Source organism: Dipodomys merriami, unplaced genomic scaffold (genome assembly GCF_024711535.1).
Source record: "Dipodomys merriami isolate MVZ:Mamm:240054 unplaced genomic scaffold, mDipMer1.0.p SCAF_13, whole genome shotgun sequence".
NCBI classification, from domain to species: domain Eukaryota; kingdom Metazoa; phylum Chordata; class Mammalia; order Rodentia; family Heteromyidae; genus Dipodomys; species Dipodomys merriami.
Genome location: NW_027202604.1, coordinates 41,582,349 through 41,633,843, shown reverse-complemented (window position 1 = coordinate 41,633,843; position 51,495 = coordinate 41,582,349). Strand labels below are relative to the sequence as shown.

Genomic DNA, 51,495 nt, shown 5'->3' with positions numbered 1-51,495 from the left:
GATGAGTGTGACCTAGGGCTGGTTTGGCTGTGGGGCGGAGGCCTGTGAACACTCCACAGGAGCACATCCGCACGCAAGACGCGCCAGGACAGCGAAGGCTGACAGCTGGGAGTTCTGCGGGCTGGCGGTGGGGTGCAGTGCTCTACACCACACAGACTGAAGAGGATCCAGTTCACAGTTCACACCCTGAGCCCAAGAGGGAACAGCCTGAGGACACGGCCAATCACGTACACGGGGAGTAAGGTGTGCAGAGTTCATGATCTTACTGTTCTGGACTGTGAACTTCCTCAACATGATGTTCGTACAGTGACCACATCTTAGTGACAACCAAGTGACGGAGAAATCTGGAGATGTCATGAAGCAGTAAAGTCAAGAACTTGGCTTGGGAGAGGAGATGCGTGCTGGGGCCCAGACCCTGGCTCCACAAGCTGGCTCCCTCCACTTGGGCCGCAGCACACTGCGCCTTGTCAGACTCCCGGACACCTCCGCCTCCTTCTCATCAGGCACAAACATGACCCAGCATCCCTGGTCATTGGAAAGATCACAATGGGGAGACCAGCTCAGCCTGCTGGTGCAGGATCCACAGGGGCCTGCTTTTCCCCAGGAAACGTACACACACACACACACACGCACGCACGCACGCACGCACGCACGCACGCACGCGCGCGCGCGCGCACCCCAAGTAGGGCCATACTGGTAAGACATCATTGAGAAAGAAAAAGCAAATGAGATTTCACCAATAGAGTTCAAATGCAACCCAAGTAATGCGTGTATCATAAATTCTAATCTATTAGAAATTAATAGTGTGAGGGTGCTGTTTATCACAATCAAAGGAATGCAGCTAACAGGAGGAAGAGATTTTTTTTTTTGGGGTCTGGTCGTGGGGCCTGAACTCTGGGCCTGGGCGCTGTCCCTCAACTCTTTTAGCTCAAGGCTAGCACTCTACCATTTGAGCCACAGCGCCACTTCCGGCTTTTTTCTTTCTGCTTATGTGGTGCTGAGGAATCGAACCCAGGGCCTCATGCATGCAAGGCAAGCGCTCTACCACTGAGCCACCTCCCCAGCCCAGGAGGAAGAGATTTTATAGCTGTTTTTTTTTTTTTTTTGGTCAGTCATGGAGCTTGAACTCTGGGCCTGGGTGCTGTTTCTCAGCTCTTCAGCTCAAGGCTAGCGCTCTACCATTTGAGCCACAGCACCACTTCTGGCTTTTTCTGCTTATGTGGTGCTGATGAATTGAACCCAGGGCCTCATGCATGCAAGGCAAGCACTTTACCACTAAGCCACCTTTCCGACCCTGAATTTTCTTTTAAGACAGGTTAAGTGAATGAACTAAATGTTCAATTTAAGCTGCTTTAAAAAATATACAAAACAGGGCTGAGAAGGTGGCTAAGTAGTAGAGCGCTTGCCTTGCATGCATGAGGCCCTGGGTTCAATTCCTCAGCACCACATAAGCAGAAAAAGCCGGAAGTGGTGCTGTGGCTCAAGTGGTAGAGCGCTAGCCTTGAGCTGAAGAGCTGAGGGACAGCATCCAGGCCCAGAGTTCAGGCCCCACAACTGACAAAAAAATAAATAAAAAATTTTAAAAATCAGTAAATTATTATTATCCTAGCTACTCAGGAGGCTGACATCTGAGGATCATGATTTAAAGCCAGCTAGGGCAGCAAAGTCCATGAGACTTTTATCTCCAATTACCCCCAGAAAACCTGAAGTGATGCTGTGGCCCAGAGTGGTAGAATGCTAGTCTTGAGTTAAAGAGCCCAGGGACAGTTCCCAAGCCCTGAGTTTAAGACACATGATTAACATTAAAAAAAAAAAAATCTCATTAAAGTAAATCATTTTAAGGAAAAGCTAAACAGACTCCAACAATGGACAGACTGGACAGTGTCCAGACATTACAGCTACTGGGAAATGAGTGTAATTGATCAAAGGTTCACGTAACTCTCCCACAGGAAAACCAATTTACTTGATGCTTCTACAATCTGACACCAAAGCAACTAAGAATAACACAAATAAGGGGTGGAATTTATCTGAGGATCACATACTGTTGTATATTAGAAAAAGCCACTCATTTTCATCTCTGCATTGAGACAAAAAGAAAATCCATCTTTGGGGCTGGGAAGGTGGCTCAGTGGTAGAGTGCTTGCCTTGCATGCATGAAGCCCCAGTTTGATTCCTCACCACCACATAAGCAGAAAAAGCTGGAAGCAGGTGCTGTAGCTCAAGTGGTAGAGCGCTAGCCTTGAGCTGAAGAGCTGAGGGACAGTGTCCAGGCCCAGAGTTCAGGCCCCACAACCACCACCACCAACAACAAAATCCATCTTTCTGAGATGCAAAAAACAAAGAGGAACAGAAAGCAATTAATATCCACTCTTATTAAATGTAACAAACAGAAATCATGGGCACCTGTGGCTCACACCTGTAACGCTAGCTATTTGGGAGGCTGAGAAGGACTGCAGTTCAAAGCCAGACTGGGAAGAAAGTCCACGAGACTCTTATCTCCAATTAGTTACCAAAAAGGTGGAAATTGGTAGAGTGCTAGCCTTGAGCACAAAAGTTCAGGGACAGTCAGTGCCCAGGCTCTGAGTTCAAGGTCCAGGACTGACGCACAAAAAAGAGAAAAACGTTCATGGGTTCAATGAACAATATCAACAACCATCATGCTTGGTAAAAGAAACGGGATAAAACTATTGGGAGCCGGGCGCTGGTGGCTCACGCCTGTAATCCTAGCTACTCAGGAGGCTGAGATCTGAGGATCGCGGTTCAAAGCCAGCCCGGGCAGGAGAGACCGTGAGACTCCTATCTCCAATAAACCACCAGAAAACCGGAAGTGGCGCTGTAGCTCAAGTGGTAGAGCGCTCGCCTTGAGCTGAAGAGCTGAGGGACAGCGCCCAGGCCCAGAGTTCAAGCCCCACGACCGACAAAAAAAAAAAAAAAAAAAAAAAAAAAAAAAAAAAAAAACAAAAAAAAACTATTGGGAAGAACTTAGTGAGACTCATTTTCAGGTCTATTTGGAAAACTGACAAGGTAATTGAAAATGAGTTCATCAAAGTTGATGGATACAGCATGCATTAATCAGAAATTTTTCTGTCATAGATAAGCAGTAGAAAATATAGGGTGAAGTGTGGCTTGTGGGTAGAATATAATCTGTCCTGCATGCATAGGGCCCTGGGTCCCACCCACAGTGCTACTCAACAAGAGAAGCATGCAATTGGCAACCTCAACAAAAACTGTAATTCAGAAGCCAAGAGAAATAAGAAAACCCTAAAGCTTCATAACGTCTTAAAAACAATGGACACAGACCTAGCATCCTGGACAGGAAGGCGTGACTGTGCATGTGTCAGTTCTCCGATGTGTTGTCGGCTCGCGTCCCTGGCAGACCCCGGAAGGTAATGTGTGAAGTCCAGGCTTCTTAGTTCTCGCTGGAATCCAGCCAGCTGGGCCTGGTGTTCTGGAGGCTGTGGTGTGGTGAGAGCACGCGGAGTAGCCCTGGCCACATCCCACACACTGGCTGGGGTCCTCGGGATCCAGTGTCTCAAGGGGACGCTCAGTGACCCAGACCCACCTCCCGAGGGCCCCATACCTCCCCGGGCCAGGGCCGGCACCCAGAGTCAACACTAGACCTCTGGGGACATTGAACACCCACCTAGCAAACACCACTTTTGGTTCATACACATCCACAAACAGTGACCGGACCCATCTCCCACAGAAACCCAAAGGCGTTAGGCAGAAGAGCCCTCAACCGAGCCCAGGAAACCTGGGTCCCAGTACTCAACACTGAACAGAATCGAGGCCAACAATCATCTCCCAGTTGAATTTTACAAACTATCTTCATTAACTTCAACTTTATTAAAAATTAAAACCACAGAAAAAGGTTTAAAAAGCGAAGCAGGAAATGGAGTGAGAAGCCAGACTAATACAGCAATAGCTGACGCGGTGGCCACGGGACCGACCTTCGTGGCTCACACCCACCCGACTCGGCATGACCACAAACAGGAGCACCCTCTTCTACCTCAGGGGTGGGAGACACCCACGGGACAGCCCCCCGGCCTGCAGACACCTCCACGCTGCTGTCTGGCAGAGGTGGTACCCAGCCGAGTCAGGAAGCGCAGCACACCGTAACCACAGCTCTGGCAGTGACGCTCTTCCTGGACAGCCCGGCTCGTGAGCACGCAGATGAGGGCACCAAGTGGAGACGAGCCACGGATCCCACCCAGAGCGACGAGTGCAGTGGGAGCCGAAGGGACAGCCTGACCCTCCCAGCCCACTCGGTGCCTCGCAGCCCCAGCCCACTCAGTGCCCCGCGGTCCCAGCCCACTCAGTGCCCCGCGGCCCCAGCCCACTCAGTGCCCCGGGCTGGCCTGTGTCCGGAGAACCGGTGCCCAGGACGCCCCATGACCACCCCAGGGAGGGTCCCAGGGCCTAGAACTGCTGAAGGATCATCTTCCGTTTCAGGTCACGGCTGAACTTGTTCATCCTGAAGAGCTCACTCTCATAAAAGGCGGAGAGGTTGTGGATGTGGATCTGCCGAGCCTGAAGACAGAAAGCACAGGACGCGTCAGGGCCAGAGGCCCGAATCCACCCGCACCTCGTGCCCCACGCTTTCAGGAGCGCAGCGGCTGGGGCGGAGGCTGAGCCCGAGGACGGGCTCCAAGCCCAGTTCCCAGGGCGCCCTGTTCCCGGCTCCCCCACCTCCGCCCGCCCCGCCCACCGCCGCCCCCACCCCAGCACACTGCACCTTGTCCGCCAAGTCCTTCTCGGGCACCTCGATGGTGTCCTGCTGGGCCCCGAAGCGGTTGCGCTGGTAGGTGACTTGCTCGGCCACCAACTGCTTCAATATGAAGAGCAGCAGCTCATTGTTGTCGCGCCGGAAGGAGAGGTAGCGGGCGAAGGTCTGTGGGGGGAGCGGGGGTCAGAGGCCGCCCACACGGGTGTACCCCAGCGCGTGACGCGGGGCCCTTGGGCGAGCCGGCCACACCCACCTTGCGCATGCTACGCATGACGCTGAACTTCTGCGTGTCGATGAAGCTCTCCAGCATCACGCGGATGGCCATGTTGACGTCCTCCTCTATCACATAGTCCCGCAGATGCATCCGCGCGTGGGCCTCGGCCATGCGGATCATGGACTCGATGTGCCGCACCGTGATGGGAATGCTGCCCGTTGCCTGGAGGGGAGGGGGGAGGAGGACGGGGCGTGGCCTGAGGCAGGGGAGGGGCAGGGCAGGATGGGGCGTGGCCTGAGGCAGGGGAGGGGCAGGGCAGGGGAGGGGGCCCTGCTGGAGGCCAAGTTCAACTGGGCCAACCAACACATCCCACTCCTTCCCCAAACAGGGCTGCTCCGGTGCCCGCTGCTCGCCCAGGGCCTGCGGGCGCCCAGTGTGCCCACTGCTCGCCCAGGGCCTGCAAGCACCCAGTGTGCCCACTGCTCGCCCAGGACCTGCAAGCACCCAGTGTGCCCGATGCTCGCCCAGGGCCTGCAAGCACCCAGTGTGCCCGCTGCTCGCCCAGGGCCTGCAAGCACCCAGTGTGCCCGCTGCTCGCCCAGGGCCTGCAAACACCCAGTGTGCCCGCTGCTCGCCCAGGGCCTGCGGGCGCCCAGTGTGCCCGCTGCTCACCCAGGGCCTGCGGGCGCCCAGTGTGCCCGCTGCTCGCCCAGGGCCTGCAAGCACCCAGTGTGCCCGCTGCTCGCCCAGGGCCTGCAAGCGCCCAGTGTGCCCGCTGCTCGCCCAGGGCCTGCAAGCACCCAGTGTGCCCACTGCTCGCCCAGGGCCTGCAAGCACCCAGTGTGCCCGCTGCTCGCCCAGGACCTGCAAGCACCCAGTGTGCCCGCTGCTTGCCCAGGACCTGCAAGCACCCAGTGTGCCCGCTGCTCACCCAGGGCCTGCGGGCGCCCAGTGTGCCCACTGCTCGCCCAGGGCCTGCAAACACCCAGTGTGCCCGCTGCTCGCCCAGGGCCTGCAAGCGCCCAGTGTGCCCGCTGCTCCCCCAGGGCCTGCGGGCGCCCAGTGTGCCCGCTGCTCGCCCAGGGCCTGCAAGCACCCAGTGTGCCCGCTGCTCGCCCAGGGCCTGCAAGCGCCCAGTGTGCCCGCTGCTCGCCCAGGGCCTGCAAACACCCAGTGTGGTATCACGGTGGGGAGGCACACAGGCACACACTGACACTACACAGCCAGGGCTGGGATTTCATGACATCTCAGCTGAACTCTTTGAAAAGACTGCAGAGTTTGCACTCAGGGCCTGCTGCCAGCCCAGCTTTTCTGCTGGTTACTCTGGAGAGTCTAGCAGACCTTTCTGGCCCGAATAGTCTCAAGTTGCCATCTTCCAGATCTCTGCCTCCCAAGTAGCTGGGATTGCCAGTGTGAGCCACCAGCTCACACCAAAGTTTTAGCCAATCCCCAAACGTTCCAGTACAGGCGCTGGGGGAGGGGCACCCCCAGCCCCTCGGAGGGCAGGTCTGGAGGCCCCGCCCCACCTGGAGGAGAGTGCTCACCATCGACTCCTTCCGCAGGTCGCTGTACATCCTGGCCACCTTGTCCTGGTCCATCTGGTGGAGCTTGGGGTGCACCCTTTCCTTGGCGTAGATGATGTACTTCTTCAGGACCTCCTGCGGCAGGGGCTCCACGCCGTACGTGTTGGGCATGACCGGCTCTGAGGCGCTGCTATCCAGATCTTCGTCCTTCTTGTTGCTGGGGTGGTGTCTAACATGGCTGCCCACCACGAAGCGGGCCAGCATCTCATCCTAGATGGGGTCGGGAGAGGCGTCAGGGGTGGGGGGCCGCAGGCGGGGGGGGAGCAACAGGCTAAGGAGACAGGCTAGAAGCTCACTTGAGTGCTGGCAGGAGACAAGCAGTTTAAAAGCTAACTAAGGCCGGTCATCCCAGCTACTCAGGAGGCTGAGACCTGAGGATCACGGTTCAAAGCCAGCCCAGACAGGAAAGTCCTTGAGACTCTTATCTCAAATAAACCATCAGAAAACAGAAGTGGTGCTGTGACTCAAGTGGTAGAGCGCTCGCCTTAAGCTGAAGAGCTGAGGGACAGCGCCCAGGCCCCACAATTGACCAAAAAAAAAGAAAAAAAAAAGCCAGCTAGCTGGGAGGCAGTGTGCTCACCTGCAGACCCAGCTCCTGCAGCAGCAGAGCCAGGGCGGACCTGGAGCTCAGCAGCCTGAGCCAGCCCAGACCTGAGAGCCAGACCATCCCAAAACAAGAGAAACAGGAAAGCAGCTCAGTGGCAAAGCGCTTGCCTAACAAGTACAATGTCCCCAGTACCAAAAAGAAAAGACAAAACAAAAACCAACGGGGCTGGGGCTCAGTGGTAGGAGCTTGCCTAACACGCATGAAGCCCTGGATTCGATTCTTCAGTACCTCACACACAGAAAAAGCCAGAAGTGGTGCTGTGACTCAAGTGGTAAAGTGCTATCCTTGAACAAAGAAGCTCAGGGACAGCGCCCAGGCCCTGAGTTCAAGCCCCATGACAGACCAAAAAGTAAAGGAGGATGGGACGATGACACCAGGAGACGCCTCCAGACACAGCTGGTAGAAAGAGCATGCAAGCTACGACAGATGGGGGCAATCCAGCAGAGGAGCGTCCAGGGGGAGAGCATTCTGGAAGGCGGAGCAGACAGGCCTGGGGTTGGCTGGGCACAGGGCAGGACGGGGGCAGACGGCTGGGCACAGGGCGCCAGCCGCAGCCATAGGTCATCGTGGGGGATGGGTGGAAGCGGACTCGCATCTCAGAGGCGGGCATGGCCACAGCAGGCCCTTGGTGAGGGGTTCGGAGGTAGCGGGGGAATGGGAGTAGGAGCGTTTCCAGGAGCACCCTGTGAGTCAGGCTGATGAGCAACCAGGGAGGGAGAGAGAGAGGAGCAGGAGGAGCAACCAGGGAGGGAGAGAGGAGCAGGAGGAGCAACCAGGGAGGGAGAGAGAGAGGAGCAGGATGAGCAACCAGGGAGGGAGAGAGGAGCAGGAGGACTCTGGACACGGGGGTGGGGGCGGGGGAGGGGCGGGGCGCAGATGCCACGTCCACCCTTCCCAGCGCCTGGTCTGAGGCTGGTCCCGGCCTGGGCTGAGGGTGCACGGCTGTACCTGAAGTGGGTCCACGGTGTCCCTCACCACACACAGGATGTCAAAGCGGGAGATGATGGGCTCCGTGAGGTCCACGTTCTCGGAGAAGGTCAGGGAAGGGTCGTAGCGGCCCCCTGAAACACGGCAGCACGCTCAGCTGCCCTCCTCCACCTCCAAACACCCCCGTCCAGACCCAGCCGCTCCAGCGGCAGAGGCAGGCCCGCGCCACGGACCTGTCATACCAGCTGCCTATCGGCTCCACAAGGGGGCATAGTGCCCAGAGCCGCCTAGCGAGGTCAACCGCGTCTCAGGGAAGACACGGAGGAGGAGTAAGATGGAGGCGCCTGCTGATCACCTCGGCTCAGCCTGGCCCCAGCCTAGGCAGTCCAGACAAGGGCTGTCTCCTGAGAGTGGTGCAGAGACGGTGGCCCCACAAGCCCCACCACCCCCAGCCCCCGGCCTGGCCCGTGGAGGGGCAGGGGGCCCGCCTACCTATGGGGTTGGCAGCGGCGATGACGGTGCAGCGGGCCTGCAGGGAGGTGACGATGCCGGCCTTGGAGATGGAGATGCTCTGCTGCTCCATTGCCTCGTGGATGCTGGTCCTGTCCTGCTCATTCATCTAGACCCAGGGGCTCCCCTCAGCGTGGGCCTCGCCCCCATGGCGCAGGACCCAGTGCTGGCAGGACCGCCCTCCCAGAGCCCCAGCCACCTGTCACCCTCCCAGCAAGCCCCCCCTCCCAGCAAGCCCCCCCCTCCCAGCAAGCCCCCCCTCCCAGCAACCCACCCCTCCCAGCAAGCCCCCCCCTCCCAGCAAGCCCCCCCCTCCCAGCAAGCCCCCCCTCCCAGCAAGCCCCCCCCTCCCAGCAAGCCCACCCCCTCAGAGCCCACCCCTCCCAGCAAGCCCCCCCCTCCCAGCAAGCCCCCCCTCCCAGCAAGCCCCCCTCCCAGCAAGCCCACCCCTCCCAGCAAGCCCCCCCTCCCAGCAAGCCCCCCCCTCCCAGCAAGCCCACCCCTCCCAGCAAGCCCACCCCTCCCAGCAAGCCCACCCCCCTCCCAGCAAGCCCCCCCCTCCCAGCAAGCCCCCCCCTCCCAGCAAGCCCCCCCCCAGCAACCCACCCCCTCCCAGCAAGCCCCCCCCTCCCAGCAAGCCCCCCCTCCTAGCAAGCCCCCCCTCCCAGCAAGCCCCCCCCTCCCAGCAAGCCACCCCTCCCAGCAACCCACCCCTCCCAGCAAGCCCCCCTCCCAGCAAGCCCACCCCTCAGAGCCCCAGCCACCTTGTCACCCCCCCAGCAAGCCCCCCCCCCCCAGCCCCAGCCACCTTGTCAAACTCATCGATGAGGCACACGCCTCGGTCTGCCAGAACCAGGGCGCCGGCTTCCAAGGTCCACTCCCTGCTGACGGGGTGCCGCTGGACATAGGCCGTGAGGCCCACGGCGGATGCCCCCTGGCCAGTGGTGAAGATGGCCCGGCTGGACACCTTCTCGATGTACTTGAGGAACTGGGACTTGGCTGTGCCTGGGTCTCCACACAGGAGCATGTTGATGTCCCCGCGCACCTTGTGCTTCCCACCTGGGGCCAGACAAGGACGGGAGGGTCAGGGGAGGGTGGACGGACATGGTAGACTGCTCATCGGCAACGGCAGGCTCTAAAGGCAGGCTGCAGAGCCCTAGCCCAGGCCCCTTTCTGAACACTTACTCAACGCACAGAAATGTACTTAGGTCTACAGAGGGTGGGCTAGGACAGGCCTTTGTGATGGGGAAAAGCTGGAAATGACCTGAATCTTTCTCCAAGGAGGCAGAGAGCTAAGTGGCACCGTCCAGGAAGCAGCAACGTGTGCCGCATGCACTACTGAAGAGAAGCCAGATGCGCTGCATGGGAGAAGAGCAGGGCCGTCCCGCCCTCCGCGTTCTATAGCCAGTCCCATGCACAAGGCAGGTGCTGTGTCATGAACCCCGTGTGTGCGCCGCACCGCATAAACTACGGGTGCGTGCGTGCGCAGGTGTGTGTGCGCTGTGGCTGTGAGTACACGGGTGTGTGCTGCTGCAGTCCCACGCTGCACAGGTACGGGAGCACACAGCCAAACAGACGGAGGCCCACAAGAAGGGCTCGGGATAGAAGGGCTGTCAGTGGAGACTGGGCTCACCCAAGGCTTCTATTATACTTATGCTCCCACCAACTACGGGTGTGGCAAAACCTTCCTTTAAAGGAAGACAAGCTGAGAAGAATAGAAATGTGCTTAAATTGTAAGGGCAGACAGCTGTGGGACAAAAGCAGCCACCGGCTTTACCCACAGCTCTCTCGCCTCATGGAGTGGCCACATGGCTGTCACTGACTACGTCCTGTCCCTAGCCCCCAGTCTGTATGGACACACAGTCTGCCCGTCCATAGGCAGAATCCTGGCTCCCTGCGGAGGGGGAGGGGGAGGGGGTGCTCACCTGGGTTCTTGGGCTCTCCCCCGAACAGGGCCAGAGCCAGGCCTCTCTTGATGTCTTCATGCCCATAGATGGAAGGAGCGATGCTGGCAAAGATCTGAGGAAAAGGAAGAGGCCATGGTGACCGGAGCCCGAGGGGGGGTATGCGCTCTGCCAGGGGCAGAGCCTGCAGCTCAGCAGCAACCCGCTGTGAAGTCCCATCATGCCCTGGGGCGCTGGACCCTCCTGGGGGTGTTCTTCCAGGGCAGCAAGGCTTGGGAGCTGCCTAGACCCCAGTCTGACCCATTCAGTCCGGAGAGGCCTTGTCCAGGACACAGACCCAGAGCAGAGATGGGGTGAGCCACCGTGGTGTGGCTGTGATAACAGACACCCACAGCTGGCCCGTGCTCCACGCCAAAGCCTGCGACCTCCCACGAGAGCAAACAACAGATCCCAGCAGAGATCTACAAGACACTGCTCCACAAGCAGCCGGGGCAGGCCAGGCTGTTCAGATGGCAGATGTGGCAATCCAGGAGGCAGATGCATCAGTCCACATTTCTGTCTCCCGGACAGAAATGCCAACTCTAAGGGAGAAGCAGGGGTATACAGGACTCCTTGACTGTGGGAGAATGCTTTCCACCTCGCTGGCCGCTGCCCTCTACAACCCCAGCACTGCATGCGCTGCAGGCCAGGGTCTGAGGCAACGCTGGCCTCTGGGGCACATCATGAGCTCAGAGGGAGACTGTTCCTACTGGCCAAATCAATACTCAAGAATGATCCCACAGGGGCTGGGAAGGTGGATCAGTGGTAGAGCGCTTGCCTTGCTTGCATTAGGCCCTGGATCGATTCCTCAGTACCACATAAGCAGAAAAAGCCAGAAATGGCGATGTGGCTCAAATAGTAGGGCATTAGCCTTGAGCTGAAGAGCTGAGGGACAACGCCCAGGCCCAGAGTTCAGGCCCCATGACGGACAAAAACAAACAAACAAAAAAAAGATCTCCACAGCTGCGCACCAGTGGCTCACACCTGTAATACTAACTACTCAGGAGAGGCTGAGATTTGCAGATCATGGGTCAAAGTCAGCCTAGGCAGAGAAAAGTCTATGAGAGGTGGGCAGGAAAGTTTACTAGATTCTGTTCAGCAAAAGCAAAAAGAAGGGCTGGAATCGTGGTACATGCCAGCAAAAAAGAGTTGTCTCCAAATTCTATCTCCCAATGAGAAAAATCATAATAAACACCTTCCCAGGCTGGCAAAGAACCAGCTGCCCCGTGAACCCGGGTCCTGGTCGACTCAAAGGGCCAAGATCCTCAAGCACAGAGCTCGGCTATGGCACGGCGCTAGCCAGGTCAGGGGTGCCTTTCCTGTGCTCCCCAGAGCCATGACAACAAGCAATCCCATCCTATCAACACAAAGAACCAGGGCCGGGGCCTGGCTTTATGGAAGAGCCCTGCCCGGCACCCACAAGACACTGGGTGACTGAGGGGCAGAGGGGGCACAGAGACACTGGAAACTCACGTTCTGGGGCAAGAACCCACACGAACCCTGAAGCCAGTGTCAGCGGCTGCAGGGCAGCTGGACCATGTGTGCCTGTCTCTGGCGCCACAGCCCCCCACCAAGGCTGAGGATGAGGGAGCCAGGAGCAAGGCTTCAGGGACAGCTGGGGGACCCCCTTCCACCTGCCTTCTCCCCGATCTGCTGGTCCTTGGAGAGGCTAGTGATCATCTTCACGTCCTCATCTGTCAGCTCCCCGACAGCGACTTTGTTGTCTCTCTTGGCCACGTGATTGGCCAGAATGATGGTAGCGAAGACGGGGAAGCCGTTGGAGGTGTTGAGGGAACCGTCGTAGTTGTTGTGGTAAATGCCAGTCAGCTCCTAGGAGAGAGAGTCCGCGTGGCCAGAGGCACAACCCAGGGCAAGGTGCAGCCCAGCCAGCCCACACTGCCCTCCGTCTCTTCTAGCGCTCACCAAGTTCTCCGCACTACAGCGCAGCAGCTCAGGGACACTCAAGTAATGACTTCCAAGCTGCTGCGGCTTCGGCCTAGATGCTTCCCGAAGGCCTGGTATGGAGGCCTGGTTCCCTGACTGGCGAGACCCGTTAGGAAGTGGGGCCGCCCGTGGGGACTGCCCTTGAAGCAACTGTTGGGACCCAGCCCCTGCCTGCCTGCATCATGGACTGCACGAGCCCACGCTCTCTCTGTCACATGCTGGGCCACAGACCAGGGACTGTAACCTCTGGCCCTGTGGGCTAAAACAAACCCTCTCTCCTCTACACCCCAAGGATTCAAGAGCCAACCCTAGTCCAAGCTCCCCGCCTAACACCCACATGCCCACTGGCGGGAAAGCCCGGGCCAAGCCTCCCTGCACCCCAGCCCCCCCGCCACTGCTGGCCACTCACGATCTCGTCCCCTGGCTTGCAGCTGTCCACCAGGTCAGCCAGGAGAATGGCGTCTTTGGAGCGGGGCAGGCGGCCGGCTGCCACTTTACCAGGGCTCTCCTGGATGCGGATACGCTGGTAGTTCTGATAAATGGTCTGCAGGAACAGAGAAGGGCGGTGAGCCCAGCCCTGCAGGAGGAGTGCTTCCTGTCCCATCTGACCGTGCCCCAGGCCCCCAAGGATGGGGGACAGAGGGCCAGGCTACGCTACCTCCCCAATGGGGAAAGAGGGCCGCAGCGGAAAGGGCCTCAGAGGGCTTGTCCTATCAAGTCACCTACTGTCTAGGAAAGCAACAGTGCTACGGTGTGATCTCAAATGTCCACAGAGGGCTGGGAAGGTGGTGGCTTAGTGGCAGTGCTTGCCTAGCATGCGTGAGGCCCTAGGTTCGATTCCTCAGTACCACAAAAACAAACAGAAAACTTCAAATGTCTACAGAGACCAACGTGGTGAAGGTTTGGTCCTTAGCTCTCGCACTACTGGGACGTGGCAGGGCCCTGGGGGCAGGGCGGTCTCTGGGGAGGGGTGCTGGCGCCTGGCTTTCCCTGTGCCTGACACGAGGCCAGCAGCCTCCTCACCACACACTAGTCCCTTCCTGCTGTCTCGCCACGGGTCCTGATGGGCAGGGATGGAAACCCAAAAACCTTGAGCCACAAGCGCCTTTCCTCTGCAGTAGATTTACAGAAAGTTAGTGGATGAGTCGCTGCGGTTCAAAGCACACGCTGTGCCTAAGATCACAGAACAAGAGGCGTACGCCAGCCAGCACGGGCTCCGCAGTCTGGGTGGTCACAGCCTCACAGCACCCCCGTGAAGGGCCCTCAGTAGAAACCGGAATCCAGCCTGGACTACAGACACCACAGTGATGGAGCTAGACTGTACCTGTGGGAGCGGACAGGCAGCGGGCACTGGCCTGTGTCAAGCAAAAGCCAGACACAAGGATGGCCCCAACACAAGTGCTCGGCTTTTAAATGCAAATGAACAGAATTCCTAGAAGACATCGAGGGACTAAAACATTCTATGGTGTGCTCTGTGCGGTCCCTGCTTGGTCCCCCACGCCTGGTGTCAGCTCACCTCCTCCATGTTGACCTCGAAGGGCCCGGTGGACTGGCACTCCGGGCAGGAGCCTGGCTTCACCTCCTGGTTCTGGGACTGGCAGAAGGGCCCCAGCACAAAGCTGCACTTGCTGCAGTTGTACTTGACCATGCTGAGCTGGGGCAGGACGCCGGTACAGCCGGTCACCACGCCGCTGGTGCGGATCAGCTGGTTCAGGTGCAGCTGCCTGCGGGCACAGGTCGGCGGCTGGCGCTCGGGCACGTGGATCGCGCCTCCTGGGCACCCTGGGCACCCCGGCCACCCCAGCACTGGGCCTGTCGGCACCCCGATGAGACCATGCTAAGTGCCCTCCTCACAGCCAGAGCGCCGCCGGGGCACCCCCCCCCCCCACCCCAGTCCTCCTCCCTCACCTCAGGGACCGCAGCTCCTCCACCAGGGGCAGGTGGGAGATGCGGACGTGGATGTGGCTGGCGATGCGGTCATACTTGGGGTACATGGCCAGCACCACCTCCAGAGCAGCCTCGTCAAAGATCTGCAGCAGCTCTGCCGGGGCCTCGGGCAGGAAGTAGGCCAGGACGTGCTCTCGGGCGGCCAGGTCCTCATAGTTCACCACCAGGCTCTCCCGGTTCTCTACAGGCGGATTGGGCAGGGGGGGAGGGGAGGGGGAGACTGAGCGGGGCCTGCTGGGGCCAGGGAGGGGACCCCCTTATCACAAGGCCTGCCTGAGGGGAGGGGACCCATGCCTCATCCCAGAGCCCAGAGCCATGAACTTGGAATGCTGCAGGACAGAAGCCCATGGATAGCCCTGCCCCCCACGGGAACGGCGGGCAGTGCAGGTACAGGGGACCAGGCCTGCGTGTCCTGAGCCCCGCCCCCCAGCCATGTCTGCTGATTCCCAACCCAAGCCACCCTGCAACACAGAGTGCACCTCGATGCCAGCATGTGCTCAGGACACATGGGCTCTGGGTTCAACCCCTAGAGCCACAAAATGAACAAGTAAAAAGTAGAGGAGTAATCCAGACTTTCGTTAAAAAAAAAGCAAAAAACAAATTCGTGCCCACTTTTAAGAGTATCAAAAACAAATGCCTCAGGGGTCCCCACTGTCCCAGGCCGATACCCACAGGTGACATTTCCTGTGTTCCTTCCAGTGAGACCCCCCCCCTCTTCAGGACACGTCACCGAGTGTCCGAGCAGGCAGGATCAGTGTGCCTATGAGGCCGGTCTGAATAACCCTCCGGAAAGGGACACCAGGAGGCAGCTGGGTCGGAGTGACCGTGCCCCACCTTTGCACATGTCACTGATGCGTTCTTTGAAGACGTTGTGGCCATGGCTGTCCACGTGAGTTCGCAGGAAGTTCTTGAAGCGGTGGTGGATCTCCAGCCGGGGGCCGGCCATGCTCACCCACTCCCGCACGGAGTGGCCCTTGAGGTCTTCCAGGTTCTCGATGCTCTCTATCATCTCCTCGTCCTCCTCCGCGCCGTCTTCTGTGGCCCGCTCCACCTGCCGGCGCCTGCGGGCAGGGCGCTCTTCCTCGTCTTCGTCGCTGTCTGTGCAGGCAAGGAAGCCTGTGAGTAAGAGCCTTTCCCAGCACCATCTCCCCTGACCCCAGAACCGGCCACTCAGCACACTGACAGCCACGCCCCAGACCAGCGCGACACGCAGACAGGCAGGCCTACCGTACAGAAGGCCTCGCCGCATGCGGCCCAGGCCCCGACCAGCCTCCCGGTCCCGTTGCCGCATGGCCCGCTCTGCCGCCTCCCTCTGGCTGGCTGTTAGCTCCTCCACGTCCTCCTCATCCAGCGCTAGTCCCTCGGCCTCGTAGGTGTCCAGCTCTGGGATGGCGCGGTAGTCCCTGAGAGAGCCCCCAGAAGGCAGTTAGTCCCCCGCAATTCCATCTAGAAACTGGCCAGCCCCATAGGCAGCCTGGGCAGGCCTGCGCCTCCAGGAACGGAAGGCCAGAAAATAGCCGCTGAGTTCCACATAAGTTCTCTAGACACTGTGGTGAGTAGCATCCCCATTTGAACGTGGGACACCTGTGGAAACACCCTTCTAAAGTGTCCAGGATGGAAGGGAGGGGTAATTTAGGTGGGGGAATTTAAGGTTTCTGGGATTTCAGTCAGGTGACAAACATGTGTGTGAGGTGGTCACACCTCCCTGGTCTCTGGTGAGGTGAGGCTGGGCATCTCCACAAGGCTCTGGGCACTCCTAAGACTCGGCTGGCGCACTACCTAGCGTGTCCCACCTGCAGCCAGGACCAGGCAGAGGCAGTGTGCTCCTATGCACAGACCCACAGAGCCCCAGAGCCCCAAGGGCACTGGCTACAGCAATGGCCTGGCTCTGATTAGGTCAAGTGCATGTTTACTAGATGGAAGTCAGCCAATGCCAGTGAGTCACACTCCCCCACACAGTGTGCTGTGGCTTCCTGTCTGAGATCGCGCCTCCTATTGGATGCATTCCCAGGGTACACATCTCTGGCAAGAGGAGCTTGTCCGGGCTTAGGGCAGAGTTAAGAACCTTTCATCTGCCAAGGGCCATGTGGATATTTATTTGTTTTTGGTCCAAACTCTGGGCCTGGGTGCTGTCCCTCAGCTCTTCAGCTCAAGGCTAGTGTCTACCACTTGAGCCACAGCGCCACTTCTGTTTTTTTTCTTTTTGCTTATGTGGTGCTGAGGAATCGAACCCAGGGCCTCAGGCATGCAAGGCAAGTGCTCTACCACTGAGCCACCTTCCCAGCCCCCATGTGGAGATTTATAACATAGCTTGGCTGTACAAAATGATCAACACAGGCAGAAGCCCACCTGCCTGTCCTTTGATGTATCACACGATCTTAGGGACTGGCCCACGGGCAGGTTTCCCACCCGCGTCCGGGTCTCCAAACACGGCACCTTCAGTGGATCTGCACTGTAGCTTGTGACCTGTCTTCCTGACACCCCAGTCAAAAGGCCACACACCACCAGACCCATCCCAGCGCCTGAGCTGGGCTCCCTGCCAAGCTGAGTGTGGAGAGCAGTGCAAAGAAGATACCTCTCCATGCCATCGCCAATGAGCTCTTCTCCATCCTCTTCCTCCTCCACGGGCCCCTCGGTGCCCAGGAGCCCCTCAGACTCATCCTCAAACGGAGGAAGGTCACGGCCAGGGCTGGAGGTCAGGGCTTCCGTGCGCCGGGAGCTCCGGCCTGGGCTGGAGGTGAGCGGATCATTGGCTCGTCGCCGGCGGCCAGGGCTGGAGGCCACAGAGAGGGGCTCAGAGGACTCCTGCGGGAGAAGCGGTGGGTCAGGCGCGGGGGGGGGGGGACGACAGGAGGGGGGCACGGGTCAGGCACGGGGGCGGGGGGACGGGAGGGGGACGCGGGGGGGGACGGGAGGGGGGCAGGGGTCAGGCACGGGGGGAGGGGGCAGGGGTCAGGCACGGGGGGAGGGGGCAGGGGTCAGGCACGGGGGGAGGGGGCAGGGGTCAGGCACGGGGGGAGGGGGCACGGGTCAGGCACGGGGGCGGGGGGACGGGAGGGGGACACGGGGGCGGGGGGGGGACGGGAGGGGGACACGGGGGCGGGGGGGGGGACGGGAGGGGGGCACGGGTCAGGCACAGGGGGAGGGGGACGGGAGGGGGGCACGGGTCAGGCACAGGGGGAGGGGGACGGGAGGGGGGCACGGGTCAGGCGCAGGGGGAGAGGGATGGGAGGGGGGCAGGGGTCAGGCACGGGGGGAGGGGGCAGGGGTCAGGCACGGGGGGAGGGGGCAGGGGTCAGGCACGGGGGCGGGGGGGGCACGGCTCCGGCCCCCCCGCCCGCACTCCCCAGCCCCGCGGTCGCCGGGCCAGGTGGGTCACTCACGGCCTTTCACCCGGGAAAAAGCACGGAGGCCACGTCGCTTTCGGACCCTATTGCCCTATTTCCTGCCCCGAGGCGGCCGCGGCGCCGTGGGCACAGCACCCACGCAGGTGGGGCATCCCGGGGTGCGGGAGCCGCCACGCGAGGGCTGGAGCCGAGGGCCCGGGCTCAGCCCAGCACCGCGCCGCGGCGGGACGGCGCCCGGCCGGCACGTGCGGGGCGAGCGCGGCTCCGGGCCGGACCGCCCGCGGCCCCGCAACCCGGGCCTGAGCGGCGGGCAGGCCGCGCCGGGCTTCCGCAGCCCGCAGGGGCCCGAAGCCGCCGCACAGCCGGGCCCGGGCGCGGGAGAAAGCGGGGCCCTGGCCGGAGGGCGAGAGCGCGCGGGAGACGCCCGCCCGCCCCGGCGCCCGCCCGGCACGCGGCCCCGCGCTTACCGCCATGACCGCGCCGCGTTCCGATCAGCACTTCCCGCCACCGCCAGATTTCGCGCGAAAAACGGCCCACGTGATGCTCGCCAGCGTCATGACGTTTGCTTGCGCCCGGCTGCGAGGGAGTCGGCCACGCCCGCGCCGGCTGGAGTCCGCCCGCACTTCTTGGAGCCCCGCCTGCGCGCGCCGAGGCCCCGCCCACATACCCTGAAGCCCCGCTCGCGCCGCACGGAGACCACGCCCACCGCTCCTGGAGCTCGCCCCGCGCCGCACGGAGACCACGCCCACCGCTCCTGGAGCCCCGCCCTCACTGAGACCACGCCCACCGCTCCTGGAGCTCGGCCCGCGCCGCACGAAGACCACGCCCACCGCTCCTGGAGCCCCGCCCTCACTGAGACCACGCCCACCGCTCCTGGAGCTTGGCCAGCGCCGCACGAAGACCGTGCCCGCAGCTCCTGGAGCCCCGCCCTCACTGAGACCACGCCCACCGCTCCTTGAGCTTGGCCAGCGCCGCACGGAGACCGTGCCCGCAGCTCCTGGAGCCCCGTCCGCCCTCCGCGCCCATGGGGCCGGACACGGCGTGAGCCCCGCCAAAAGCTGGACGCGGAGGCGCAGCGCGAGCGGCCGAGCACCATTGAGCCGGGGCGAGCCGGGGACCGCGCCAGGCCCCGAGTTCAAGTCCCAGCCCAGCCGCACCAAAGCAGGCGGACACGTGGCCGAGAAGGCCTGGGACGGGGCTCGGGGACTCCGGCCACGCTGTGCTCTGACGCCGGGTGGGCCCGGGGCTGCGTCGGGGGACGAGGAGCCCTGGAGGATGGCGATCTGGCCGAGGGCTCCTCGTCGGGCCAGCTTCCCGCTGACGATGCCCGCACCAGCCTCGTCCGGCCCTGCCTGCTACCTAGAAGGACTTCCTTCTCCCGCTCCCGCGGGCAGGCCCGGCCTGGGCCGGGCGTCCGGCGATCGGGCCGCCCCTGCCCGCCCGGGTCCCCTCCGGAAGTGTGTGTGTAAACACCAGCACGTGGCCGTGCCTGCGGCGCGGGGACGCGGCGTCCCGCCCGCACGACGCCGGCCCGCCTCGAGGGCGGCCGCACGCGGCGTCCTCCACGCAGGACTTCCGGGCCCCGCTGCCCTCCCGGCCCCGAGGCTCCTCCGGGCGGTCCGCCGCGGGGGCCCCGGCAGCGGAGGGTGCGGGGCGGCAGGTGGGGCGTCCGGGATACGCGGGCGCGGACCGGAACCGCGTTCCCAGTAAACACCCCGGGCCGCTTCCCGCCGCGCGTCCCTGCGGCCTCTTTAAGAGTCCGGCGAGGCCCCGCCCCCGAGGGACGTGATTGGCTGCCTCGGCTGGTCTCGGCGCAGGCCCGCTGCCATAGGCTCCCGGGGCCCCGGGGGCGGGCCCGGGCGCCTCCGGCAGGGACCGGGGCTGTTTTCGCCGTCGGCTCCGGGAGCACCCGGCGCAGCCCCGGGTCGCTGCTGACCGGAAGGGCCGCTCGGAGTCCTCGGGCGGGCGGCCCGCGTCCCGCCGACCCCGCCGGCCCGCTTCCGCGGAGCCGGGCGCCGGAGGCCGGAGCCCCGCGGCCCGAGCGGCGCCGCGCTGGGGCCGGGCCGGGCCGGGGCTCGCAGGTAAGGGCGGCGCGGGGCGGCGTCCGGGTCCGGGGGCGGCGTCCGGGTCAGGGAGCGGCGCGGGGCGGCGTCCGGGTCCGGGGGCGGCGCGGGGCGGCGCGGGGCGGGGGCCCGGCGGGCGCGGGCCGGCGGCGCGGTGACAGCCGGAGGCTGGGAAGCCCGAGGGGCGGGGACGGTCACGTGGGCGGAGGGGGAGAACTCGGCCTCGGTTCCCGGAGCCGGGTCACCCCCCCCCCGCCCCGCGTGCCCGGGATGGCGGCCTGCGGGGCACGCCGGGGGGAGGGGGGGAGGCCCGGCCTGAGCCGTAGATGGAAGGATGTGTCTGGAATGTTCCTGGGGGGAGCCGCCCTTCTGGGTGCGAGGATCTCCGGTTCTGGGAGGCTGGGCGCCCTCCTGAGCTGTGGTGCCCGGCACGGCCAGGGGTTCCCCCTGCCTCCCCCTGCACCAGCCTGCCCCGGTGCCAGGGCCTGGAGGCCGGGCCCTCCCTCCCCACAGGACACCTGTGCCAGGGCCTGGAGGCCGGGCTCTCCCCCCCACCACAGGACACCTGTGCCAGGGCCTGGAGGCCGGGCCCTCCCCACCACCACAGGACACCTGTGCCAGGGCCTGGAGGCCGGGCCCTCCCCCCCACCGGACACCTGTGCCAGGGCCTGGAGGCCAGCCCCTCCCCACCACCACAGGACACCTGTGCCAGGGCCTGGAGGCCGGGCCCTCCCCACCACAGGACACCTGTGCCAGGGCCTGGAGGCCAGCCCCTCCCCACCACAGGACACCTGTGCCGGGGCCTGGAGGCCAGCCCCAGCGGGGCCTGGGCTGCAGCTGCTTGGCCTGGTCCTCAGAGGGGACAGGAGGCAGCCTTCCCCCTGGTCCCTTCCGCACTGCATAGCAGTAGGGCTTCGAAAGGGCTCTCCAGCCTGAGACCCCCAGCCTCCCTCCCACAACCCAGCCTGTGTGTGTCACCTGGCTGAGCCTCCTGGCAGCGTTCTTAAGCAGAGGCCGTGCCCTGGGCACTGGGGGGAAATGCCCCCCCACCCGAAATCAGGCCGGACGTGCTGCCCAGGCCGCTTGGCGTCTCAGCCGGGACCATGGGACGGTGTCAGTGGGAATGGGAACAAAACTGGCCTAGGCAGAAGCGGGGGGGGGGGGGGGGGGTGAAGGTTGTGTACGTGGAACATCCAGGGTGGAGGATTGGGGTGGCTATGGCGAGTCCAGGGAGTTCCCCAGCTCAGGAGGGTCTTTCCGGTCAGCCCCTCCACTCTGGCTCAGGTTCTTGTCTGTGGGTGGGGAGGCATCCCGCTGGGCCAGGCCTAGGTCATGGGCACGCTTTCTGTGCTGTGCGGGGCTGCAGCCAATGATCCCTAAGTCCCAGAGGCAGCAGAGAGTCTGGGTCCACCCCAGGAAAGCGGGTCCCCCTGCGGCTGGCTCAGGGCCCACCCCAGCCCAGGCTCCCGGCTTCTCTTGCCTGGCTAGCCGTTGCACCCCACCATCTCCCTGGCTCCATGCTGCACACCTCCGCGGTCTGGCACCTGAGCAGAATCACATGGCCCGCGAGCACACTGCCCATCTGACCGGCCTCTCCCCCAGGCACCCGGCTGGTCTGGCTCTTGAACTCAGCTTGTCTGCCGCAGCCAGGGCTTGGCACTCGCTGCCCTTCCTTCAGTGCTCTGGGGCTTTCCAAGGCTGTCTCCTGTCACCTAGGTCTCAGCTCACACCTCATCTCTTGTGACCCCTTTGTCCAGAGCAGCCCCTTCAGGCTGGGGGGCTGAAGCCGGGATAACAAGGTAGATAACAAGCTCTGTGCCAGGCTGTGTGCCGGCAGCTGAGATGGGCACGAAGGGCCCTGGCCCTTTCTCTCCGCTGTTGTCCCTGGCGCGTGCTCTCTACCCCGGCCGAGCGTGAGGGTGGCCGCTCCTGAGCCCACCGCCACGTCCACAGTCCAGTTTTAGAAAAGAAAATGTCCTAACAGGAGCCTGGTGCCCCCCACTCTTGTCTAGTCACCCTTGAATCCCAGCCAGGAGGCTGAGCCCTGTGTGAGGAAACAGTGCGTGGCTCTGGCGGAACGGTGGGTGTTGGGACCCCACGGGCTGCCTCTTTCCCACCATTCTGTCCGCTCGGTCTTCTTTTCTCCCAGGTGTTATGTCTGGGAGTTTGCTTCTCAGATTTGGGGTTTCCCGCTGGCTTGCTCCTCCCCGGGCCCTGCCTCAGGACACTGGGCCGGGACCTGGGTGGGTGTGCAGGGTGCTGCCTGGCCCTCTCCCCCAGGAGGCACCATTCCCCTCCTCCGGTCCCCATGGCTCAGGCTGGGGTGCAGCCAGTGGCCTGAGGAGAGGACGGGAGACCTGAGCCCAGGGTTTGGGCCACCCCTGGCTTGTTTCCTGCTCCTTACCCAGAGGTGGCCCTGAGTACGTGTCCCAGCCCAGAACTGGGACTGTGCCCCACCTCCTGCACAGGGACAGCGCGAGGGCTCCGCCCCCACTGCCCCAGCAGGCCGCCCGGAACGTGTGCCTGTGCTGCAAGCCCCCCCCCCGCAGTGGCCACCGTGTCCCCACCACCAGCATCAGCCCAACTCTCAAAGGCAGCCCCCCTCCCCGCAGTAATCCATCCTCAGGCTGGGAAGGCTCACTCCTCACTGCCATCTAGTGGTGAGGGGCGTGAACTGCTGCCTGTGTGCGCTTAGGCCCCCAGGGTCCCTGCAAGTCCCCTTGGCCAGCTTGCCCTGTGGAAGGCCCTGCCGATGTCCTCAGCATCCTCTGTTCCGGCCTCTCCATCGTCCCTCCCAGGGCGACCCCCAGGACTCCAGTGACGGCTCTGCATTTGTTCACGTTTCCGGGGCAGCGCAGGCCCCACAGAGTGTGTCTGCTCTGCCCTAGCACTGTGCGCCGTGGCCACTTTGGGGCCTTCAGAACGTGGCGAGGGCCGTGCTGCCGAGGAGGTGTGGGCTCTCCCCGCCACCGCGCCCCGGGTGCTGAGGCACCTGTGCCTCAGGAAGGGGGCAGGCAGCATGTGAGCCGGCCGGGGCCGGGTTCAGAGGACAGAGGTGCTGAGTGGGTGTGTCCAGGGGAGGGGCTGGGGAGGTGGGGCAGAGTGAGGACGGGGCTCTGGCCTCTGGGGAACTGGAAACCTACAGCAGGCAGGCGTGGCCCAGGCAGGCCTCTGCCCCCCCCCCCTCCCATTGCCGACCACAGGTTTCTGTCTGGCTTCGCAGGGCCCTTGGCCGGCATGATGGATGCCCTGCAGGAGGTGAATTGGGACAATGGGAGCACGGCTCCACCTCCGCCCCTGGCACCGAACATCAGTGTGCCCCACCGCTGCCTGCTGCTGCTCTACCAGGACATCGGCACCTCCAGGTGAGAGGCTGCCTGCGCTGGGCTCCCTGGGGGTGGGGCAGTGAGCCACCCTCCTGAGTGAGCCCATTCCTGCAGGGTCTGGTGCTGGGGTGGGGGGCAGGGGCACGCACAGCCCCACGGGAACCCCATTCTGGGGGCCAGGTGTGCACACGACCCCATGCTTCTGCACCCCCAGGGTCTGGTTCTGGGGGCCAGGTGTGCACATGACCCATGCTTCAGCACCCCAGGGTCTGGTTCTGGGGGCCAGATGTACACATGACCCCACACTTCTGCACCCCCAGGGTCTGGTTCTGGGGGCCAGGTGTGCATGTGACCCCACACTTCTGCACCCCCAGGGTCTGGTTCTGGGGGCTAGGTATGCATACAACCCCATGCTTCTGCACCCTCCCCAGGGTCCGGTTCTGGGATCTCCTGCTGCTCATCCCCAATGTGCTCTTCTTCATCTTCCTGCTCTGGAAGCTTCCATTTGCTCGGGCCAAGATCCGCGTCACCTCCAGCCCCATTTTCATCACCTTCTACATCCTGGTGAGTTTGCTCAGCAGCATGGGAGCCAGGGGATCACAGATGTGAGTGGTGCAAGGACATTCCGGGCCCGGCCGCGGGCAGTGGAGAGCGGCTCTGGCGGTGGGCCAGCTGTGGCTGGGTTGGGGACTGCGGCTGCATTACTGCTCTCTTCTGGCCCTAGAGGTCCTAGAGGGGATACTGAGTGGTCTTGAGCTAAAGCCTGGCCTCTTCTCCTTCAGGGAGGGGGAGCCCCGCATCCTGCTGGGCCAGGGCTGGCCTGGAGCCCTCTGATTGGGCCACCTCTGGTCCACATGTGTTCCTGAGTCCATCGTTGGCCAGTGCGGATGAGGGCACTTGGCAGCTAGTCAATGGGGGGGACTGTCCCTAGAAGCTAGTCGTGTGACCTAGGAAGGGGAGGGGAGGAGAGGCCAGCGTTAGGCGGGAAACAGGCCCAGTGGGGCCCGAGGGGGCCACAAGTGTGACTTCCTTGTCTCCAGGTGTGTGTGGTGGCGGTGGTGGGCATGGCCCGGGCCGTGGTGTCCATGACCGTCAGTGCCTCGGACGCGGCCACCGTGGCTGACAAGGTGCGGAGGTGAGGCTGGCGGCTGCTGGGGGGGCTCGGGCTGGCCTGGGACTGACACCGTCTGCTCTTCCCAGGTTCTGTGGGAGATCACCCGCTTCTTCCTGCTGGCCATCGAGCTGAGCGTGGTCATTCTGGGTCTGGCGTTTGGTGAGTGTGTGGGGCTGGGGCCTTGTGTGTGGGCTGACCCTGGGCGCGGGAGGCCGGCAGGGCCCGGGGCAGGCCCGGCTGACGCCCGCCCCTCCCAGGTCACCTGGAGAGCAAGTCCAGCATCAAACGAGTGCTGGCCATCACCACTGTGCTGTCACTGGCCTATTCTGTCACCCAGGTAAGGCGCAGCGGGGTTTCAACAGACCCCTGGCAGTCGAGGGGGGAGGGGAGAGGGGGGGAGGGGTACAGACCCTGGGTGGCCTGGTCGGAGGTCGGGGAGAGCTGGTGACAGCTCTGTGCTGGCTGCCACAGGGGACGCTGGAGATCCTGTACCCAGACGCCCACCTCTCGGCCGAGGACTTCAACATCTATGGGCACGGGGGCCGCCAGTTCTGGCTGGTCAGCTCCTGCTTCTTCTTCCTGGTGAGTGTGGGGCCCTGGGTCAAGGGGGGTGGCGGGAGGCGGGGGGACCGCCCTGGCCCACCCTCACCCCCTTCCCGCTCTGCAGGTCTACTCTCTGGTGGTGGTCCTCCCAAAGACCCCACTGAGGGAGCGCGTCTCCCTGCCCTGTGAGTGCTGGGGGGCCCAGGGGACCGGGGAGGGAGGGCGGGGAGGAGGCGGCAGAGCCCCGCTCACCCCTTGCACCCACCTGTAGCCCGGCGCAGCTTCTACGTGTACGCAGGGATCCTGGCGCTGCTCAACCTGGTGCAGGGTCTGGGGAGTGCGCTGCTGTGTGCCGACATCATTGAGGGGCTGTGGTACGTGTGTGGGGGGGCAGACAGGGAGGGGGAGGGGCGCACAGCGGTTTGAGTGTCCCCGCGGGCCCCAAGGCTGCCTGCGCTGACAGCCCGCCCCGCCGCAGCTGCGTGGACGCCACCACCTTCCTCTACTTCAGCTTCTTCGCGCCGCTCATTTACGTGGCCTTCCTCCGTGGGTTCTTCGGGTGAGTCGGGGTCCCTCCCCCTGCCCCCCCTCCCCCTCTGGCCCCTGGGTGCCTTTGTGACACACCTGGTGGTACTGGTGCTCGAGGCTCAGCGGGTGCTAAGGCCCACTGTATGTGTGTGTGTGTGTCTGCTGTGCCACCACACAGAGCCCCCTGGGGTCCGGATGTGGGTGTGGGGCTGGGCATTGGGCACTAGCAGACATTCTCGGGGTGGGGCTTTGGGACAGGGAGTGGGTGTGTGTGGGCATCGGCCTGGCGGGGTGGGGCGGGAAGGCAGGGGCTGATCTGGCCACTCCCCACTTAGTGCTTCACCTCAGGTTCTCTGTGGCTTGGGTGTACCCTGCTGTCCCCAAAGGGACACAGGGCTGGGGCCGTGGTGGTAGTCAAGCCCATTCTAGCCGGCGCCCAGAGCCAGGCCTTGGTGAAGGTCAGGACTCAGCCTGGCCCCTTGTTAGGCAGAAGCCCTGCAGACCATGCTGTCAGCTTTTGGGGTGTTTTTTTGGCTCTTAGGCTTGAACTCTGGGCCTGGTGCTGTCCCTGAAGTTCTCTTGCTCAAGGCGAGTGTTCCACAGCTCGAGCCACAGCGCCACTTCCAGCATTTTTAGTAGTTTATTGGAGATGAGTCTCCTGGATTTTCCTGCCTGGGTTGGCGTTGAACTGAGATCCTCAGATCTCAGCCTCCTGAGAAGCTAGCGATCCAGACGTGCTCCACCGGTGCTTGGCCCCAAAGCAGTGCTTGTTTGGTCCAAGGCCCAGGACGGGGCCTCCAGGGTGGGCGTGGGAATTGGGGGGCATGTCTCCTGCCCTCCCTCCCTTGGGGGCGTTCTCCGAGTCCACGGTGGAGCCGTCCGCCCTCCCCTCCCGCCCGCCCAGGTCGGAGCCCAAGATCCTCTTCTCCTACAAATGCCAAGTGGACGAGGCCGAGGCGCCCGACGTGCACCTGCCCCAGCCCTACGCCGTGGCGCGGCGCGAGGCCGCGGAGGCCGCGGGGGCCTCGCCCGCCTGCTACTCCAGCACGCAGTTCGACTCGGCCGGCGCGGCCCACCTGGAGGACGTGGCGTCCATGCCCTGCCAGGCGGGCAGCGTGCGCAGCACGGACAGCGAGCGCTGGAGGGCGCTCAACGCCTGAGCCCCGCGCAGGCCCGGGCTGGGACCCCCCCCACGACCCCCCCCCCGCGCCCTCCTCCCCACCGCCGGCCCCGGGCCTGCCGGGCGCCCCCCCCCCCACCGCGGGGCCTGCCGGGCGCCCCCCCCCCACCGCCGGCCCCGGGCCTGCCGGGCGCCCCCCCCACCGCGGGGCCTGCCGGGCGCCCCCCCCCACCGCGGGGCCTGCCGGGCGCCCCCCCCCACCGCGGGGCCTGCCGGGCGCCCCCCCCCCCACCGCGGGGCCTGCCGGGCGCCCCCCCCCCCACCGCGGGGCCTGCCGGGCGCCCCCCCCCCACCGCGGGGCCTGCCGGGCGCCCCCCCGTCCCTCCCCCGCGCGGTGCGGGACCGGTCGGACCGAGCGCCCCATTCCTCCACCTGTTTTTTAATAAAAAGGAAAAGGAGCGGAAGGAGCGGACTTGGAGACGGGGCCGGGAGGGGCGGCCCGGGACCCCCAGACCTCCTAAGTGTGCGGGTAAAAGCCCGGGGCCAGGTGGGCCAGGTGGGCCGGGCGGCGCCGAAGACCGGGGCGCCATCCTCCAGCCGAGACGCCCGCGCCTCGGCGCGCATGCGTCCTGGGTGACGGGAGCCAGGACCCGGCTGGAGACGGGGCAGCCGCTGAGGAGCTTGCGCGCTAGCGGCCTCAGCGAGCCTGGGCATGCGCAGATGCACATCTGGCGCTTACCTCTCACCGGCCAATCGCCCTGCCGGTCGGGTTGAACCCCAGCGCTTACGCTCAACGTCTTTTCTACCCGTTCCTTATGCCTCACGAATCGTTTGCGTCCCGTGCAAGACAAGTGCTTCGAGTGCCTGCACGAGGCCTGGTAGGACTTGCGACTTGGCAGGACTGACGTGAACGGGGAGGACTGCGGGTCCCGGATGGTGACCCGCCCCCGTGGGGATCGCAAGGGCACAGCGGGTCCCGGATGGTCGTCTGAGAGGAAGCGACTCCGCGCTGGCAGCCCAGCGAGGCCCCAAGTCCCAGCAGGACACACGAGGGAAACGCAGGGCCAGGCTTCACACGGCACCTCCCGCTCCCAACGCGCGGGCGACCGGGACCCGCACCGCGATGATCCGCGCCCCACGCCCGGTGCCCCGCACCGCGATGATCCACGCCCGGTGCCCCGCACCGCGATGATCCGCGCCCCACGCCCCACGCCCCGCACCGCGATGATCCACGCCCCACGCCCCGCACCGCGATGATCCACGCCCCACGCCCCGCACCGCGATGATCCGCGCCCCACGCCCCGCACCGCGATGATCCACGCCCCGTGCCCCGCACCGCGATGATCCGCGCCCTACGCCCCGCACCGCGATGATCCACGCCCGGTGCCCCGCACCGCGATGATCCACGCCCGGTGCCCCGCACCGCGATGATCCACGCCCGGTGCCCCACGCCCCGCACCGCGATGATCCGCGCCCCACGCCCGGTGCCCCGCACCGCGATGATCCACGCCCCACGCCCGGTGCCCCGCACCGCGATGATCCACGCCCGGTGCCCCACGCCCCGCACCGCGATGATCCGCGCCCCACGCCCGATGCCCCGCACCGCGATGATCCACGCCCCACGCCCGGTGCCCCGCACCGCGATGATCCGCGCCCCACGCCCGGTGCCCCGCACCGCGATGATCCACGCCCGGTGCCCCGCACCGCGATGATCCACGCCCGGTGCCTCGCACAGCGATGATCCACGCCCGGTGCCCCGCACCGCGATGATCCACGCCCCGCGCCCCACGCCCGGTGCCCCGCACCGCGATAATCCACGCCCCATGCCGCGATGATCCGCGCCCCACGCCCGGTGCCCCGCACCGCGATGATCCGCGCCCCACGCCCGGTGCCCCGCACCGCGATGATCCGCGCCCCACGCCCCGCGCCTCGAGCCCCACGCGCCCAGTGCTCCGTGCCCCGCACCGCGATGGCCCGAGCCCCGTGTGTCTGTGTCTGGGAGGAGGTGGCTCTCTGTGTCTGTGTCTGTGTCTGGGAGGAGGTGGCTCTCTGTGTCTGTGTCTGTGTCTGTGTGTGGGAGGAGGTGGCTCTCTGTGTCTGTGTCTGTGTCTGTGTCTGGGAGGAGGTGGCTCTCTGTGTCTGTGTCTGTGTCTGTGTCTGTGTCTGTGTCTGTGTCTGGGAGGAGGTGGCTCTCTGTGTCTGTGTCTGTGTGTGGGAGGAGGTGGCTCTCTGTGTCTGTGTCTGTGTCTGTGTCTGTGTCTGTGTCTGTGTCTGTGTCTGTGTCTGTGTGTGGGAGGAGGTGGCTCTCTGTGTCTGTGTCTGTGTGTGGGAGGAGGTGGCTCTCTGTGTCTGTGTCTGTGTGTGGGAGGAGGTGGCTCTCTGTGTCTGTGTCTGGGAGGAGGTGGCTCTCTGTGTCTGTGTCTGGGAGGAGGTGGCTCTCTGTGTCTATGTCTGTGTCTGGGAGGAGGTGGCTCTCTGTGTCTGTGTCTGTGTCTGTGTCTGGGAGCAGGTGGCTCTCTGTGTCTGTGTGTGGGGAGGAGGTGGCTCTCTGTGTCTGTGTCTGTGTCTGTGTGTGGGAGGAGGTGGCTCTCTGTGTCTGTGTCTGTGTCTGGGAGGAGGTGGCTCTCTGTGTCTGTGTCTGTGTGTGGGAGGAGGTGGCTCTCTGTGTCTGTGTCTGTGTCTGTGTCTGTGTCTGTGTCTGTGTCTGTGTCTGTGTCTGTGTGTGGGAGGAGGTGGCTCTCTGTGTCTGTGTCTGTGTGTGGGAGGAGGTGGCTCTCTGTGTCTGTGTCTGTGTGTGGGAGGAGGTGGCTCTCTGTGTCTGTGTCTGGGAGGAGGTGGCTCTCTGTGTCTGTGTCTGGGAGGAGGTGGCTCTCTGTGTCTATGTCTGTGTCTGGGAGGAGGTGGCTCTCTGTGTCTGTGTCTGTGTCTGTGTCTGGGAGCAGGTGGCTCTCTGTGTCTGTGTGTGGGGAGGAGGTGGCTCTCTGTGTCTGTGTCTGTGTCTGTGTCTGGGAGGAGGTGGCTCTCTGTGTCTGTGTCTGTGTCTGTGTCTGGGAGGAGGTGGCTCTCTGTGTCTGTGTGTGGGAGGAGGTGGCTCTCTGTGTCTGTGTCTGTGTCTGGGAGGAGGTGGCTCTCTGTGTCTGTGTCTGTGTCTGGGAGGAGGTGGCTCTCTGTGTCTGTGTCTGTGTCTGTGTCTGGGAGGAGGTGGCTCTCTGTGTCTGTGTCTGTGTCTGGGAGCAGGTGGCTCTCTGTGTCTGTGTGTGGGGAGGAGGTGGCTCTCTGTGTCTGTGTCTGGGAGGAGGTGGCTCTCTGTGTCTGTGTCTGTGTGTGTGGGAGGAGGTGGCTCGCTGTGGCTGTGTGTGGGAGGAGGTGGCTTTAGGGATGGATGGATGGAAGGAGGGATGGGTGGATGGATGGGTGGATGGATGAATGGGTGGATTGGTGGAGGGATGGATGGATGGGTGGTTAGGGGACAGATAGGAGTGAAGATGGGTAGCTGGGGATGGAGGCTGTTCTTCCCTGGAGACCTAACTAGTGGCGAGGCCCTGTGCCAGCAGCACCGCCCTGCTCGCTGCCCATGCCCATGCGGGCAGCCGAGGCAGCTCTGGAGGTTTTGTTTAAAGATACAGAAGCTGGGGGATGGGGGCCACCTGGGAGCAGCACAGCCCTGGAAAGAGGATGCAGTCCCGCTCAGGAGCAGGTGCTCAGGGAGGCACGGTCAGTCCCGCTCAGGAGCAGGTGCTCAGGGAGGCACGGTCAGTCCCGCTCAGGAGCAGGTGCTCAGGGAGGCACGGTCAGTCCCGCTCAGGAGCAGGTGCTCAGGGAGGCACGGTCAGTCCCGCTCAGGAGCAGGTGCTCAGGGAGGCACGGTCAGTCCCGCTCAGGAGCAGGTGCTCAGGGAGGCACGGTCAGTCCCGCTCAGGAGCAGGTGCTCAGGGAGGCACGGTCAGGGGGGTGGAGCCCAGGGACCCCTGTCATTCTGTGGAGGGTGACAGGCTGTGGGCCCCCCCCCCCCGTCCCCTCTGCATCGGTGGGGGCTGTGCTCCCTCCCGGCTGCCGTGCACATGGCCACCAGGGGGCGGCATGTAAGCATCCATCAGGGCGGAGTCCACACCGGAGCCTGGCTGGCCAGCGGCTCCCCACCGTCCCCTCCCTGCCCCCTCCCCTCCCCCTCTCCCCTCCTCTCCCCCCCCCACCGTCCCTGCCCGCTGCCCCTCCCTGCTGCCCCTGGCCCTGGGGTTGGGCAGGAGCCGCCTCCTTTGCCTCCCAGGCTGCCCAGGGCTGTCCGCGGTGGGCCGGCCGGGTTTGTCTCCCGGCACTAAGGGACCCGGCCCTGGGGCCCCGGTCTGCCCGCCCCCTCCGGTGTGTTTTTGCTTCTAGAATTACCGCTGTGGCAGCACGGGGTGGCTGGAAGAGAAGTGAGTGCTGGGGGGGGGGGGCGCTGCACGGTCTCCTCGCTTCTGCTCAGATCCCACATTTTGTCTGCAAAGAAATCCTGCCATAGCCGGGCGCTGGTGGCTCACGCAGGAGGCTGAGATCTGAGGATCGCGGTTCAAAGCCAGCCCGGGCAGGAAAGACCGTGAGACTCCTATCTCCAATAAATCACCAGAAAACCGGAAGTGGCGCTGTAGCTCAAGTGGTAGAGCGCTCACCTTGAGCTGAAGAGCTGAGGGACAGCGCCCAGGCCCAGAGTTCAAGCCCCACGACCAACAAAAAAAAAAAAAAAAAAAAAAAAAAGAAATCCTGCCAGTGCCATCCCAGACACCCCTGGCAGAGGCCGCAGCCCCTGTGACCCCCTTCCCCCGGGCAGGGCACAGATTCTGTCCCTCCTGCTTCCCCCTCTCCAGCCCACACCTCCCTCCGCCCCAGCCCCCCTCCCCTGAACCCCCTCTCCGGGTCCCCCCCTGCAGCTCAGCCAGTCTGAAACACACAATTTAGCACTTAATTATACCCTCTGCTCACTAATCATCTGTGCCTCATCTCCTCACTGTGGGAGTGCAGGCGGAGCCCAGCCCCGGCTCCCCCCTCCCGGCCCCGTGTCTCTCCTGAGGGCACCGGTGGTCCTGCCACGCACCTGACAGGGTTCACAGGCCCACGGTGACCTCAGGGCCTGTGCTCTGGAGGCTCGGACGCACTGGCTGGGCCTGAAGGCTCAGCCTCCAGAACTGCCTGGGCTCGGGGCATGCCCACCCCAGCAGGGCCGGGCCATCTCTCCCCAGAATTCAGCAGGGGCCTCCCCATGGGCCTCCTGCCTCCCAGGCCTCCACCCGGAGGCCTCCTGACACCCATCCTCACAGGATACGGTGTGCGTCTGTGCGTCTGTGCTGCCCTGCCTCTCCGCTGCCCCCAGCCGCCTGGCGGGTGACACCAAGCCTCTGTGGTTGACATTGGCACTCCAATCCCACTCAGCCATCAGGGTGAGAGGGAGGGAGATGAGAAGGAGGCAGGGAGGAAAGGAGAGAGGGATGAGAGAGCGAGGGAAGGAGAGCAGGAGGAGGGGAAAGGAGAAAGGGAAGAAGATAGGAGGAAGGAGGGAGGCAGGGAAGAAGGGCGGGAAGGAGGGGAGGAGGAGGAGGGAGGAGGAGGAAGGGAGGGAGAGGCTCGCCTGCGGCAGACATCCTCAGAGCAGGGGGAGCCTGGGAGGAGCAGGGTGCTGCTCAGACTCCCGAGACCGGCCCGCCCCGCGGCCTTGCTGGTGCTGGGGCCGCACACCTGTACCCTGAAGGGTCACGGCTTTCCTTGAGGTCCAGCGATGTATTAACCTTCCTGAAGCATCTGCCCTGGAGTTTGACCCGAAGTGGCTCACCTGGAAAATTAAACAGAGAATTCACCGCCGCGTCTTCATTATGCAGCCCTGCGGGACTTCGCAGGTGCCCTGGGCACCCAGGCTGGCCCTGGCCGCGGCCAGGCCCTGGGCGTGCTCGTCAGCCTGGGGGTGACCCCCGCCCCCGTAGCTCTGCTCCCTCGGCCTGCGGCGGGTCCCGCTGACCCTTCTACTCTCTTCTGGCTCTTGCGGCTCCTTTGGGCGGCGTGCGGGTTTGGTTATCTGGTGTCTTCCTGGGGCGCGGGGCCGGGCCGGCAGCCTGTGCCGGCAGCCTGTGCCGGCTGTGTGAGGCCCGGGCTCCGCTGCCTCATCTGGAGGACCTCAGGGAGTCGGGCCTCGGCCACAGGACAGGGCAGGCCGGCAGGCCTGGGAGGGGAGGGAGTCTCCGGTCATCAGGGATCTGTCCTAGTGGACTGCGGGCTTCCATCCCTCCCTGCCTTGGACTTCCTGACTGCAGGAGAGGCCAATGGATCATGAATGGAAACTTCCAGAACCAAGAGCCTCCCTTTGCTCTGTTGGACATGATTTATCTGTCCGGGTTATACCGAGAGGAGCCACAAGGGGGAGCTGGGGAGGAACCGCGGCTCCTTCCGCCTCGATTCTACAACTATTTCAAAACGGTGAAAAAGCCCCAACAGCAGCAGCCGGTGGAGGGGGTGAGGGCGCGGTGGAGGGGGTGAGGGCGCGGTGGAGGGGGCGCGGGCGCGGTGGAGGGGGCGCGGGCGCGGTGGAGGGGGTTGAGGGCACGGTGGAGGGGGCGAGGGCGCGGTGGAGGGGGCGCGGGCGCGGTGGAGGGGATGAGGGCGCGGTGGAGGGGGCGAGGGCGCGGTGGAGGGGGTTGAGGGCGCGGTGGAGGGGGCGAGGGCGCGGTGGAGGGGGCGCGGGCGCGGTGGAGGGGGTGAGGGTGCGGTGGAGGGGGTTGAGGGCGCGGTGGAGGGGGCGAGGGCGCGGTGGAGGGGGCGCGGGCGCGGTGGAGGGGGTTGAGGGCGCGGTGGAGGGGGTTGAGGGCGCGGTGGAGGGGGTTGAGGGCGCGGTGGAGGGGGCGAGGGCGCGGTGGAGGGGGTTGAGGGCGCGGTGGAGGGGGCGAGGGCGCGGTGGAGGGGGCGCGGGCGCGGTGGAGGGGGTGAGGGTGCCGTGGAGGGGGCGAGGGCGCGGTGGAGGGGGTTGAGGGCGCGGTGGAGGGGGCGCGGGCGCGGTGGAGGGGGCGAGGGCGCGGTGGAGGGGGTTGAGGGCGCGGTGGAGGGGGCGCGGGCGCGGTGGAGGGGGCGCGGGCGCGGTGGAGGGGGTGAGGGTGCGGTGGAGGGGGTTGAGGGCGCGGTGGAGGGGGCGAGGGCGCGGTGGAGGGGGCGCGGGCGCGGTGGAGGGGGTTGAGGGCGCGGTGGAGGGGGTTGAGGGCGCGGTGGAGGGGGCGAGGGCGCGGTGGAGGGGGTTGAGGGCGCGGTGGAGGGGATGAGGGCGCGGTGGAGGGGGCGCGGGCGCGGTGGAGGGGGCGAGGGCGCGGTGGAGGGGGTTGAGGGCGCGGTGGAGGGGGCGAGGGCACGGTGGAGGGGGCGCGGGCGCGGTGGAGGGGGTGAGGGTGCGGTGGAGGGGGCGCGGGCGCGGTGGAGGGGATGAGGGCGCGGTGGAGGGGGCAAGGGCGCGGTGGAGGGGGTGAGGGCGCGGGGGCGTGGGCGCGGTGGAGGGGGCGCGGGCGCGGTGGAGGGGGCGAGGGCGCGGTGGAGGGGGCGCGGGCGCGGTGGAGGGGGCGCGGGCGCGGTGGAGGGGGCGAGGGCGCGGTGGAGGGGGCGAGGGCGCGGTGGAGGGGGTGAGGGCGCGGTGGAGGGAGGTGAGGGTGTGGTGGAGGGGGTGAGGGCGCGGTGGAGGGGGCGCGGGCGCGGTGGAGGGAGGTGAGGGCGCGGTGGAGGGGGCGAGGGCGCGGTGGAGGGGGCGCGGGCGCGGTGGAGGGGGTTGAGGGCAGAGTCTTCCTGCGCCGGCCACAGCCCCGCCTCACCCCTCCTGGAGTGGCCTCCTTTCTCGGTGCGCCTCGCTGCCCGTCCTGGCCTCCCGCACCCCGCGCAGGTGAGCTGGCCTGAGCCGCAGAGACACCTCCCAGCTGGGGCCTCCATGGCCGGGACGGAGGGCAGGGTGCTGGCGTGCACGGAGCCTGGCCCCATCCAGCCAGAACCAGTGTCCTTGACCAGGACCAGACCCTGGCACATTCAGAGTGGCACAGCCTCCTAGGGACCGACGGACAGACAGACAGACAGCCCTACACACACACACACACACCCCACTGTGTCCGCTATTCCCTTCTGGAAGCCAGCCTGGGGCATTCCAAGACAGGGCCCCTGGGCCTGGGGAGGGGAACCTCGCAGTGGCCGGCTCCGTGGTCCTGGGGGTCACCAGGTCACGCGCCCTGCCCGCTCTGCACTGCCCCCTGTGGCCCACACCGGCACTGCAGGGCTGGAGAGAGCGGTGGGCTGCACCTGGCCGTGTGTGTGTGCGCGCGCGCGCCGAGGTGCACCTGGCCGTGTGTGTGTGTGTGTGTGCGCGCGCGCCGAGGTGCACCTGGCCGTGTGTGTGTGTGTGTGTGTGTGTGCGCTGAGGTGCACCTGGCCGTGTGTGTGTGTGTGCGCCGAGGTGCACCTGGCCGTGTGTGTGTGTGTGCGCGTGCGCCGAGGTGCACCTGGCTGTGTGTGTGTGTGTGTGTGTGTGCGCGTGCGCCGAGGTGCACCTGGCTGTGTGTGTGTGTGCGCCGAGGTGCACCTGGCCGTGTGTGTGTGTGTGTGCGCGCGCCGAGGTGCACCTGGCCGTGTGTGCGTGTGTGTGTGTGCCGAGGTGCACCTGGCCGTGTGTGTGTGTGTGCGCGTGCGCCGAGGTGCACCTGGCTGTGTGTGTGTGTGTGTGTGTGTGTGCGCGTGCGCCGAGGTGCACCTGGCCGTGTGTGTGTGTGTGTGTGTGTGTGTGCGTGCGCCGAGGTGCACCTGGCTGTGTGTGTGTGTGTGTGTGCGCCGAGGTGCACCTGGCCGTGTGTGTGTGTGTGCGCGCGCGCCGAGGTGCACCTGGCCGTGTGTGTGTGTGTGTGTGCGCCGAGGTGCACCTGGCCGTGTGTGTGTGTGTGCGCCGAGGTGCACCTGGCCGTGTGTGTGTGTGTGTGCGCCGAGATGCACCTGGCCGTGTGTGTGTGTGTGTGTGTGTGCCGAGGTGCACCTGGCCGTGTGTATGTGTGTGTGTGTGCGCGCACGCCGAGGTGCACCTGGCCGTGTGTGTGTGTGTGCATGCCGAGGTGCACCTGGCCGTGTGTGTGTGTGTGTGTGTGTGCCGAGGTGCACCTGGCTGTGTGTGTGTGTGTGTGTGTGTGCGCACGCCGAGGTGCACCTGGCCGTGTGTGTGTGTGTGTGTGCGCGCGCCGAGGTGCACCTGGCCGTGTGTGTGTGTGTGTCCGCCGAGGTGCACCTGGCCGTGTGTGTGTGTGTGTGCCGAGGTGCACCTGGCCGTGTGTGTGTGTGTGTGTGTGTGCGTGCGCCGAGGTGCACCTGGCTGTGTGTGTGTGTGTGTGTGTGCGCGCGCCGAGGTGCACCTGGCCGTGTGTGTGTGTGTGTGTGTGCGCCGAGATGCACCTGGCCGTGTGTGTGTGTGTGTGTGTGTGTGTGTGCCGAGGTGCACCTGGCCGTGTGTGTGTGCGCGCACGCCGAGGTGCACCTGGCCGTGTGTGTGTGTGTGTGTGTGTGTGTGCGTGCCGAGGTCCACCTGGCCGTGTGTGTGTGTGTGTGTGCCGAGGTGCACCTGGCTGTGTGTGTGTGTGTGTGCACGCACGCCGAGGTGCACCTGGCCGTGTGTGTGTGTGTGTGTGTGTGCGCCGAGGTGCACCTGGCCGTGTGTGTGTGTGTGCGCGCGCTGAGGTGCACCTGGCCGTGTGTGTGTGTGTGTGTGCGCCGAGGTGCACCTGGCCGTGTGTGTGTGTGCGCCGAGGTGCACCTGGCCGTGTGTGTGTGTGTGTGTGCCGAGATGCACCTGGCCGTGTGTGTGTGTGTGTGTGTGTGTGCCGAGGTGCACCTGGCCGTGTGTGTGTGTGTGCGCGCGCACACCGAGGTGCACCTGGCCGTGTGTGTGTGTGTGTGTGTGTGCGTGCCGAGGTGCACCTGGCCGTGTGTGTGTGTGTGTGTGTGCCGAGGTGCACCTGGCCGTGTGTGTGTGTGTGCGTGCCGAGGTGCACCTGGCCGTGTGTGTGTGTGTGCCGAGGTGCACCTGGCCGTGTGTGTGTGTGCGCGCACGCCGAGGTGCACCTGGCCGTGTGTGTGTGTGTGTGCGTGCCGAGGTCCACCTGGCCGTGTGTGTGTGTGCGCGTGCCGAGGTGCACCTGGCCGTGTGTGTGTGTGCGCGCACGCCGAGGTGCACCTGGCCGTGTGTGTGTGTGTGTGTGTGCCGAGGTGCACCTGGCCGTGTGTGTGTGTGTGTGTGTGCCGAGGTGCACCTGGCTGTGTGTGTGTGTGTGTGTGCACGCACGCTGAGGTGCACCTGGCCGGGTGTGTGTGTGTGTGCGCGTGCCGAGGTGCACCTGGCCGTGTGTGTGTGTGTGTGCGCGCACGCCGAGGTGCACCTGGCCGTGTGTGTGTGTGTGTGTGTGCCGAGGTGCACCTGGCCGTGTGTGTGTGTGTGCCGAGGTGCACCTGGCCGTGTGTGTGTGTGTGTGTGTGTGCCGAGGTGCACCTGGCTGTGTGTGTGTGTGTGTGTGTGTGTGTGCGCCGAGGTGCACCTGGCCGTGTGTGTGTGTGTGTGTGTGTGCGCGCCGAGGTGCACCTGGCCGTGTGTGTGTGTGTGTGTGCGTGTGTGCCGAGGTGCACCTGGCCGTGTGTGTGTGTGTGTGTGTGTGTGTGCGTGTGTGTGCCGAGGTGCACCTGGCCGTGTGTGTGTGTGTGTGTGTGCGTGCGTGTGTGTGCGCACCAGGGCTCACGGGCCGGGCTCACTGGGCCCCCGTCAGTGAGGCCGCATGGGGGAACCTCAGGTTCTCTGGGGTGCTCCTTGCCCAGGCCAAGCCTCAGGGAGCGGGCTTCTCCGGGAACTGCGGTCTGAGGCTGTTGGTTGAAGTGGCCGGGTCTCGGGCCCGCCTGGGCAAGCCCTGGTCCCAGGCTGAGGTCTCCGTGCTGTCATAGGGTGCCCAGGGCGGTGGCCCCGCTCGAGGGGTGGCTGGGGCCTGGCTGCAGCCGGGGTGGGGCGGGGGTTCCTCCTCGTCAGCCCTCCCCCCTGCCCCCCCGCAGTCACAGTGGGCCAGCCCTCCAGGTCAGGCCCTGTGCCGTGGGCGCCATCTCTCTCCTGCGTGTCTGTGTCCAGTCCTTCTGCTCATCAGACCCGGGCCAGCGCAGCGGGCTGCCTTAACCCCCAAGCACAGGCTGACCTGAAGTAGAGGGCAACGGCTCAGCGTCTGCCTCGGGGCACAGATGGCCCCATGGGAGGAGGGGCGGGAGGGTGCGGCCAGACACCACTTTCCTGGCATAGGACGGGGTGGGGCCAGCCCTGGGAGGCGAAGAAGTGCTCGTGTCCTCTACGTAGTTCATCTGTGGGTTCTTTAAACGTTCTCCGCAGCGACCAGGCGGCTCCGGCACCAGGACCGGCTATTCCAGCCGCGCACAGAGCCCCGGCAGACGTCCGGCCGGCCGCAGGACACACGGAGCAATCTTACCGTGCACCTCCACATGTTGGGCTGAGGTGCAGTGGCTCCCGACTCCTCGGCCTGGCGTGGCGGGCCCCGTGCGGCCCTGTGGGGCGCTGTGCAGGCTCCAGCCCCCAGCGCAGCCGCAGAGTCACGCCGGGGCCAGGGGGCTCCTTGGAGAGGTGGGGAGCCAGGTCTGCTTGGGTACCATCACCAGAGCAACTGCCCTCTGTGGAGCCCAGGCATCACGGGCACATCTGCATAGCGACCAGGGAGGGCGCGGGGCAGCTGCACCTGCGGGGGGGGCGGGCGGGGTGGCAGGGGGGGCAGGCGGGCGGCAGGGGGCAGGCGGGCGGGCGGGGAGGGGCAGGCGGGTGGGTGGGTGGGGGGCACACTCCGAGATGGACGTACCGTTAGGAAGATGCTCCCTCTGCAGGCAGCTGGGCCACGGACATGCGCAGAAGGCCTGAGGCTGCCGCGGCCGCAGAGCCTGGGCTCAGCGGGCATCAGAGGGCGGGTGCCAGCCACTGTGTGCTCCTGATAACCACACCGCAGGGAAGCCACCGCGTGGCGCAGGGGACGGGCCCACGGCCCGCACGCCCAGGGCTCCGGCTAGAACGCAGAATATATCCAGCCATTCTGCCCCTGGTGGTTCTTTCCAAGGTGATAACTGAGGAAAGACTGAGCCATGAGTGATTCTCCTGCAGGGGAGGAACAGCAACTCCCCCCAGGAAGAAGGGGAGGGGAGGGAGGACGCGAGGAGGGGGGAGGACAGGAGGGGGGAGGATCACAGCTCCACGCATTTCAACACCCTGCAACCAATTGCTTCCTCTCAGCTGCCTCTTTACCTTCCTAATTCACACCTGGCTCTTGAGAAAATACCTATTAAAACTCCTAGGTCGTTGGGCTGGGCGCCGGTGGCTCACGCCTGTAATCCTAGCTGCTCAGGAGGCTGAGATCTGAGGCTAGCGGTTCAAAGCCAGCCAGGGCAGGAAAGTCCGTGAGACTCTTATCTCCAATTAACCACTAGAAAACCGGAAGTGGCGCTGTGGCTCAAGTGGTAGAGCGCTCGCCTTGAGCTGAAGAGCTGAGGGACAGCGCCCAGGCCCCGACTTAAAGCCCCACAACCAACCCCCTCCCCTCCAAAATCCTAGGTCACTCCTGGGGGCCAGGTGTGAATGCTGAGCCTGTGAGAGGTAGGGTGGCTTGTGCTGCAGTATCTCCTCGTGTGTGTGTACACGTGTGTGTGTGTGTGTGTGCCGCAGTGTCTCCTCGTGTGTGTGTACACGTGTGTGTGTGTGCTGCAGTGTCTCCTCGTGTGTGTGTACATGTGTGTGTGTGTCGCAGTGTCTCCTCGTGTGTGTGTACACGTGTGTGTGTGTGTGTGCTTGAGTGAGCATGAGTCTGGTGTTTCACTGGCTGTGCTACAGTGTCTCCGTGTGTGTGTGTGTGCCGCAGTGTCTCCTCGTGTGTGTGTACACGTGTGTGTGTGTTTGAGCGAGCGTGAGTCTGGTGTCTCACTGCGGTGTGTGTTGGGACAGGGCCTGAGCGCTGCCCCACGCCTGCCAGTCGACACTTTACCACTTGAGTCTTACCCGCCCCTTTTCCTGTTATTTTAGACAGGGTCTGTCTCCAGCTAGGGTCTCGCTCCGTGCCCAGGTTGGTGGGGCTGCGATCCTCCTGTTTGTGCTGAGCTGAGCTGAGCTGACAGGTACACATCGCCGTATGCACCCGTGATGCACAGCTGTGGGTTGGGATGAAGCCTGGGAACTTTCTGGTTCATCCCCTGATCTCTGGCTCCCGACTGGTGAGGATTACAGGTGTGGGCCGCTGTGCTCAGCTCCCCTGGCGACCTTAGTTTACTGGTTTGCATCGCCGCGTCTTCCTATCAGGGACAATTGCCCTGCAGTCCGGATGTCTGCTTTCTTGTTGGGGACATGTGTGGTTGTTCCTGGTTTGGGGCGGTTGTGAACTGTGGCTGTGGAGGTTTTGTGCTGGTCGTGAACACTGCTCAGCCTCTGGCCTCTGTCCAAGGCACACGCGCCCTGGAGTGGCGCTGCGCGGAGGGCGCACACAGCCGGGCGGGAGCCTGCGCGGAGGGCGCACACAGCCGGGCGGGAGCGCTGCGCGGAGGGCGCACACACACAGCCGGGCGGGAGCGCTGCGCGGAGGGCGCACACAGCCGGGCGGGAGCGCTGCGCGGAAGCACACAGCCCGGCGGGAGCGCTGCGCGGTGGGCGCACACAGCCGGGCGGGAGCGCTGCGCGGAGGGCGCACACAACCGGGCAGGAGCGCTGCGTGGAAGCACACAGCTGGGCGGGAGCCTGCGCGGAGGGCGCACACAGCCGGGCGGGAGCCTGCGCGGAGGGCGCACACAGCCGGGCGGGAGCGGAGGGCGCACACACACAGCCGGGCGGGAGCGCTGCGCGGAGGGCGCACACACACAGCCGGGCGGGAGCGCTGCGCGGAGGGCGCACACACACAGCCCGGCGGGAGCGCTGCGCGGAGGGCGCACACACACAGCCGGGCGGGAGCGCTGCGCGGAGGGCGCACACACACAGCCGGGCGGGAGCGCTGCGCGGAGGGCGCACACAGCCGGGCGGGAGCCTGCGCGGAGGGCGCACACAGCCGGGCGGGAGCGCTGCGCGGAGGGCGCACACACACAGCCGGGCGGGAGCGCTGCGCGGAGGGCGCACACAGCCGGGCGGGAGCGCTGCGCGGAGGGCGCACACACACAGCCGGGTGGAGGCGTGGCATGGAAGGCAGCGAGCGACACGTCCAGTGTGCCGTGACCCTGAGCCTGGCCCCTGCACAGAGCCCCACTCCACCTCTGCCGGAGCACTGCACACCAGTTATCTGCACACTGGCACGCATGCACGCATGCATGGGCTCACGCGCACACACACGCACACAGACACACAGACACACAGCCCTGGCGGCATGTTTTCCTGATGGTCTATAGGAGTTCTCACACTGCAGACAGGCCTGTCTGTTCATCCATCTGTTATCTGTGCGATTCCACACGGTCTCCTCCTGTCCCTGGCCACTCCTCGAACTTTGCAGAGTCCTTTTCTTCTAAGATCCAGTGTGGACTCACCCCCCCCCAGTGTGAACTCACCCCCTCCCCAGTGTGGACTCACCCCCTCCCCAGTGTGGACTCACCCCCCAGTGTGGACTCACCCCCCAGTGTGGACTCACCCCCCCCAGTGTGACTCACCCCCCTCCCCAGTGTGACTCACCCCCTCCCCAGTGTGGACTCACCCCCCCAGTGTGACTCACCCCCTCCCCAGTGTGGACTCACCCCCTCCCCAGTGTGACTCACCCCCCCAGTGTGGATTCACCCCCCAGTGTGAACTCACCCCCTCCCCAGTGTGACTCACCCCCCCAGTGTGACTCACCCCCTCCCCAGTGTGGACTCACCCCCTCCCCAGTGTGGACTCACCCCTCCCCAGTGTGAACTCACCCCCCCCAGTGTGGACTCACCCCCCAGTGTGGACTCACCCCCCAGTGTGGACTCACCCCTCCCCAGTGTGGACTCACCCCCCCAGTGTGAACTCACCCCCTCCCCAGTGTGGACTCACCCCTCCCCAGTGTGGACTCACCCCCCAGTGTGGACTCACCCCCCAGTGTGACTCACCCCCTCCCCAGTGTGGACTCACCCCCTCCCCAGTGTGACTCACCCCCCCAGTGTGGATTCACCCCCCAGTGTGAACTCACCCCCTCCCCAGTGTGACTCACCCCCCCAGTGTGACTCACCCCCTCCCCAGTGTGGACTCACCCCCTCCCCAGTGTGGACTCACCCCTCCCCAGTGTGGACTCACCCCCCCAGTGTGAACTCACCCCCCCCAGTGTGGACTCACCCCCCAGTGTGGACTCACCCCTCCCCAGTGTGGACTCACCCCCCCAGTGTGAACTCACCCCCTCCCCAGTGTGGACTCACCCCTCCCCAGTGTGGACTCACCCCCCAGTGTGGACTCACCCCCCAGTGTGGACTCACCCCCTCCCCAGTGTGGACTCACCCCCCTCCCCAGTGTGGACTCACCCCCCTCCCCAGTGTGACTCACCCCCTCCCCAGTGTGGACTCACCCCCCAGTGTGGACTCACCCCCCTCCCCAGTGTGACTCACCCCCCTCCCCAGTGTGGACTCACCCCCTCCCCAGTGTGGACTCACCCCCTCCCCAGTGTGGACTCACCCCCCAGTGTGGACTCACCCCCCAGTGTGGACTCACCCCCCAGTGTGGACTCACCCCCTCCCCAGTGTGGACTCACCCCCCTCCCCAGTGTGGACTCACCCCCCTCCCCAGTGTGGACTCACCCCTCCCCAGTGTGACTCACCCCCCCAGTGTGGACTCACCCCCCAGTGTGGACTCACCCCCTCCCCAGTGTGGACTCACCCCCTCCCCAGTGTGGACTCACCCCTCCCCAGTGTGGACTCACCCCCCCCAGTGTGGACTCACCCCCTCCCCAGTGTGGACTCACCCCCTCCCCAGTGTGGATTCACCCCCTCCCCAGTGTGGACTCACCCCCCCTCCCCAGGGCTACATGTGCCCTGCACATCTGGTACATTCCGGGGCACAGGTGCTTCTGATGCGTGGTGTTCACCCTTCCCCATTCCCCTGTCCTCTGTGAGGTTCAGCTCTGGCTTTTAGACCTGGGATGTCTTGATGGGAGTTCCCGTGTCTGCTGTCAGGCGGGGCTGAGGCCGCTGTCCTGATTTGTAACTCTCCATACAAAGGATTTCCCTAATCCTGTGACCAAGAGCATCCTCGGCCCAGGCTCCGTGGCTGGACCCGGGCTCCTCTGCTCCCTGCCAGGAGGGTCCCAATGGCTCCCTCACCCCTGGTGGTGAGGTGGCTGGTGGAGAAAACTTTGTCCATCGTTTGGCTCTGCCTGGAGGTTTGCTTGTCCATAGAAATACTGCATTCATCCCGTTCGTTTCTACCAAAAAATTATCTGGGTCTTGATCAAGTTACAGAGCATTCCATTGGGGGCATTTTCATCTTTGTACTATGGAGTCATGGCTCATGAGCATAGATCTAGGCAGGCATCTTCGTTTTTTCTCTGTGTCAGCACATTTCAGTGCATCTTTTCGGTTCTGTGTTCTGTTCCTTACAGGTAGTTAGAATTGGATTAACCTTGAATGAATTCTAACAGCCTCTCGGGTAGTTCCTCTGAGTTCCAGCTGCCCATCGTCACATAACCGACCAACAGTCCTGGCAAGAGCGGTCTTGCAGTCCTCCGGCCCCAAGGCGCTTTCTTGCTTTTCTGCCTGGATGTCTGAGCAAGGCCAGGCCATGGCCCGGCGGCAGCGGGCAGGATTCCCTTCCCCGCCTCCACCCAGGACTTCAAACATCATGAGTGTATGGGAATTTTTAATAAAGAATTTCATCTTTTGAGGTGCTTGTACTCATTCCTTACTTTTGTTCTATTACTAAGATGATTTCCAGGTGTTGAACCGACCTATGCGGTTAGGAATAAATCTGTCTTGGTGTGATCAAATGAGATTTATTTGGATTCAATTTATTAGATTCAATTGGCTAATATTAAGTTCAGGATTTTTCCATTTATTTCCTTGAGTGATATTTCTTTTCTCATTATGTCTTTATTAGATCATGGCATCAAGTGTATTCTGGCTTCATAAAGCAATTTGGGAGGTGTTTCTTCTTCGTCTTCCTATTTCTTTCTTCTCCAACTTCAAATTTCTGATATAATTTGCTGGTGTGGCCTCCAAATACAGAGTTTCCTGAGTGAAAAATGTTTAATTATGCCTTTAGTTTCTCTAATAGGTTTGTTAATTGTTACAAAACCTTACTATTTTCTATTTCTCATGTCAGATGTGCCTTCCTGTCTTTATTTCTTAGAAGTTTTCAGACACTTGGGCTCAACGTTGGCTCGTGAGGGACCTTTGCCGCTGACATTGGCAGGTTTGTGCCTGTCCGCTTGGCTTTACCAAACGCATCCAGGATTATCAAATGCCGTGGGGTTCTCTTAATCACCTCTATTGTGTGCTTGTTTTCCATCTTGTTCTTTCCTGCTTTTATTTTCTTTGCAGCACATTTTGAAATCAAGAAGTTGAATCTCTCCTTTGCTCTGTGCAGTGCTGCCCCGGTCCTTCGGAGCCTCTGTTGATGCTGGGCTCCCCGCAGGGAGATGGCTGGGACGGAGGCCTCTTCATCAGCACGCAGCGCTGGCTCTCCCAAGTGGTCAGCACGATTTTTCTACATTTAGCTCCGGTGAGTGCTGAACTCCTGGCCCTCATGTTAAGGGTGAGCCGTTTGCCTTCCGCCGTAAGGATGGCTCTAGGGCACTCAGAAACTGCTGCTCTGCCCGGGTGGTGGTTTCAGGTGTCAAACCATCCCTGCATTCCTGAGAGAATGTAGTGTACATTTCTTATTTGTGGTTTGCTTTACTTGCTAGGGTTTTGCTGGGGATCTTTGCATTCACTTCACAGGAGGTCCTGGTCTGCTGTCCCCTTGTCCTCTGCAGTGCTCACCTGACCTTGGCAGTGGCTGAGACTGGCACCATGAAATGGCCCAGGGGCTGCCTCTTGAGAGACATGTGGTTCAGTTCAGAGGTAAAGCCACTGGGACTTATGGTTTCTCTGATAGATACTGATTACCAACATGACTTTGTTTGTGATGTCTGTTTGGGTTGTTTGCTTCTTGAGCTAGTTCTGTATCCCCTTATGGAATAGGTCTCTTTCTAATCTAAAATTTTTTTGGGTGGGGGACAAAATTACCTATATTAGAGCCATTCCTGGTGATTAGCACCTGTAATGCCAACTACTCCAGTGGCCAGCTCCAAGAAAAATGTTGGTGAGACTCACCACTTCCACAAATAAGTCAGGTTGGTGGCTCACACCTGTAATACCAGATATACAGCAGGCATAACTAGGAAGATCGCAAAAAATAACTCAAGTACAAAGGGCTAGGCATGTGGTTCAAGTGGTAGAGTACCATCAAAACACAAATAAGAGGTGGAGGGGTGGGGCCAGCCTGGTGCTTCCTTTACAGCTGCAGGCCTCAGACTTCGGCAGATCACATGGTATCGCTGGGGCGTCTTGTACTGTGTGCAAGTTGGAGTGCAGAGAGCTGCTCTCCACACAGGGGTATAAGGATGCACTGGTGGCTCAGGGCTGAAATGGGGGGTCAGCGTGGCCAGGGCTGGAGAATGGGATGGGGGTCAGCGTGGCCAGGACTGGAGTCTGGGATGGGGGTCAGCGTGGCCAGGGCTGGAGTCTGGGATGGGGGTCAGCGTGGCCAGGGCTGGAGTCTGGGATGGGGGTCAGTGTGGCCAGGGCTGGAGTCTGGGACGGGGGACAGCGTGGTCAGGGCTGGAGAATGGGATGGGGGTCAGCGTGGCCAGGGCTGGAGTCTGGGATGGGGGGTCAGTGTGGCCAGGGCTGGAGTCTGGGATGGGGGGTCAGTGTGGCCAGGGCTGGAGTCTGGGATGGGGGTCAGCGTGGCCAGGGCTGGAGTCTGGGATGGGGGTCAGCGTGGCCAGGGCTGGAGTCTGGGGCAGAGGGGCAATGTGGCTAAGTACATAATGTACTTTGGTCAAACTCATTCCTCCTTTTTCGTACCCCCTCGGACTCCCTCTTAAAATGCCTTTTTATTTCCGGACCCCTCTGTGTGTGTCTGGGGTGGGGGGCCCTGGACCCTTCCCGTGCCCTCGTCCATCTGTGATTTCCTCCCTTAGGGGTGTGTCTATAGAGTGGCCACGCATCAGCCTGAGGGGCATAGTGCCTGCTGTGCCCTGTGTGGAGGGGCCCAGCTTGGTGGCAGGGGCCCAGGACTGTGGTATTGTGTATCAGCGCCAGCTTCTTGCCTAAGCCCTACCCCTAGGGTGCCATCTGCTCAGGACCTGAGCTGAATCTGCCATGTTCACATGCTCCCTCCTCCCGTGTGTCCCCTCCCAGCCCCCCTCCATGTGTCCCATCCCCCCCTGTGTCCCCTCCCAGCCCCCCTCCATGTGTTCCCGTCCCCCTCCTTGCTGGGCCCCAGCTGCACCCACCTCCCTGTCCCTGCCCTGCTCTGGCACCGGGGCCACACGCACTGCACCAACACCAAGAGGCTGCCTGGCATCGAGTCGAGGATCCGGGAGCCTGCTATTGGATGAGTGGTGTCTGTGGCGGGCATGGGGACCGGGCCAGGGGACACACTGGCTGGAGGGGTCTGGGCCTGCCGTGGTGAGTGTCCCACCCACCCAGCGTGGCTCCTCCGCTGGGACCTACAGGTCTGATGGGCCGGGAGCTCTGCTGCCTGCCGTCTCAGTGCAATTCCTCCCCTGCGGGTCTCTGTGACTCCGTGCTCCGAAGCCCGGGGCGATGGAGAAGTGCCGGCCCTGGGGACAGCGGCCCGCGGGACGCAGGTCTGAGACGTGGGTCTGCGGCCGGGCTGGAGCCTGGGCGGAGGTGGGAAGGCAAGGCCTGGCCGCTGGACGCGGTGTGGGTCTGACTGATGCTCTGTGCTGCCGATGGATGCTGTTGCCGTGGCAACCATGCCGGGCTTCCTGCGGCCCTGAACGGGGGCGGGGCGGCTCGGGCTGGCGGCAGGCATCTCTGTGCACCACAGGGGTCCCAGGACCCAGAGGGGTGGCCCTGGCTCCCCGCCAGCGTGGGCTCCTCCAACACCTGCCCCGGGCTTGTCCGTCAGGGCTCCCTGGGAAGGGTGGAGCGCGAGACAGAGCCAGCCCGCTGCTGCCGGCGCCCCACAGATGCCGCCGCACAGGGCGCTCACGCCCACTTCTTCACAGACAAAGCCAGTGTCTTGGAGGCCCCCCAATCCTGGTGACCACCACTGAGTAAGGCATCCCCAAGACCCCGCTTGCACGGGAATGAATTCCGGCTGGCGCACAGCCAGCACTCGGGCGGGGCTCGCGCTCACCGACCCTCCTGCTGCTGCCGCGGCCCGCCGGCCCCCGCGTGCGGGCCCCAGGCCCCTTGAAGGTAGAGTGGCCGTGACCCACTTCTGTCCAATGGGAGGAAAGGGCAGGTCTCCTGGGAGCGCTGGGGGAAGGTTGGCTTTCCAGACAGACGAGAAGATGGAGCCCCACAAGGGGGACCCTGAGCCTCTCCTCCTCCCCAGCTCCGCCCAGCTGCCTCCCGCCTTGCACTGGGCCAATGGCCAGCCCTGTGTGGTCTCCGACCGTGGCATGGACTGGCTGGGTGGCCACGTGGCAGGTCTGTGGGAGCCCCGGTGCCACCGGCCACCGGAGGACCTGCTGAGAAAGCAGCACACATTGTCCCGTGGCCCCGCACCCAAGGCCAAAAGCAGGCCTAGCTGCCCCGGCCCACCCACCAGCACTTCCCGCCACTTTATGCCACTTAATGCTACCTTTTGTGTGTGTGTGTGTGTGTGTGTGTGTGTATGTGTGTGGTGGCAGGGACTGGATTCCAGTGCACTGGAGCTGTGACCATAGCCCATTTGCTTTTAGGTTTTTTTTTTTTGGTCAGTGGTGGGACTTGACCTCAGGGCCTGGCTGCTGTCTCTGAGCTCTTTGTGCTCAAGGCTAGCGCTCTAGAGTCACAGCACCACTTCTGGATTTTGAGTGGTTAATTGGGTAAGTCTCTTGGGCACTTTCCTGCCCAGGCTGGCTTTGAACTGTGATCCTCTGAACTCAGCCTCCTGAGTGGCTAGGATTTCAGCATGAGCTCCCGGGGCCTGGGTGATCGGACCTCGATGTCCCCCGCTGTTAGGATATCAGGTTCTACCCGCTCCCCCCCCGCTGAGGCGGCACTGGGGAGGCTGGCAGCATAACTGCCCAGAGCGGTGGAAGCTGGCAGCCGAGGGGTTGGTGGGCAGCGTGCGGTGAGGGCCCGGCCCCCGCGGGGGCAGAGCACTGGGGCCGAGCACCTGGACGTCCCAGGCCAGGCCCCGGCTGCTGCCCTGAGCGTGCAAGGCCCAGAAGGGCCAGAACCACAACCAGTGTTTCTCGCATGACGACTTGCATCTGGACAGGGATGGACCCCAGCCAGCGGCAGGTCCCCTGCTGCTCCCCTGGGGAAGCTCAGGAGCTGCTCAGGTGTGCGCACTCCACCTGCAGCCCCACAAAGTATTCTCAGCTGTGCTCTCCCAGGACCCAGCCCCCCCTCGCCCCCGCCCCCGAGGCCCCCAGAGGCGGGCTCTGCGCCTCCTCGTGGAGAGGAGAGGCCACGCGGGAGCCCGCAGCGTCAGCCCCGGTGGACGGGGCATCTCCGGGGAGTTGTTGCTGTGCTGATCAGCTGGTAAGCAGAGGGGCGCAGCCCCCAAGGGCCCTGCCCGGCCCAGGCCTCTCCTGAGGGGCCTTTGGGGTACTTAGGGGTCACCACGACCTTCCACGGGGCTGGCTACCGATTGCCAGAGGCAGTAACGCGGCAGCTAAAGGAGCTCTCAGCTCTGAGCAGCAGCTAGAAACAGCAGCGCCCAACGATACTGATCCCGTGGGCCTCTGGCCTTGGGGCCCTCGGCCTGGGGTCCTTGCTCAAGTTGTGGCCCAGTGCGTCCAGGACCCTGACATCCGATGCTAGCCGGTATTTTAGGCTGGAGCCCCGGCATCTGGGACCCCTGGCTGTTACAGCTCCCAGGCAGGGTGTCGGGACCCTGGACCCGAAGCTCGTGGTTCCCTCGAATGCTCACAGTGGTCAAATCCCACTGTTTTCCTCCTTTGACACTTCACAGCGAATCCTGGCCCTGTCTCTACTTCCCACCTATGCCTTCCTGCTCTGTGACTCTCCAGCGAATCCTGGCCCTGTCTCTACTTCCCACCTATGCCTTCCTGCTCTGTGACTCTCCAGCGAATCCTGGCCCTGTCTCTAGCTCCGACCTCTGCCTTCCTGCTCTGTGACTCTCCAGCGAATCCTGGCCCTGTCTCTAGCCCCGACCTGTGCCTTCCTGCCCTCTGACTCTCCAGCCTTTCCCACTGTGGCTGCAGTCTCCAGGAGAGGCACTGGTGGCCCGACTGCTCCTCACCAACTCCTCTTCGGGTTACCAGCTCAGCCTACTCTTAGGAAAATCACAACAAGCACAGGAAAGACCCCTCAGGAAAAGCCTTTTAAGGGATCTAATGTTTCAACACCAGGAGATGCTAGTTTCAGCTGATAGGAGAGGTGAGCTTATATAGCAAAAGTCAGGGCATGGCAAGAATGTTTGTACCAATCACAGCAGACCTTCATGCAAATGAGGGATGCTTTTGTTACAATCACAGACTGTTTCTGTTGAAAATGAAGGATTATGACTGAACCAATCACAGCAGACCTCGATGCTCCAATCACAGGCCTTCAGCTGGGCCCCCAGGGGCCTGGGTGGACATGGCGGGGGTTTGTGATGGTGAAGAGAGCAGAGCAGGGTGTGACCCGAGACCAGAAGGCGTTGCCTGTCTGAGGGGAAGCAGCCTTGAGCCACAAATGCTTATTGGAAAGTCCTGTCTGTCCCAGAGCCCGGATGACTGCAAAGCGACTGCAGGAGAGCAAGGCGCAGGCGCAAAGTGGGGCTGAGAGCCCAGCTTTACCCTGCTCCCAGTCAATTCAAGGACCCAAGGAAGCGGAGTTTACAGGCTCACACCTGCCGAGTGGGCTCCGAGGCCACGGGGACCTGCCCGGCCCAAGCGCCCAGAACTTGTGGGAGGACAGCTGGAGGCTGGCTCCCAGACAGGAAGTGGGGTGTCTGGGGAGGGACACTGGCGGGGAGTGTGTCCTCTCTACTCACCTCCTTGTGGAGCTTTATGGGCCAACTGTTTTGGTAGTTTTTCTTCCTTAAAAGATGTTAACTCGCATCGGTCTTGAAGTGCCAGACCTGCACGTCAGCAGTCTCCCGACTGGACTTGCAGGAGGATTTTTTCTTATTTCTTTTCAAAGAACCTGGTCTGGTACTTAGTTATTACTTTTGCAGCTTTCAAGTTCCATGATTTATTTATCTGCTTTTATCCTTATGATCTCTGATTTGCCTTTGGGTTTTTCTCTTAATGATGAGAGGTTGGGAGCTCTTCTGTTCAGGTCCTCTCTGTGGGGCTGAGTCGAGGCCCCGACAAGAGCGGTCCACATCGTGGGCGGGCCTGGGCCTGCGGGACCCCACGCAGCGTTTGATATGTGGGGTTGCATTTCTATTGTTTTCTAGTTGTCTGTTCCTGAGGGTTTGATTTCCTCCTTGACCTACAAGTTTATTTAGGAGAGTCTTAAAACCTCCAAGGTCCTGTTTTTAGGAAGCATTTTCTTCCAGCCTTATCACATGTGGCCTATGGGCTCTGGAAGGCCAGTAGAGGCAATTTATTGAAAATTTCACCTCAGCTGACCTCCAGAGCAGCAATCAACGGTGTCTGATGACCCCTCACAGAAGGTGTGTCTCATTAGCTGGGTATAAGAATGGTGCTTTTGTATTCTGTCTGCTCATTCATGTAATAACTATCCACCACATTATTTTTGTTTAGTATTCACAAATGAGTATAGTGAATTAAAGTGTCCCACCATAATCAAATTTCTCCTTCTCCTTTTATTTCTGACACTTAAAACCTGTGTGGAGCTGGGCACTGCTGGCTCACACCTATAATCCTAGCTACCCAGGCTGAGATCTGAGGATATCAGTTTGAAGCCAGCCCAGGCAGGAAAATCCATGAGACTCTTATCTCCTATAAACTACTCAGAAAAAACCACAAGTGGCACTGTGGCTCAAGTGGTAGAGTACTAGTTTTGAGCACAAAGAGGCTCAGGGACAGTGCCCAGGCCCTGAGTTTGAGCCCCAGGACCAGCTTTTTTTTTTTTTTTAACTTGTGTGGGAGGCTGAGGTCTGAGGATGAAGTTCAAAGCCAGACCAGGCAGAAAAGACTCATCTCCAATTAACCAGTGCAATGCTAAAAGTAGAGGTGTGGCTTACGTGGTAGAGCACAGCCTTAAATGGGAAAAGCTAAAGGACTGTCCAGGCCCCGTTCAAGCTCCAGTCCCAGCACACATGCATGCGCGCGTGCACACACACACACACACACACACAAATATGAGTGTTATTTGGAAGCATGAAGAAAATGGACCTTGGGGGTTTTGGGCTTTGTTTTGTGTTTTTGCTTTTTCCTCACCCCCCCCCCCCCCGTCTCTGTTGCCCATGCTGGTCTCAACTCCTGGCCTCAAGCAGTCTTCCTACCTCAGCTTCCTGATTTCCTGGCCTAATCTGAGGGCCCAAACCAGCTGCCAGGCTGCCAGTTTTGAGCTGTTTGTGGGGCTTCTTGGTGCCTCACAGTTCTCCGTGACAGACTGACTGGCCAAGTGCTCCAGTGCTTGGGCTGGGGTGTGAAGAGGGAGGGGAGGGGAGGGCTGGGCAGCCCCCCCCATGCCTGCATGCTGCAGAACCCCATAAGGAAATTCTGTTGTTTTTTGTCTGTGGATGCTGTTGTACGGGAGCTGGTGAGCAAAAGGTAATATACTGGCTTTGCTTAATACTATTGCCTTCCCTGTCTGGGGCAGTGGCTCATGCCTGTAATCCTGGCTATTCAGGCTGAGATCCAGAGGATGTGTTTGCCTTATCCCAATCAGTAAAAAGCTGGCTGTTGCCACCCTAGCATCTTGGGGAGTGACACAGGAAGATGGAGGGACAGGCCAATGCTGCCTCCCTCCCCCTCCTTTCCTCCCTTCCTCCTCTCT

General features: G+C 63.2%; 2 protein-coding genes across 3 annotated transcripts; one reads left to right on the top strand and one right to left on the bottom strand.

The window, feature by feature from the left end:
- Window positions 1-3,827: 3,827 nt before the first annotated feature.
- On the bottom strand, window positions 3,828-18,290 carry LOC138824866 (DNA replication licensing factor MCM2). The gene is made up of 16 exons (XM_070019269.1): window positions 18,216-18,290; window positions 16,977-17,206; window positions 15,629-15,804; window positions 15,236-15,499; window positions 14,363-14,582; window positions 13,971-14,178; window positions 12,864-12,998; window positions 12,149-12,340; window positions 10,493-10,586; window positions 9,376-9,626; window positions 8,550-8,676; window positions 8,079-8,191; window positions 6,485-6,733; window positions 4,980-5,162; window positions 4,736-4,891; window positions 3,828-4,530 (listed from the first exon to the last, which is right to left on the bottom strand). Exons 1-16 carry the CDS (start codon window positions 18,219-18,221, stop codon window positions 4,420-4,422), a joined length of 2,715 nt encoding a protein of 904 aa, XP_069875370.1. The 5' UTR covers window positions 18,222-18,290; the 3' UTR covers window positions 3,828-4,419.
- Window positions 17,203-26,566, top strand: LOC138824867 (transmembrane protein adipocyte-associated 1). Of its 2 annotated transcripts, none has more exons than XM_070019271.1 (11): window positions 17,203-17,220; window positions 23,035-23,176; window positions 23,569-23,701; window positions 24,178-24,264; window positions 24,338-24,410; window positions 24,509-24,588; window positions 24,723-24,833; window positions 24,919-24,979; window positions 25,066-25,168; window positions 25,273-25,353; window positions 26,227-26,566. In XM_070019271.1, exons 2-11 carry the CDS (start codon window positions 23,049-23,051, stop codon window positions 26,480-26,482), a joined length of 1,113 nt encoding a protein of 370 aa, XP_069875372.1. In that variant the 5' UTR covers window positions 17,203-17,220; window positions 23,035-23,048; the 3' UTR covers window positions 26,483-26,566. The 2 variants fall into 2 exon arrangements, with proteins under 2 accessions (XP_069875372.1, XP_069875371.1); XM_070019270.1 differs by lacking the exon at window positions 17,203-17,220 and adding an exon at window positions 19,675-19,829.
- The last annotated feature ends 24,929 nt before the right edge of the window (window positions 26,567-51,495 follow it).

Excerpts from the sequence above, each read along its gene's own strand:
- LOC138824866 (XM_070019269.1), bottom strand. Across the intron at positions 6,734-8,078 it reads ACACCGTGGACCCACTTCAG|GATGAGATGCTGGCCCGCTT; the intron begins GTACAGCCGTGC and ends GACCCCATCTAG. Across the intron at positions 4,892-4,979 it reads TCATGCGTAGCATGCGCAAG|ACCTTCGCCCGCTACCTCTC; the intron begins GTGGGTGTGGCC and ends CTCCCCCCACAG.
- LOC138824867 (XM_070019271.1), top strand. The coding sequence starts at position 23,049 with ATGATGGATGCCCTGCAGGAGGTGAATTGGGACAATGGGAGCACGGCT. Across the intron at positions 23,702-24,177 it reads TCATCACCTTCTACATCCTG|GTGTGTGTGGTGGCGGTGGT; the intron begins GTGAGTTTGCTC and ends CCTTGTCTCCAG. Across the intron at positions 24,589-24,722 it reads TGGCCTATTCTGTCACCCAG|GGGACGCTGGAGATCCTGTA; the intron begins GTAAGGCGCAGC and ends TGGCTGCCACAG.